General features: G+C 34.9%; 5 protein-coding genes and 1 pseudogene across 11 annotated transcripts; 2 read left to right on the forward strand and 4 right to left on the reverse strand.

The window, feature by feature from the left end:
• Window positions 1-2919: 2919 nt before the first annotated feature.
• On the forward strand, window positions 2920-19952 carry LOC133688740 (CHD3-type chromatin-remodeling factor PICKLE-like). Of its 4 annotated transcripts, none has more exons than XM_062108340.1 (31): window positions 2920-3074; window positions 3412-3558; window positions 4957-5094; window positions 5185-5339; window positions 5608-5769; window positions 6787-7028; window positions 7141-7236; window positions 7339-7475; window positions 7549-7761; window positions 7839-7946; window positions 8674-8724; window positions 8835-8934; window positions 9837-9979; window positions 10065-10168; window positions 10541-10679; window positions 10803-10972; window positions 11386-11452; window positions 11560-11682; window positions 12141-12250; window positions 12337-12418; window positions 14255-14461; window positions 15000-15150; window positions 15231-15336; window positions 15436-15510; window positions 16006-16067; window positions 16164-16240; window positions 16478-16608; window positions 17639-18020; window positions 18613-18748; window positions 19003-19076; window positions 19257-19952. In XM_062108340.1, the coding sequence occupies exons 2-31, from the start codon at window positions 3415-3417 to the stop codon at window positions 19782-19784; spliced, it is 4413 nt and encodes a 1470-aa protein (XP_061964324.1). In that variant the 5' UTR covers window positions 2920-3074; window positions 3412-3414; the 3' UTR covers window positions 19785-19952. The 4 variants fall into 4 exon arrangements, with proteins under 4 accessions (XP_061964324.1, XP_061964323.1, XP_061964320.1 ...); XM_062108339.1 differs by lacking the exon at window positions 2920-3074 and adding an exon at window positions 3081-3231; XM_062108336.1 differs by lacking the exon at window positions 2920-3074 and adding an exon at window positions 3286-3305.
• Window positions 19953-25718: 5766 nt separating this feature from the next.
• On the reverse strand, window positions 25719-31420 carry LOC133689550 (two-component response regulator ARR12). 4 transcript variants are annotated; one of them, XR_009841317.1, is made up of 7 exons: window positions 31066-31420; window positions 30136-30288; window positions 29401-29775; window positions 28966-29042; window positions 27625-28881; window positions 26736-26896; window positions 25719-26278 (listed from the first exon to the last, which is right to left on the reverse strand). XR_009841317.1 is itself a non-coding variant. In XM_062109445.1 (6 exons), exons 1-6 carry the CDS (start codon window positions 31196-31198, stop codon window positions 26825-26827), a joined length of 2067 nt encoding a protein of 688 aa, XP_061965429.1. In that variant the 5' UTR covers window positions 31199-31420; the 3' UTR covers window positions 26514-26824. The 4 variants fall into 4 exon arrangements, 1 of the variants encoding a protein (XP_061965429.1); XR_009841315.1 differs by lacking the exon at window positions 25719-26278 and adding an exon at window positions 26514-26561; XR_009841316.1 differs by lacking the exon at window positions 25719-26278 and adding an exon at window positions 26514-26582.
• Window positions 31421-39668: 8248 nt separating this feature from the next.
• On the reverse strand, window positions 39669-41283 carry LOC133688218 (class V chitinase CHIT5a-like; annotated as a pseudogene).
• A 2230-nt stretch (window positions 41284-43513) lies between these two features.
• Window positions 43514-47179, reverse strand: LOC133689186 (MDIS1-interacting receptor like kinase 2-like). Its single transcript, XM_062108966.1, has 2 exons — window positions 44664-47179; window positions 43514-44109 (listed from the first exon to the last, which is right to left on the reverse strand). The coding sequence occupies exons 1-2, from the start codon at window positions 47161-47163 to the stop codon at window positions 43721-43723; spliced, it is 2889 nt and encodes a 962-aa protein (XP_061964950.1). The 5' UTR covers window positions 47164-47179; the 3' UTR covers window positions 43514-43720.
• A 2426-nt stretch (window positions 47180-49605) lies between these two features.
• LOC133688222 (class V chitinase CHIT5a-like) lies at window positions 49606-51684 on the reverse strand. Its single transcript, XM_062107639.1, has 2 exons — window positions 50208-51684; window positions 49606-49778 (listed from the first exon to the last, which is right to left on the reverse strand). The coding sequence occupies exons 1-2, from the start codon at window positions 51682-51684 to the stop codon at window positions 49756-49758; spliced, it is 1500 nt and encodes a 499-aa protein (XP_061963623.1). The 3' UTR covers window positions 49606-49755.
• Window positions 51685-68970: 17286 nt separating this feature from the next.
• On the forward strand, window positions 68971-70262 carry LOC133689145 (zinc finger protein 3-like). The gene has a single exon (XM_062108917.1). The coding sequence runs from the start codon at window positions 69335-69337 to the stop codon at window positions 70160-70162; it is 828 nt and encodes a 275-aa protein (XP_061964901.1). The 5' UTR covers window positions 68971-69334; the 3' UTR covers window positions 70163-70262.
• The last annotated feature ends 1369 nt before the right edge of the window (window positions 70263-71631 follow it).

Here is a 71631-nt window from a genome sequence, read left to right on the forward strand (position 1 = left end):
TGTGCCTCAAATACCTATCAGACTACATGAAGCTTGCATGTTGTAACTTTCCAGAAGACCATGTATGCTCTACCACAGGGACATTTATGGGCATCAGCAGCATGTTTGAAGCATTTGTGGGTTGTGGGACGAGATGAAGCATAAGGAGCCTTTTGTGGAATGTTCATGTTTAGAAGAGGTATGCACTATATCTGGCTCACCTTGTTAAAATCAGTAACTTGATTGAGGTAAGTTGAAAGCAAGTCAGGGACAGGAAGAAATGAATGTAGCTGTCGGAACTTGCTTTTCTAATGAAGTGAGACTATTTCTTTCATAAAACTATCATGTAGCAGTAGTGGCTTATGTTTTTAGTAGATGAGGGGAATTAACTTTTCCTCTCCTCCTGTTTGACGATCTTTTTGGCAACTTGTTTCCTGAGCTGCAGGTACACTTATACTTTACCATCCAAAATCCTAATATTAAGTCCGTCGAACAATTGGGAGCGAGGATTTTTCCTGGTATTTGGCAGTTGTAGAAGGGTCTTTCACGTTGGATGTTGAAGAGTGAAAATACATATTTGAAACTGTTTTTGCTTGAAATGCAATAAGCAGCAGTTTAAGATTCTCCAGCTAAATCTTTGCATTTCCATTCACAATTTCCATTCCAGGCCTAAGTTCAAGACTAACTTCTTTACATTTTTTTGTTGTGTGAAAAAACATCAGAATTGATTCTCTGCATGATGAGGGAACCTGAAAAGGTCCTCATCATCAATGTGGCTAAATTTCCAGGGTCCGATTTTTCCCGAGTATGCAGTTGTGGAAGCCTTGTAAAGCAAAATGTTCGTGTAAAGTAAGAGTATCAGTGAAGCAATTAAAGAGGGCACCTTTTTCTCCAAGCCATAAGGATTTGCAGAAATCCCTCTGCTATTCCACATGCATAAAGGTCAGTGCATAATCACAAGAAAGACGCACATGATTCACCACTCAGGTGCCATTAACAACTGCAAAGGAAAAAAAGAAAAAAACTAAAGAGAGATGTCTAGAGAGCTTATAGAAATACTAGAAAAATCAAAAGGGGCTAAAACTGGTTTTCTATTGAAGTCCACAGTAGCATGTGACAAGATCCCACAAGGTTTAGTTTTTTCTGTAATGATTCTTTATGTTCTCTACCTCTCTGTTGTGGTTAGTTTTTTCTACAGTTATCAGTCTCGTTTAAGATCTGATCTGTTTAGAGCCTAGGTTGTTGAGTCATCTTCGAGTTAATCAAATCTTTCTAAAAAAAAAAAAAACTTTGAGTTGATTGAGCCCAGTGGCCCCAGTCTTACTTGGATTTGGTCGAGTCATCAAGGTATAGAAGCGTAGATATTCAAAACGATTCAAGGTAAAACTTAATTTAGATCAAGCCGAGTTCATCACTTGACCATACTAGTTTTTCAATTAAAAAAATAATAATGTTTATAAAATTGTGCAAACAGGCTTGCCTTCCCCTTAATTGGGTTATGGCTTAGGGCTTGACATTGGTTTTGAGCTTTCCATCATAAGCTGCCCATCCTCATTCCATATCCAATAACCTAGTATATGATTTCAATATATTTTTTTAAAATTATTTTTTTAAAAAAATTTGATTTCAATATATTTTTTATTTAAAAATATTTTTAAAAAATATCATCCATTACTTTGTCATAGATCCACCTGATTTACATTGGATATTAGTACAAAATTCAAATTGCATTATAGCTAGATATATAATGACTTACATGTTCTTACCACGAAGAGTAGTGGATTATTTTATTATTAAATAAATATTTAATTTAGCTTTAATAAACTTTATTTTTTATCCACTCGTATTGTGATATGGTTCTTATTACCATCCATGTCGAAAATACATACCAGTGTCGTTTGAAAAAGACTATCTAACCCTTATAGATTACAAGATCAGATTATGACTATCAAGAAGACAGTGTCTTGTAAAGGCTATCACTATCTCAAGTTTTTGGAGAAGCAAGATTTAATCCTCATGTCTTAAGTTCTTTTCAATTAAGCCCCTCTACACTTACGACCTTTCTTTTTTCATTTTATTTTCATTTTTACCCTTATATTACCCTAATCACCTTGTTAACTCACTTAATCAGTTCCAAAAACTAACAAAACTCGTATTAACTTGTTACCAAACATGAAAACACAACCAGACTCTTACCATTAAAAGAAAGAAATAGCTGTCCAATTCATTAGTAAATCTACAAAATCGGAGTTAATAAACTTGGCATGCTCCTCTAATCTCTTCAGTATCCTAATTCTGAACACTATTGAAGTAAATATTTGACACTATTATAGTTTTTATAGTTGTTGTTATTAAAAAATAAGTTTTAAAAAAATATTTTCAATTGTAATTTTAAAAAAATAAGTTATAAAAATTATATGTCCAATTAAAACTATTATGAGATAAATTTTTACACGTAAAATAAATAAAAAACATGTTCTCATAAAAAAATAGATTACTTTAACTTTTATAAAACTAATGTTCAAAACATAATTATGCATAGATCTAAAACAAAAAATAAAAATTATTTAATTAACCAAATCAATTTTTTGTTGTTGTTGATAAAAAAACAAAAACTATCACACTATCTTAGAAAAATTAAACTAAAAAAACTACCTTACCCCTTTGATTTCATCTCACCCTCCCTCTATACTTTGGTAATCCTATAATAATAATTTTTATAATTTTTGATATTACGGTAGAGTATGTTTTTAAAAATATCTTTATTAAAATATATATTAATTTTTTTATTTTTATATCATCACATTAACATTATAATTTTTTTTAAATATTAACTTAATATTTTTAAAATAAATATATTTTTAAAAATACCAAAAAGCAAAGCCATACCGCACTCCAAACCGGATGCAAATTCTTCGCTATCATATAAACAGTACTTCCAGTTTAAAAAAAAACCAAAGAAAAAACGTTGTCTTTGGTGACATGACATCATTAGCACCGTATTTTTAGTTTTCTCTGTGTAGCCCAACTCCGATTTTGGTGTTCTTTTGGGTCTAGCCAGGATTTTTCACAACGTTGGATCCCCAGATCCACCGGTAATTTTCTCTCTTGCTCTAAAACCTCTATTAACAAAACCTCTCTTAAAAGAGTGAAAACCCATTTGCCATTTTTGCTTTTAAAGACCCACACACATAAAGATACACACTTTGCTTCAATAACCACTGACCTAGAAGGCTTTTAATTCTTGAAATGGTGATTAATTTTGATAATTTCTGTTGTTTTAGCAAGTGGGTTTTTGTTCTTGCATGAATTGGTGCACGTGCCATGTTGGTTTCTTGTACTCTTGTTTTATTTTGTTTTGTTTATGATTCTTGAGTTTGTGGTGTTTGATAATGGGATGTCTTAGTTTTTTTTTTTTTGTTCTGGTTGCAGAAAATGAGTAGCTTAGTGGAGAGGCTACGTGTTAGATCAGAAAGGAGGCCAGTTTATAACTTGGATGAATCAGACGATGATGATTATGTTTCCGGGAAAGCTAAAAATCCCCAGGAGAAAATTGAAAGATTTGTCAGGGATGACGCGGTTTGTTTCTTTTCTTCCCATTTCTTTCTTGTAGGTTAATGTGTACTTTCTTAATGCTGGATGATAATGATTTTTTTTTCTTTTTACCTTGCTGTTGATGTAAATTACCGACTTTGATGCTTTACTAGTTTCACTTGGAGGTTAAGATAGTTGAGGCGTTAACATTTTAATATTTTTTAAGGATTTTTGTTTTGTTTTTGTTTTTAAGGTGAATTTTGTGTTTTTATTTTTTATAGTTTTGACTTCTGAAAACGAGTTAAATTCCCGAGCAAAATGAATTTTATTTGATATTTTTCATGCAAAAAGATCAGGAATGTGGCTGACTTGTTGCTCTTAAGGATGTTTTAATGATGTTTTTAAGGCTTCCTTTCATGCACTGGCACGGGCTAGTTTACAGAAGAAATAAAGTTGACATGTTCAGTAATTTCCAAGTTGAGTGAACTATATTCTGTAGAAATAATGAAGAAAAAATAATGCAATTTTGTTGTCCTATGACTGTTGTTAGTCACACAGATTTTTCCTTTATTTTTTATTTTTTAAATCTGTGGCTGGTCTAGTGCTTGGTTTGATGAGATCCTGGTCAATGACTGGATTGCTTTGAGTTGGTTGGTTCTATTTTGAGGTACTTTGCTATTAGAGATTTTTTTTCATTGCATTACTTTTACCATTGCCCTTGTAGAAGTTATTCATTGTTATGAGTTAGATTGCTTTAATCAGGATAAAAGACACAGCCTGTCAAAAATGAGTTGAAAACTTCTTGGGTTGGAGGATTGCTGTCGACTGTGGAGTAGTTTCATACTTTCATTAGCATTTTGCTCCTTTCTTTTTTTCTGGTTTGGGGTGGTGTAGGAAATGATAAGCTTGTTTGGATCTTTTTGTGGGCAATCTTTATTGATTCCAGGATATCGTTATATCATCATGTTTTTGGTGTTCTTTTTTCTCGATTTCATTGGAGTTTGTTGATTAACTGAATAAGCCTTCATTAATTGTCATGTTAAACCTTGAGCTTAAAGATGAAGGTGATGGAACAGGAAAATATTTGACTGCAACCGAGAAAATTAATGCGTATTTCTTAAAATTGATTTAAAAACTAATGATTTTTTGTGTGGAAATGCAATGCAATGAAATACAAAAGAGAGAGACAAAATTATGATTTGGGGGTTTAGTTGCTTAGGGCTTCGGGCTTCAAAACAACTGAGGAGAATCATGCTTTGAACATGAGGCAGATTATCTATTTGATTTGAAAGATCTCTCATATCCATGCTCCCACACTTGTTTCCAGTGAATGTAGATGCTGTGCTTTGGTTGTCCTCCCATGATTGTCTTTCTTAGTCTTAAAAATTTTACAAACTTCATGTTTCTTTAATAGTTCCTCTTTCTTTCTTCCCTCTCATTCAGAAGGAGGATTCCTGTCAAGCTTGTGGAGAAAGTGAGAATCTTCTGAATTGTGAAACCTGCACATATGCTTACCATTCCAAGTGCCTGCTTCCACCACTAAAAGCTCCTTTTCCTAGCAATTGGAGGTGCCCTGAATGTGTATGATTCCATGACACTCTTGGGTACTCTTGTTTATTACATCAACATTATTCTTTTCATAACTGACAATTACTATTCTTTCATCTGCAGGTTAGCCCTCTGAATGATATCGATAAGTTATTGGACTGTGAAATGCGCCCTACTGTTGCTGATGATAGCGATGCCTCTAAACTGGGCTCAAAGCAAATTTTTGTAAAACAGTATCTTGTGAAGTGGAAAGGCTTATCTTATCTACATTGCACTTGGTAATATTGTTTATATGATTTCCAACTTTCTCATGAAGAACAATTGCATGTAAAATAACATGTTAACTCTGCAATCCTTTTATAATGCTTTCAAGTTCTCCTTTGTGCTGTTGCTACAGCATGACCAGGCTTGACCTGGCATGATATTCTCTTGGATTTTTTTCTTGTCAATGCTGTCCTTTTCCTGTCTATTCAGCATTTTTTGCTCACTTCTTTGCTGTTTTTCTTTTTTCCTTTTGGTTATCTTCTCCTGCACAACTCCTCACAGGGTACCTGAGAAAGAGTTTTTAAAAGCTTTCAAGTCAAATCCCCGTCTGAAGACTAAAGTAAACAACTTCAATCGTCAGATGGCATCAAACAACAACTCCGAGGATGAATTTGTTGCTATCCGACCTGAATGGACAACTGTTGATCGGATTCTTGCTTGCAGGTTGACTCATCTGAAACTTTAATGAAACAAACACACAACACACAACACACACACACACACAAAGAAAATGTAGTTTTGGTTTTACGCTGCCTTTTCTCATTCTTATGTTTGATTGTTTGTAAAGATTTAAAAACAAACGTTGAAGTGAGGAATTTTTTTATTTGTTGAAAATCAAAATCGATGTTGTGGAGTTCACTTCTGTTAAGTTAAAAGTATGCGAGCTTCTATGTTTTAATTATATTTGAGAACATGGAAGCATGCAATTAATCTGCTAATACAATAATTTACATGCATGTTTCTTAGCAGAACTTTTGTTGTTGGAGATAATAATCCCTATTCTTCAAGCATTGACAATTTCATATCTAAAGATTAGACATAATTAGGGACTATACAGGATTGAGGGCTTTGAGGGGCAAAGACAATCTCTTTTCAGGGATCAAATGTGTTCATTTTTTAAGGTAGTGGAGGGAAACTGTTCATACATGAAAGGTTGAGTATGTTGAGAAAAATGTTTTGAGGAAAAAAGAAACAAATTTTAATTTAGGAATAAAAATAAAAAATGCTCTTTTCAAAGAAAATAAACAGATTGTTATAATATCAATGAGGGGGGCTTGGATCCATCCTTGGATGTAAGGCAGTTCAGCAGAATAATTTGATGCTTGAATGGATGCTAATCTTTGCATAGCCATGTGATTTTCCCTGTTGCCCTCATCATTCTGTTTTGGAACCTCTTTACTATATCTTAATACATTTTTTAGGATGCCCCCTTGGCTTGAGGAGGTGCTTTTCTTATGTACATCTTGTGTCTTGAACTTTAAAATCACTAATTAAAGATAAAAGCATAAAAGTATCAGTGGAAATTTACCATTTATAATATAGTCACCTGTTATTACTTGCTGCATTTCTTGATAACACTGGTGTGATTTGGCTGTTTAGATATGCTATTTCAGCTTTTCTTTTCTTTTGAAATTGTTTGAGTCACACGATTCTTGAATGTGACACTGTTGCATGCTTCAGGGGAGATGAGGATGAGAAGGAATATCTTGTGAAGTACAAGGAACTCCCTTACGATGAATGTTACTGGGAATTTGAATCAGATGTATCTGCATTTCAGCCTGAAATAGAAAAATTTAATAAAATTCAATCTAGGTCTCACAAACCGAGCAAGCAAAAGAGCAGCCTTCAAGATGCTAATGATTCAAAGAAGAAATCAAAAGAATTTCAACAGTGTGATCACAGTCCTGAATTTCTTTCTGGAGGTACATTGTTCATGTCTTTCTTCCTTCTTGAAACCTAGCATACTTGTTTATTAAGATTTACTTGGTTGAATTTTTGTTGATTCCTGAGTGCTCTTTTTTTCTGTAATTGAAGGCTCATTGCATCCTTATCAGTTAGAAGGGCTGAACTTCTTACGTTTTTCTTGGTCCAAACAAACACATGTAATACTTGCTGATGAGATGGGCCTTGGTGAGTCTGCTTTATTTTTTTGTGTTGTTGTCTTTGCACTGATAGCTTGTCATTGTTTTTGCCAATGTATTCACATCCCACCCCTCTTTTGTTTGATTACAGGGAAAACTATACAGAGTATTGCATTTTTAGCATCTCTTCGCGAAGAGGGCATCTCTCCGTATCTGGTAGTAGCTCCACTTTCAACATTGCGAAACTGGGAACGTGAATTTGCAACATGGGCACCTCAAATGAATGTTGTATGTACACGGAACTCTTCAGTTATCTTACTCATTGGTAAGAAAACACTGAGTGGAAGTTTCTCTTGTACAGGTTATGTATGTTGGCTCCGCACAAGCTCGTGCTGTCATAAGGGAATATGAGTTTTACTATCCCAAAAATCACAAGAAGATCAAGAAAAAGAAATCTGGTCAAGTTGTTACTGAAAGCAAGCAAGATAGAATAAAATTTGATGTGCTTCTAACGTCTTATGAGATGATTAACTTGGACTCAACATCGCTGAAACCAATAAAGTGGGAATGCATGGTAACATTCTATGGCTCAATGAGTGCTGTGCTAGTCCCCTCATGTTATTGCTACTTAACACTGACATCTACATATAGATTGTTGATGAAGGTCATCGTCTAAAAAACAAGGACTCTAAATTGTTTCTCTCGCTGAAGCAGTACTGTAGTAACCATCGTGTGCTTTTGACTGGAACCCCTCTTCAGGTTTGTCGTCTAATGATGCTATTGAATCTCATGGACTTAAGATTATTGCTTTTTGCTGGGGAATAATGTTTGCATATAATAAGTACCAATATCAGAATAAAATTGAAAAGTAAAAATGCTTTATTGTATGCCCATGTTCTTAAACCAATTATATAATGTAAAAGCCTTTTTGCTTCTCTTGATTCCAGTCTGGATTTGTATTTCTTAAGCGAAACCACTGGGTATGAAATCACTAAGTGTGCCAATAACTGAAAGGCTTGTCAAGTGTTCTTTTGTTTAACTTGCATCCCATCATTTGTTTTGATGTTCTGCCTCTGGAGCATTTAAGGGAGTATCTGTTGGTGATTTTAATCATGTTGCAAAGTTAGCTTACTGAATTTGAAAACTGGCAGATGGGCAGATTTGGTCTGTCTAATCAACAAAACCAGCACTTTTGCAACACAGTATGGATGCATGTTTCACTTTCTTTCTTATGGATTATAGAGCTCCATCTTATTGCTTTAGTTTTGCGAGTTCTTTATGCATGCCATAGGCTTAGAAGCAAATATTTGTCTTGCAAATCTGGATAGAAACTAATGTGCAGTGCCCTCCCATCATCATATGAATGGCCCATTAGCCTTCTTTTCATGCCTTTTCCTTTTGGTATATTCTACAACTTAATTATACTGTTTACATATGTTTTTGTTGAATTGTCTAACTTACTAGCACTCATTTGACACCTGCTCAGAACAATCTGGATGAACTTTTCATGCTCATGCATTTCCTTGATGCTGGGAAGGTTAGTATGTGTGCTACTCTGCATAAGATTTTTCTTAGATCATGATAGGTTATAAGAGCCCATTGGTAAATTGAAAGGCCTTTTCCTCTTATTGGTCAAAATCTTTGCAGTTTGCAAGTTTAGAGGAATTCCAAGAGGAGTTTAAGGATATAAATCAAGAGGAGCAGATTTTGAGACTTCATAAAATGTTGGCTCCCCATCTCCTCAGAAGTAAAATCTCAAAACTTTTCTATGTGATATACTTGCACCTCATTTGATTAGTTGGATTTCCAGGGCTATTGGTATCCACGATTTTATGCTAGGTGTGTCAATCAAAAGTGTTTCTTTTTTGTAACTCTGAACCTTTTCTGTCTTCTTTTTGAACATGAAGGTGCCAAATCCTGCCAAATGAGGTGTTATCTGACTATTTGGTGGATGCCTCTTCTGTTTTAGCATTTGATTTCTCTTAGGGTCGTACTTTCTCAACCAGTTTTTTTTTTTTTGTAGTTTCCTATCTTGAACTAATATATGAATTGTTATGTCTAACACAGAAAACCATCTGAAAAATATGCCCCTCTGTAGTCTTTTCTCATTTTTTTTCACTTGTCAGCACATTAGCATTACCTGGTTTTTGTTTTCCTCCATTGAGAAACTACAGGTAATTGAAATGGTATATTTTTCCACTTTCTTTCGAGGAGCTGGGTTGCTGATTTGCTATTTTGTTTGTACACTTACATTTATTTCTTTGATTTGTATTGTCCTATATTTTGAAACACCTGTGGTTTCACTTTGTTTCCATCCGCAAGAAAAGAAATACAAATATGAAAAGAACAAATGCATGTTCTTACAAAAAAACTTTTCTTATTGTATATTATGACTTGAAGAAGGCTTTAGCTTTGTTTTGGGAGACAGAAGTTGTTTTCCATGAAGTGGGTGTGCCCTATCTATTGCATTTGCTCTGGTAGTTTTTTTTTTTTTAATTGTTAAATATGCAATTTCAAGGGCTCTCTCTCTCTTGCTGTTGCTGTCTGTTTTGTGGCCTGCTGAAGCAAAAGGATGGTTTTCATCTCCTTTTCTGTAAATCTTTTTTGCATTGATGAGAATGTGGGTGCAAATTTGTGTTGCTCCTATAGGGGTTAAAAAGGATGTCATGAAAGAGCTACCTCCTAAGAAGGAACTCATTCTACGTGTTGAACTAAGTAGCAAGCAGAAAGAATATTACAAGGCCATTCTGACTCGCAACTATCAAATACTAACTCGACGTGGTGGTGCACAGGTGCAGTTTATTAATGTAGTGAAATGAAGCTATTTTAATGTATTTCAACCTAACATATTACTGTCCTTGGATCTTTCTTGACCAGATTTCTCTTATCAATGTGGTTATGGAATTGCGCAAACTCTGTTGTCATCCTTATATGTTAGAAGGAGTGGAGCCGGATATTGAAGATACCAATGAATCTTTCAGGTATGTAGTTTAATTCTATGTATTCATACTTGTGTGTTTGTGCAAGTGCATTCACATGTGCATTTACACAGATACATTTCCAGTTATGCATGTGGTGCCTTTACATTATGATTGGGCATATTCTTTATCTTCTTTATAAAGATAAAGAATCTTTATCTTCCTTGCCTGTTCTGCCAGTGTAATTTGCTTGAGAGGCAGCAGATGGCTTCATCTGAAGTTTCATTTCATTTTTGGCTGCCTATTTGAAATTTAATTCTGTACCCTGTTGTTTCAGTGTGTATAAAGATATTTTTCAGTGGTTATAAGCACTCTATTTTATTTGCTGATCTTTTTTGTGCTCCCTTTGTTCTCGTTTTATTAACTATGTGGCAGGCAGCTCCTTGAAACTTCTGGGAAATTGCAACTGTTGGACAAACTGATGGTGAGACTTAAAGAACAAGGGCATAGAGTTCTCATTTACTCACAATTTCAGCACATGCTGGACTTGCTGGAAGATTACTGCACTCATAAGGTATCAGCATGTTCTTATTTTGTCACACTCTTAATATGTATTTGTCTGCTGCAGTGATAGGTTGTTGAGATATATGCATTATTTGTTTCAGTCTTTTATCATTCATTTTGTTTCTGTGGTCAGAAATGGATGTATGAACGGATAGATGGAAAGGTTGGTGGAGCTGAGAGACAAGTGCGCATAGATCGATTTAATGCCAAAAATTCATCAAGATTTTGCTTTCTTCTCTCAACTAGAGCCGGAGGACTGGGAATAAACCTTGCAACTGCTGATACTGTTATTATATATGATAGGTTGATTGTTTTCATTTGAATATTTTTATTTTCATTTTTGTTATTCCTTTTTTAAGTGATAATGAGAAAGCAGGTGATGTGGAAATGTTGGTAGAGTAGTAGTTACATGTTTAAGGGTGGTATGATGGTAATAAAATTTATGGTGATTGGAATCTGGTGTTTTCTGAATTTTTGTAACCTGACCGAGACAAGATTTGGCACTATCACTATGCTTATTTCAATTTGCTGACATCTCTAATGGCTATGTTTTCGAAAGATCAAAATACTTTTCGGGTGCTCTGGATTTTGAAACTCAAAAAGTTGTAAATTTGCAATTTGTCCTGTGGGTTTGTAATGATTTTCTGGTTCCTTTTCTTTTTCGTTCCTTTTCTTTGATTTTCAATTCACTGAACATATTATTCTTGGCTTTTTAGTGACTGGAATCCCCATGCTGATCTTCAAGCAATGGCTAGAGCACATCGACTTGGGCAAACCAACAAGGTTAAAATTTATGCTCAAGATGTCATAGATAACTATTGTTGCTGCTGCTGTTGTTTGGTTGCTTGTTTGTTATTTGTTTACACTGAAGTGTTGTTTTGGTGTTGCAGGTATTGATTTATAGGCTCATAACCCGAGGAACTATTGAGGAACGGATGATGCAACTGACTAAGAAGAAAATGGTTTTAGAGCACCTTGTTGTTGGGAGGCTGAAGGCACAGAATATTAATCAGGTAAGAATCTTTTTTCATTGGTTAAGGCTTTTGGTTTTGTATGTAATAATAGAAACTTATGTTGCTTGTGTGGGCTAAATTAAATGAAAATTATGATTTGAGTTGCAGATCAGAGATGGCACAATTTAATTATAGCTAATATTGTAGTATGGTTTAGGGGCAAAAACTAAAAAGATATGAACCATGCAGAACTTATACTGAGAGCACCATATACTCATCAGTAGACTATATTCCTTTTTCTTGGCAATATTGGGCAGTTTTTTAGAAAATGCTGGCTGTTGTGTTTATGGTGCACTGATGCACGCAACATTCTTTATGTAGGTATATTTCTTGGGCAGTTACAACACAAAAGTTACTGCAATATGTGTTCTTATTATGGGAAAAAAAAAATACCTAATGACAAATGTGTGGGTTTAAAATTTGAGGAAATCACTGAAAAGATTATGATATTGTTTTAGGAAGAGTTAGATGACATCATAAGATATGGTTCAAAGGAGCTTTTTGCTGATGAGAATGATGAAGCAGGGAAATCACGTCAAATTCATTATGATGATGCTGCTATTGATCGGTAAACACATTTGACAGCTTGTATCTTAGTGTTTTACAAATTTAAACGTTTCCTAAAAGTAGTAGTTTGCATTGTTTCTTGAATAGATTACTTGACCGTGAACAAGTTGGAGATGAAGAAACATCATTGGATGATGAAGAGGAAGATGGATTTTTGAAGGCGTTTAAGGTGTTTTTTTTTAACTACAATGCTTTTGTCTGTTATTTGTTGAGGTGTGTTTGTGGTGATTTTCTGTGAAGACATGATCTTGCTCTGTAGCAACCATAGAATAGGCTTGCTCTATTTTGCAATTGTTTTTCCTTTCCTGTGTAGACAGTTTTATTCCACACGTATATTACCTCACTCTTCCGATTGATGCATTAAAAGAAGAAAACTATGTTTTCCTGTTAGAAGACAAGCTGTGGACTAGCTTAGTGCATGTGCTGGAAGCATAATGGAAGGGGAAGTAATTATGCAACGCATGTTTTATCTTCCTCACCACATTTCACATTGTTTTTCATTAATCTTAGCTATCTTAGGCTGATGCTTTTAAAGATTGGTTTAGCATCCACTTCCACTAACCATGTTACATTGCCTTTATAGCAGTCTGAATATACATCTGGTTCACATAGCTTCCCTGGATGCCTTTTTGGCATTTTCCTAGTCATCCTTTCTAGTTATCCTACCATGATTATTGGACTCTTTTTGTCCTTGCCTCACATTTATTTATGATGGTCACTTTAGGTTTTTGTACTGTTACTTGTCACACCAACTTATTTTTATATCATCTACTTGTTCTGAGAAAATATTATGTTTGCTATAGAGTTGAATTCACCACAACCCCTGTGGTGGTCAGCCCTGAGGAATTTTTCTGGTTGTCCCACCTTTCAGTTACATGTTTCTGGGTCTCATTGAATGCTCAAAGAGCCTGGGATGCCTCTTTACCAAGATTAAAAAAGAACAAAGAAAGCTTATATGCTTTTAGTGACCACATGGCAATTAAGATTAAAATCATGGTCATCATTTATGTTTTCCCTCTCTGCAGATACTCTCTTCTGGCTATATCTGTGATACTTATCATAGGCGTATTATTACTCTATATGCATTCTTTCTGATAAAAACTTGCCAAATTCTAAGAATAATTGGAATTGTAGTCATTAAAAATCAAATCTAAACCTTATTGAAACTTTTATAACCTGTTACTTTCATTATACATGAAGACAAGGCAGACATAAATTCACTGTCTCTTCTCTCTCCTTCCCTCCGTCTCCATCTCGTTCCCTCCATCTCCATCTCCCTCTGTGTGTGTCTGGAATTTTATCTTACTGTGGCTGAAATGTTAATTAGTTGTTGGGGTTTGTGGAGTTCATATTAATTGAGTTTTGATTTTAAATCTGCATTTGCATCACTCAAGAATTTTGTCCAAAGACTTTTTAGGAAGTTTGGTGTTCCTTTGGGAGTGAGGTTCAAACCATATTGAGAAATCTCTTGTAAGGCTGCAGTTTTTGATAACGTTGTTCCTTATATACATGGATATTAGGCAAGGGGAGCAGTGTGAATGATCTAGTTTCATTTAACAAATTTTGGTAGATCATCAAGGGCAAGGGTCTTTTCATGCAGTCGGACTGCAAGAGAATTAGATCCTTTTGGCAGATCTTTTCTTTCCTAGATTCTCTCTCTAACTGATTATGACAAGGCGAAGTGACCCATCATTTTAAATGCACCCCTGGTATATGATAGGTAAAATTGTATCAAGTCAATGAATGGCTGAACTCTTGATGAGGAGTACAGTGAATCCCAGATACAGGGCTTGTGTCATGCATTGCTTATAGTTTGAGTATTCAGCCATGTTTGGAATGGTTTCTAATGCAAAATACTGTATTGAAGATCGTATCTTTAATTGTTACTGCAACTTTTTCATAGAACTGAATTGGTTCTATATTCTTGTGTTCTGTGCTGTCTGATTTCTGAATTACATTTTTCTGAATTGCTTCTGATTGGAAAATACCATTTTGTGTGCTTTAGGTTGCAAATTTTGAGTATATTGACGAAGCAGAGGCTGCCGCAGAGGAGGAAGCTCAAAAGGCAGCCATGGAAATGAGATCCACCATAAACAATTCTGAAAAAATTGAAAAAACAAACTATTGGGAAGAGTTGCTGAAAGACAGTTATGAAGTGCACAAAGTTGAGGAGTTTAATGCCTTGGGCAAAGGAAAGAGAAGCCGTAAGCAGGTATTGTTTTGTTCTCTTTCTATCATATTTGGTAAAACACATCTGCTTGTTATCATCAAGAATTTAAATTTACTTGGTATGAGATTGTATGCTATTTTTCACTTGCAGCCAGTATGGAACCAGTTTGGTCAAAAATTAAATTCAAATCTACTAAAAGTGGGAGTTCAAAATTTCCTTTTGTTTTCTTTGTCATTTTTTCCCATTAGTAGTAAAGGGAATAATTGTAAACTTGCAAAACAAAACTCTGTTTGAAGCAATATGTAACTGTGGCGTGGTGTGGGACCCATCATGCGAAAGTATCTGATTCTTTTGGGTCAGATTTCGAATGATATTAGGGTGTAGATTTAAATGTTTTGACAAATTCAGCCCTCCAAGCACAATAACTAAGTTTCACAATAGTTAATTTTGAAAAAGAAGTGTTTTTAGGCTTAAACATGTTAACTAGCTCATACATTTTGGCTTCTTTGAATTGTACAGAGCACTTTTATTTTGGAGACTTTGGAAATGAGATTAACTGGTTTATTTTCATCTGATTCAGATGGTGTCTGTTGAAGATGATGACCTTGCTGGTCTAGAAGATGTAAGCTCTGATGGTGAGGATGACAATTATGAAGCTGAGTTGACTGATGGTGAAACAACATCATCAGGAATTCAGACAGTAAGAAGGCCTTATAAGAAGAAAGCTCGAGGTGGTATTTTTTTTTCCTTCCTAGTTTGTTTCTGATGAATTAGTGACAGAAATTGATGATATACTGATTTTGGTTTGCAGTGGATAATACAGAACCAATTCCTCTGATGGAAGGTGAAGGAAGATCATTCAGAGTATTGGGTTTTAAACAAAATCAGAGGGCTGCCTTTGTACAAATCTTGATGAGGTTAGATCTTACATTGAGAAAATAAGAACAATGTTCCTGTGGTTAATGAAATTTTTAAAATGTTTCTGCACCAGCATTCACATAAATTTTATATTGCAGGTTTGGGGTTGGGGACTATGACTGGAAGGAGTTTGCCTCTCGTTTGAAACAGAAGACATATGAAGAAGTAGAAAAGTATTGAACATTACCTTTACCTTTTATTGGTTAAATATGTGCTAGGGATTTATAGCAACTTAATGTTCAAAACCTGTAATAACAGCATCATCTTTGTCATATGACTCACATCTTGCATTCTTATTGAATTTTATTTTTTTTGGTTTGGATTGGATGACATTTGTATGCATGCACTCATAGTTGCTAGAAGATACACTGTTTAGTTTCAAGGCAACAAGATTTGATTTTGTTTGGAAGCTATTGAAGTATATATTTTCCTTAATTTCTTGCATATCTAGGAACCTCATTTCACAGAGTATGCAGTTACTATATACATTTTAGATCTCCTATCTTGTCAATCCACTATTTTTGTTCCCTACATATCATTTACAAGCTACCCTGGTCATTGCTTAAAGAGAGCTAACTATTGTATTTTTTTTCGGGACCCAACTTTAATACTTTATACACTAGTTTATTGTTGTTTTCATAAATGGTATTTCCATCTCCTATTTTCAGTTATGGGCGATTATTCTTGACTCACATAGCGGAAGATCTAACTGACTCACCAAATTTTTCAGGTGATTAATCTTCACATGGTAGCTTTTAATTTGATTTTTTTTGCGCTGTTAATGTGCTATGTTTGCTTTGTTCACTATCTATGATCTTGATTGTAGACGGTGTTCCTAAAGAGGGTCTTAGAATACAAGACGTACTTGTTAGGATTGCTGTCCTGCTTTTGATAAGGGATAAGGTGAGTCTGCAAGTTGAAAGTCATGTTTCTTTAATTTTACTTTAAATTCTTCGCACCTGGTCTCTCTTTCTCCCCTCTTTTGGGCCTGCCTTTTTGAAGGTGCTTAAAGCTGAAAAAGGCATGACAGGAGTGCTTTCCTTGTGCATTTGCTAAGATAAGAAGAATGGGCATTATACCCCACCATTTTTTCTCCTATTAGTCAAATGATATATTTTGATGTGTTTTTGGAAATGATAGGCGAGGTTTGCATCAGAGAACCCAGGTAGCGCCCTTTTCACAGATGACATTATACTGCGCTACCCAGGCCTGAAGAGTGGAAAATTTTGGAAACAAGAGCACGATTCATTGTTACTTCATGCAGTATTGAAGTATGCCTTCTCATTACTGTCTGTTACATCACTTTTATCTGTTGAAATATTTATACATGATCACTTTTTCTGCATTTCTGCCTTTGTTTGCCTCTAAATAGATAGACCCAACTAGTTTTGTCCTGAGGCTTTGTTAATTTGGGTTGAGTTTGCTTGTCTCTTAAGTTCTCTATCTCCCGTCTTATGTGAATGTGCACGCACCAGGACTTAAAGTTTTTGTACAAATTAAAGATTTGACGAATATGCTGAACATTGTCTGACCCATTCTAGGACTTTCACTCTCATCCTAGTTTCCCTGTACCTATTTAGATCAGAATTAAAATATTTGATATATTGCTTCTTATGGAGATATAGTTGGATAGTATAGGAAAGAATAATAAAATCAAAGCACTGCATAGGATAGGCAAACCTAAACTCCAATAGACTTTACCTTGGGGAGAGTGATGCATGGGATCTAGGGTGCCTGAGGTGCAGCCTAATTTGTAGCCATGCCTCTCTTACATAAAGAGGAGGTTGAAAGTTAAATGTTCAAATACCTCCATCAAAGCTACTAAATTATAAAAAATATGAATAGTTGGTGCATATCTGGAATGGGAAGGAGATTAATCTGTTGTGGATGTGAGGGATATGATTTTTGCAGAAAGTTATTGATAAAAAGAGGCACAAAAGAGCTTAGGTTATACACCTGGTGTAATTTGGTCCTTTTGTAGGTATTCATGGAAATATGTTTCACTATTGCAATATGCTTCACATCAAACATCTCATGATAGGTGTATAAAAATAAAGATACCTAATTTATAAACAATGTGCCAAAAGCCCCCATTCCACCCGAAGCAGGGACTCGTACCTGAGTTCTAGCCCCTCATGTGGCAGGGTACTACTTGGCCTTGGAAATGGATGCAAAGATGCTTCACTAGGCTGAAAAACAAGTGCTTTCTCTGTATTATGTGAACTAGATTTGCATGCTGAATACATTATTAATTTAGTCAGTTATGAAGATCTTTGTTTTTGGTCGTCATCTACTTTCTAGGCATGGGTATGGAAGATGGCAAGCTATTGTTGATGACAAGGACTTGAAGGTTCAAGAGATAATCTGTAAAGAGTTGAATCTTCCTTGTATAAGACTACCTGTCCTTGGGCAAGGAGTTGCTCAAGCACAAAATGGTTCTACTTCTAACATTGCGAATGCAGAAGCTCCTAGCACCCAGGCACAGGCAAATGTTACTGGAAATGATGTAGCAGCTGATGTTGCTCAGGGGACAACTGATGCTGCAAACCCAGCACTGTTATATCAAGATTCATCTATATTATTTCATTTTAGAGATATGCAGAGACGACAGGTAGAGTTCATTAAGAAAAGAGTGCTGCTTTTGGAGAGAGGACTCAATGCGGAGTACCAGAAAATTTACTTTGTAAGTGATTTTGATTTTCTTTGTTTCCTATACGATGACTATTTTTGCATTTTCAGATAGATTTAAATTCAAAGGACTAAAATTTTGGATGCAATCAATTTTTTAGGAAATCTAATTTAAATTGCAATATTTCATATACTAGGAAAAAGAATAGCTAAGTTATAAGCTAGAACATCTTAACTCCAGCGAGAGTTTGGTTTCAAGGAGGACCATTGCTGGGTATTCCTTATCCACTGTTACCAATTAGATTTAGGCAGTTATTTTGTCAATTGATTGTGCAACACGTTGCAACAGTATTAATGACACATGAGTCTTCCTCTTTCTTTTCCGTTGACAGCTTGCTCTTTCTGTTAAATGATTTTGACTGAGATATGGAAATTCTGTGGCTTAATCCACACAGCCTTATATTTCTAGAGCCAGTCAATATCCTTGCACTCTTGGTACAGAACACAAGATATTCTCTATTTTATAGCAGTTCATGAGGAAGAGCTTATAGAACAGTAGAATTGTGTATTCGGTGCTTGTATTGATATGATACTTGAATTGATTCTAGACACACAAGTTCCTTTACCCCCCTTGTTTATGCTCACAGGGTGGTGATATAAAACCAAATGAGATTACAAGTGAAGAGGCTGATGGTGAAACAAAGGCTGCTGACAGCTCAAGTTTAGGCTCCATAGAGATCAATGCTCAAATGATTGACCAGTTGCCTCAGATGGAACCAATTGGTAAGTTCATGTTTGTTTATAAATTATTGCTCTTCAGATTACCAAATTTGAGATTGCTGAAAAAGAAATTGAGAGATTTCTGAAGGGAAGTTCATTATTAATGTACTATTATTACAGGATAGAGTGGCAGACATTTGAATGATATTATATAAACATATCCTGATTAATTATCAACATTTGAATCAGATTATAGGTGACATCGGTTTGATTAATTATCAACAATTTCATGGATGACCAATAATCTTTCTATGCAGGATCAGAAGAAATTTCAGCAGCTGCTTGTGATGACAATCCTGATAGATTGGCATTGGCTGAGCATTATAACAAGGTAAATCTTCTGCTAATTCATTTGGATTCTCCATGTTATGTTCAATGGATGGGATTTGTATCATGTACCAGATAGGAAACACTTGAGATGGAAATTGGACACAATTCACACACTAGTGGTAGTGGTTGAGCCAAAGCCATGTGAGGATTAACACATTGTCTTTTCTGATTCTCCTGGCAGATGTGCACGGTGTTGGAGCAAAATGTTCATGAAACAATTCAGATATCCTTAACCAACCACCCTGCAAGTCTCAAGTTGAGACAGGGCCTTCAGCCATTAGAGATGATTTTTGAACAGATGAATCAAATTCTCTCTCCTTTACAACAAAAATCTACTTCGGAACAAGGTACTCTGGGATCGAACAAACATGTGCAAGGTGAATCACAGAGCAATCAGGCTAAACTTCATTCACCATCTGGCCAACAGAAGGAGAATAACGACAATGCTGCTGCTGTGGAAGATGTTGAAATGAAAGAGGCAACGACAGAGCCAAAATTGGAAGAAACCATTGCATCTTCGGATGAAGAAGCTCCACATTCTGCAGACCCAGTTACGCCTCCAAAAGAACCTATGTGTTCAACAGGGACATCTGAAAAGGATGTGCAAATGGTCGATACAAGTAATGGTACTGACACCAACACTGATGCTGTATCAAATGAAAATGAAACCACAGAGAAATCAAATTCGGGGGTGATCGTTTTAGATTGATACATACAAATGGAATACCTGTAACCTTTTCATGTTCTTTTTAGCTAACAAACTAGTTTTACAGGCTTTAGCCAAAAATAAGTAAGAGTTAAACTGTACTCTTCAAGTACTCTTTTCAAATCGTGCAGTTCTTTTACAAAAATCAAGTATTTCTTAATATTTAGCAAATCTTGGTATTGCTTGAGATTTTATGCACTTCATTGGCTAACAATGCAGCTTATATTTCCACTAGATTTCAGCTGCCTGCTCGATAAATTTAATATCATTGTCATTGCTTATGCCTACTACTTTCCCACAGCTTCAACTGACTCCAAGGTGATGTAAGGTAATGTTTTTTCATCCATGGGGCTTAGGAACGCCTTTATTAATTAATAGCTGGGTTTCATTCTGCTTCAAGGAGCTAGGCAAGGAGTGTAACTCGAATCAGATTTCTCCCAGCTAGTCAAGTTCCAATCATTGAAGGAGAGCACCTTTACTATTAAAGCAGTACCTTCTTTCACAGAGGCTAGGAAGAAGGATCGCAAATGTCTTCTTTGACAGGAGCAGTATAGCAAAAGAAAGAGTAAATAATCAACTTAACATGTATGAAATGAAAGGGTTTTGTGGGATGATCGTCTGATATCATTGAGAAATAGGAAGAAGTGTTTATCATATCATTTCGTGCAATTATTCCCAGAACATAACCGGAAAGGAAGCCATTGGCCAGGAGCGAAACACGAACAAGTTCGGAGTTTCTTGGGATGATCATCTGATATCAACTTAAACTTTGATGAATGAAAGAGTTTCGTGGGATGGTCATAGGAAGAAGTGCTAGTGTTACCGAACGATTCTCTGCAATTATTCCCAATACACAACCGGAAAGGTTTATGAAATGCCATTCCTAGGAGCGAGACTCAGAATAAGGTGAGAGTGGTGCATCATTACATTATAGAAAGGTTTATCAAATGCCAATGTCTTTTCTACTTTTGCAATTTCAGCATTAAGTACTAACACCTACTTCAAGTGAAAAGCTATTTCAATCATAGTTGTCGGCCTCAGGTATGACCTAGAAAAGAATTGGGTTACTAGGTTGCTGGGTCAATTTCATAGGTTATGGAACAACTCGTGTTAATTTTTTTTTATCAAAACAGCGTTGTTTCATTTTTTTTAAAAAAATTCTTAATATTAACTAAGACAAGTTTAGTAATGTCATGAGTCAACCATTAAGTTAATTAAATTTGGTCAAGTTAATGTTTTTTTCTATTCAAATTGAAATTTGAACTGGAAAGGTTCTGGATCGTGAATTTTCTAAGTTACCCTGCTAAACCAGATCGGGTTTAATAACTATGCTTAGAATGCTAATTTCACACTCCTTGTGATTTAAGGACTAACAATTTTTTATACAAGGTGTCATTTCACTAAAAAAATGATACACCATCAACTAAAAAGATTCATGGAGAGCTACAAGACATATTATATAAGCATGGCTTAACCTATGAGTACTAGTACAAGTGGTAAATAAGAACCAAAGACATGATAAGTGTAAGACCATATTTTTGGTCAATCAAACCCAAGCCCAAAGTTCATCCCAAATCCAACCCAACTATCCTAGGTATTTAAAGAAAAGAGTTGTCGGAGAATTGTTTCTCTCTCTTTGTTTCTCCCTTACCATAACTTTCTCCCAAAATACCAAGGATTTCAGTTTTAACTTAAGTTTTTGGTTTAAGAAGGGTTGAAGAAACAAATAAGTGATTCCTTTAACTGTTATTTTCGATTAAGACATTGTTTGTGAAAGGATGAAGAAGAGTTTAGGGTTTTTATTTTGATTTGATGATGAAATGATGTAAGAGATTTAATTGATGTTTTAGAGTGTTAGTTTTGTTCAAAATTGGTTTGATATGTTGTCTGGATTATGGGTTTTTGAATAACAGAATGCTTATTTTTGGGGATTTGGGGATTTGAGGACTAACATATCAAGATTCTATAAATCCCAATCAACTAGACGACTAATTGGCTGAACCGGCTGACTGGTTGACAAGTTGTTGTCGATTGGTTGGACATTTCGGTCAACCATTTGACTCAACAATAGATTTTTATCGGGTTTATTAGGTTCGATCAGTTTGAATTATTTTCGGGATCAATTGGGTGAATTGATTTGGCTTTATATTTATATTTTGGCCTCTAAGCTTAGAGTTTTAAATCGTTTATGTTATTTTACTTTGAGTTGTTTTTTAGTGTTTTCCGTATCTGTTATAGATTATGCTGATGTTTCTTCTAACTATCTTCAATAGTCTCTAGTTTTGCATTTTTTATCTTTTTTTTTTGTTTTTCGAGTGAGTGAGATAATCTTTAATATGTGAGTATCTATTAAAATTCATTAAAATATGATTACATCTTGATATCGATATACTTTCCAGTAACACAATTCTAACAGAGTAGTTAATCAATGTGCACATAATATTTTGTATACCTAACCGGTGAGAGAGACATCAGCCTGTGACGACTAATCCTCCCACAATGGTCACCTTCGAGTGTCATCTGGTCACCTTTGGGTTTCATTTTTAATATTATTTTAGGATATTAGTTTTTGTTAGCAAGTGAACTTTGTTAAGTGTTCCTACTTCTTTAATTTTAGTCGGTATGTCTTACTTGTTCCGCGAGACTTTCCTTTTAGTTTTTGATTTGATGTCTTAGACGCTCCACTACTATACTATTTTAATTAAGTTCGGATTTTGATGATGTCTTATGGGTTTTTTTTTTTGCTTTATCTGATGATGAGAATTTTTGAAGTGTTATTTGATTTTATTGGTTTTGAAGAATATAATATTTTGAAAGATATTGAAATGCTACAAAATCTTTATATGATTTTTTTTATGATATGTATGTTCTAAGACTTAGTGTAAGTAGGGTGTCCTTACAACACCACTCTTGCATTGCCGGTCATGGACCTGGGATTCGAGTCGTGATAAAAGTGATATCAGAGCCAAATTTTGTTAAAACCCCTGTAATCTGGTTTTGCTAAAACCCCTGTAATATATGGAGCTTAGGAACCATCTTGTCTTATTATCATTCCTCTTTAAATTCTTCAATCTTGTGTATAATATGTCTTATTTGAACTCTTTTTATCATTGTGTTGTTATACATGCATTCTTTTAAGAAAATATTGAGGGTAAGACATGTAGTTAATATTGATCGTGTCAATAATGATCAAGAGGACATTCTTATTGTTCAACTCAGGAATGGAAGGTTAAGAAGGGGAGGTAAAACCCCTTCACCTTAGCCTATGGAGTCGGAAGTTCAGGAGGATGATGAGTCTAAGGGAGCTAATAGTTTGGAAGTTGGTCAAGACTAGGAGGAGGAATCCAACAAAAAGGTGTCTCATGCTGACAGTGCTTTACATATGATTGGACACGCCATGCAGACCCTAGTTAATCTTGTAGCTGAGAGAAAGAAAAAGAAGGATAAGAATGCCTTTTCGACTTCCTATACTATGCATAGAGTGAAAGTGCATTTGTTAGAGTCTTTTAAGCTGGCACCTCCTGCCTTTAAAGGAGTTGATAACTTTGAGGATCCACAATAATTTATGGATGCAGTGTGGCATATATGTGATGCCACGAGATGCATGAATTATCATACAGTGACTTTAGCATCCTTCAGGTTAAAAGGTGGGGTGACTGTGAATTGGTATAAGTTCAAGAGAAGTGAAAAGACAACTAATTCTCCATCGATGGAGTGGAAGGAGTTTTTTGAGAGGTTTTTGGAGCGTTTTCTGTCTGGAAATATGAGAGATACTAGAGCATATGAGTTTGAGATATTGATTCAAGGTGACTTGATTGTCAATAAAAAGGCTGAAATCAAGCATACAACTATTTGTACTCATTAAAATCTAAGTTGTAAATACTATATATAAATAGGAAATTTACCTTATAAATAGGAAATCTAGGCTATAAATGTTACATAAATAGCTCCCTAGATTTAGCTTATCATATATGCTCCTTAGAATTACTCTTTGTAATTACTGTGTATAAGACAACTTTTCTTATATAATGAAAGACTAGTCTCAGATGGGAGGCAAGTTAAACCATTATGTTATGGTATCAGAGCTTTTTTCATAGAATTCTTAAGTCTTAGTTTTCTCAGTCATAGCTTTTTAAAGAAGTCATATAATGTTTGTGTCAGATTTACTGGTAAAAATTATGATGCTTGGACATTTCAATTGGAGATCTTTCTCAAAGGAAATGAGTTATGGGGCCATATAGATGGCAGCGATAAAAGAGACTCGGCTGTTGAGGGATTTACTGGTTGCTAAGGCAGCATAAGCCACCAAAGATGCACATAGCATGTCCTAGATTCTTAGTTCTATGGAGCCACATTTGATTCTTTTTTTTTTTTTGCATCCTTATAGATCTGCAAAGGCTATGGGATCACCTCACACAAGTCTATAACCAAGACAACAATGCTAGGCGTTTTCAGCTTGAGTTGGTTATTGCCAATAATACCTACAAAGATCTCTCTATTCAAGATTACTATTCTAGATTTTTGACTCTATGGAATGACTATTCTAACCTTGTTATGGCCAAGATTTCTATAGAAGATGTGTTGGTAGTGCAGCAAGTCCATAAAACCAGCCAACAAGACCAATTTCTAATGAAATTGTGACCTGAATATTAACCAGTTCGTGCCTCTCTAGTCAATCATGATCATGTTCCATCCTTGGACGCTTGCTTTGGAGAACTCTTGCGTGAAGAGCAGCGTCTCCATACTCAGATCATTATGGAGCAGGCAAGAGTTGCCTCTCCCACTGCCTCAGTTGCTTATGCTGCTCACAGCAAGGGGAAGAGTCGTGATATGAGTAAGACACAATGTTATAGTTGTAAAAAGTACAACTATATTGCTCCTCATTGTCTTCATAAATTTTGTAACTATCGCAAACAGTCAAGACACATCATTAATGAGTGTCCTATTTATCCTTCTCCACGCTCCAACAAAGCTTATCACATTGTTGTTACTACTGTTGGCTCCCCTGTTTCACATACTCTTGTTGGCTCACCTATCTCATAACCTCCATCAAATCTACTAACCCGAGAGATGGTGCAAGAAATGATTATGAGTGCTTTCTCCACACTTGGTCTTCAAGGTATTGATTCTTTAGCTCTTTCTTGGATCTTTGATTCAAGTGTTTCCAGTCATATAACAAACTCTCTGTGTGGCTTAAGCAATATCCGAGAATATTGTGGATCCTAACATATTCAAATAGCTAATGGTAGTGCTCTTTCCATTGTAGCTGTTGGTGATGTATCTTTTTTTTTAAATGATGTTTTTGTCTCACCTAAGCTCGCTATAAATTTAGCCTTTGTATGTCAGTTTTAATAATAGTTGTATTGTACAAGACTAGATATCAAGATAACTAATAGCGAAAGGGTCTAATCATGGACATTGTTTACATGGATCAAGTCATGCAATAATTACAATTCTTTTTTTAATTTGTTTGTGTCAGTTATTATATATATATATATATATATATATATATATATATATATATATATATATATATATATAAAGTCCTCTGAATGTTTCTTTCATTAAGCATTAGGTTAGCTGTTGTTTAATGTAATTACAAGCTATATATTTCTTCATATTTTTTCTCCCCAAATCATCAGCAACACTTTCAGCTAGATGACCAGCTAGGAAAACTAGAAAAATTTATCATAAATAGTTGGCCTTAGGATAGCTGATATAGTTTCCTTTGGGGAGATGGACTCATGCAAAGAGAGGGGGGTCCTTGGGTTACTTTGAAATTTAAAAATTACATGTTTCTGATCATAAGCTATACCGCAAATGCTGGGCCTGTATTTGGCGTTTTCCATGTTGTTTTGTGAACCTTGTGCTGGGTTGCACTGACTATTGTCAACATCTAATAATTTAGGTAAGGACCAAGGCTTTAGAAGTGAGGAAGGAAAGAATGGAGTGTTTGCAATTTGCCATGGACATAAGGAACAAGATGATGCCTCCACTGTCTAAAGGTTTCAGTGGCAATGCTTATGTACTAATTTCTGTTGCTTTAACAGCCGGAGAATTAGAGGAAGGAAGCCGTGAAGCTATAATAGAAAGGATAAAAGAAGCTAAGAACTGTCAACAGTGACTATGTGACTGCATATATGGAAGCACTTGATGGGCCACAAGGCACTCTACCTCCTAAGGAGTAAACTATAGTTTCTGATTGGACAAGTATGCCATTCCACAAGGTTGATTATGCCATTCCACAAGGTTGATTTTCTACATGGCGATGGAGCCTATGCTTCTCCATTGGTTACTCCAATCCCTCAGGTTGCATACTTGATGCAGAATCCAAATGGCTCTGCAGGCATTGATGTGAGGGTTGGCCTGCTTCCACTAGCCCTGGATGTCTTTTCTCATTACCTTCTTATGAATCTGCAATAGACCTGAGGCATTGACCTTTCTATCTTTAGTAGCTTTCTTTTTTCTTTGGAGTGGGGGTGAGATCTAGGTGGTATCTGAAAAGATTATGAGGAAATGATTACTGATTATCATGGTAATGACAGGTCACAATGATGTGTTCTAGACATAGTTTTCTCAAATACATACAAGTAACATATGTGGAACTGTTGTTTGGTAAGAGACAATCAAGAACCATTTCTAGTCAATAATAACAGCGGGGGCACTTTTCTTGGTTGGAATAGTGGTTCTTTTCTTCAGTGTGGGGTCATGTGATAATCTCAATGCCATCAATAGCGCAGAAAACACTTGTTCTTCAGGGCCCAGGAACGAGGCATTTTCCTAGTTCAATTCAAAGAAGTTCTAGGAATTGTTATTAGATTACAATGCTTTGCTTAATCAACTAGATAAAAAGAAATTTTTTTTACTCTACTGAATATGAGAACAAAACAACTACTGCAATTAACATACAGTTCTCTAAAGAAAACAAGTGGAATACATGGATAAATGGAGTACCAATTACACTAGGAATAACTCAATCTGCATGAAGTGTAATGCTTCCGCAGATCCTTTTCTCTTGTGGGCTTTGGCAGCATAAATCTGCTTTATATGCATGTCCTAAGAGAATAACCACCACATCCAAAGTCTCCTTCTGGTAACTTCACCTTGTCTTGTTCCTGCATCGTTGAATCCTTGTTATTAAATGCCAGGGCTAGAGTTGATGAAGAGATAGTGAACACAGCAAAATGCTGATAAGGGGTGTAAATCGAAAATGATTCATTGAGTAAGAAAACAATGACATGGAGATCCCAGACAGCAAAATATTTATCCTAATGACTTAAATGTGGTGAAGGATGAAAACTGCTAGAATTTTCGGCTCAAAATTCTCGGGGTAAGAAATGGGGATTTGTTTGCAGCATTACAGGCAAACATCCAAACTATTCTCCTAATCAACAAGATATATCCGGTACACAGAGAAACAGGCAAGCATCCAGCCTATTCTCCTAACCAAGAATGTTTGGCCTCATAGGGCATGAAAAACATAATAAACAAACAGATTCAAAGATGATGTGATAAGAAACTCATTCAGAACAAAAACAAGAACTGGCATCAACTTGCAGGTTCTTCTTGGGAACGCCATTTTTAAACCATGTTACAGTTGAAACATATATTTGATAATCAGAAGAAACAGTTGGAAAGTTCATACAAAAAAACATGGATATAAGGGTAGTGCTCCTTGAGTGAGAGCCAAATGATAATAGAGGAAAATAAAAACTTTGTTTGCCTAGAAGATTCTCTTATTTGATGGTTAAGGCTCAGAATATCATGCAAATTTTATATGCAATATACGACAGGAAAAACAAAGGCATCTCCATAGGAATAGACAGGGATATGGGGGACTTGCCTGTTTCACCATTACACTCACCAAATCCTCCAAGGAGCCAAAATTATTCGAAACATAGCTGTCCTGCTGCTTCTGTTGACCTAGCAAATACCCATCCTTTGACCTCACTAATGTTTCCATTGCTGAACTTTCAACCTCATTATGCTTCATCAGTGAGGTGTCAACAAAATTTGACTGTCCTGCTGAACTGAAGCTTCTTGTTCTCTGAAAAATCATGTTATTTGGATCCAAACTCCGGCCAATGAGATTCCCATTACCATTAATAGAAATTGCAGAGTTTATTGAGTTAGATATGCCATTTGCGTGGTAAGGATCATCCTGTCTATGGTCATCCCACCCTAGCTGCCCATTATTGATTATTTGTCCAGCATCACTGCTCATTGTAGCCACTTGGCATTGTAGTTCTGCTTTGGAGTCCTGTAAATGAATGGGTAGAGTAGAGATAGAAGAAACATCACAGTGATTATTCCTACTTTGCAAGGCCATTGTTGACATGCTGTCTCTGATGGAACTGGGATGCAGAGTAGATTGCTTAAAACAGTCATTTAAGGTAAAAGAACTTGATTGGACCCCATTTGACTGGACAGCATTGGACCAGTTGTCATTACATCTACCATGATCCGGGAAATGGGAAGAATATCCTGGATCTAAGGAACCTGCTGCGAGAGAAGATTGATTTCCAAATTTTTGGCTATCTTGGAGCCCTTGACCATGTCCTTCCAGCATCAAAGGTTTGCCTGAAACACCAACAAAAGGGCTGTTTGAGCTCCCAGCAATTATTTTCATATCTGTGGAACCACTGGATACAGGAAAACTGGCTGTGTCATCAAGATGAGTAGGAAGTTCCCTAACATAGTTGACACCCTTGTTTGATTGTATTTGATCAAGTTCCAATGACATTGGCATCCCCTGAAGTATGTTCCCATTATTTCCAGGGTGTCCAACTGGTTGGAAGTGACTTAAACCATTAGCTGAGTGCGGTGCACTCTGTACATGACCTAATCGAATCACTCCAGGAGAAGGAAGACCACGAATGCCCAGAACAGCAGGAGAATTCAACCTACTAAGCATTCCACTAGAAGGGAGAGATCTGAAAGGGGTGTTGTGAAACTGCCCAGATCCAGCCAAGTTGTGCAATCCCATTCCATTCATAGAATTCATTTGCAGATATGATGCATCTGAACTACCTAAAGCTGCCACCATATTAGCTTGCTGGTTTGCCACAGTGCTGATCCTTTTAAGGTAAAGCCTATATTTCTGCATCCAGGACAGTGTAGTTAGTTTCCCGGATGAAAATAATTATTCAATTTCAATTAAACCAGGAGAGGATAGAATATATGCCTGGAGATGGCTTGCCACATTTTCTCTTGTAAGCTTTTCAACATTCATCAAATCGAGAATCTTCTTTGGAACAGCCTCTGCATAAAAACAAAATGAATGAAAAGTAGAACAGAAATACCAAAACAAAAGGGTGGTTTCATTCATGAATGAGTTTGTTATGAATATAAAAGATCTATGAATTAATTAACCAATGAGATTGCTTTTGCTTAAAATAAAAGGTAGAGAAAAAACAAGTTCAAGTACTAGAGAAAGGTCAAAAACCACATATTGTCTCCAATATTAGCAAGGAAAAATAGTAAGCATATGCATGTGCACAATGGCGCATGCATGCACACACGCTCACTAAATGAATAAATAAATATATAAAACCAGGGTCGTATACCCGAGAAAAACATCTTAAACACCTCTAGTATGATGATGAGTTAAATAACATACTGTCAATGCCCAATTGATTAACAGCTGCCACAAATTTGCGATGCAGCTCCACTGACCATACAACCCGGGGCTTCTTTTGGGTTGCTGGATCCTCATTCTCATGTTCATTCTCATCACGATCCTCATCCTCATCCTCATTCTGGTCTTTCCTTTTTTTATTAAGCTTCTGGTCAGGTATTGCTTCACTACTTCCTTGATTAGGCTTGTCTCGGTTATCCGAACTGTTTCTGTCTTTGTTATCACATTTCCTTCTCCTAATTACATGTTGCCAGATGTTCTTTAGCTCCTCAATTCGAACAGGCTTGAGCAAATAATCACAAGCTCCATGAGTGATCCCCTTCATCACAAGCTTTGGATCACCGTTCGCTGACAACACTGCAGTTCAACGTTAATTCAATTAGAATCGAATCCCAATTGGACAACCACATACTGCAAAGATGTTACAATAACATGCTATGCAAGAAACAGTAAATTAAATGAACTTGTTAAACTGAACAGAACAATATCCTAATTTTTGGCTTTGGAATCCACGAACAAAATGAGTTTTAATCAGACTGATAGAGTGAACTCTAAACTTTTCAAAGATGTTGGAAATCTGGAAATGGCATGAAAATGATCATTTTCAAAATGTTTTTTGGAACTCCACGGGCCCATAAAGAATCTGCAACACGTTTTCCTTTAGATCAAAACTGAAACACGGAGAGCAAAAGACCATGTGTAGTGTTTTTGTCTTACTGATGACAGGTAGGTCCATCTCAAGCCCCACGAGCTCAAGCAATTTAAAACCGTCCATGTCTGGCATATGGACATCACTGATAACCAGGTCAAACTTATTCTTGTTTTCTCTCAACATACTCAATGCCGTGATTGCTTGACTCGTCGTAGTAACTGCACAATCCACAACCCATATATTGTATAAGTCCAGATTGTGAAATTCCACAAAAATAGATCAGTTAAACCATAGAAAATCAATCATTAATCTAGATTTATCAGGTTAAAATATTCAGAATCAACAGAAACTCATAAAATCAATAATAAATTTAGATTTATTTTGAAAAGATCCAGAAGTGTGCCATGCCAATAAATCATAAGATTTCGGAAGCTTAAACTCAGAACAAATCTACAGAAATCTAACTCCAAAGAACTAATGACCCAAGAGTACAAATGCAATCAATTTAGAAGATCCAACAGTTCCAATCAGTATAACACACCAGTAGCCAAAACCTCAGAATGTCATTAGAGACAGTAAAGATTCAAAAGTGTAAACTTTAACCTACAAAATCTTGTTAAAGTGGATACATATCTAAGTGCCTATCTCCCAAAAGTAACAAACCGGATCAAAGCAAGCAGAGAATATAGATTTCTTCTTTTCTCAAGAAACCAAGAAACAAGACAAGATACTTTAATTTAACTCAACAGTTTACACAAACATCATGTTTACAAAAACCAATTACATAAAACTTTTCAATCAACTAGGAGAATCAAAACCAAGAACAAAGATTATTCATGTCAATGGCTTATAACCACTCATATTTTACACAACTAACAACGTAAATCTGACAAACAACGAAAACATCTAAGCCTTAACAACAAAACATGAAAACAAAAACCCATGTCCAAAAAACATGAACAACTCAATGAAGCAATAAAAAAAGAGAGACAAACCAGTATACTGGCATCTACGAAGCAGAGTTTCCAGCAGTAAAAGACAAGTTGGGTCATCATCAACAGCCAAAACTCTCATACCAATAGGAAACTGGTCTATATTGCTATCTCCAATTCCCTGCTCTACAGTCATTTTCTTTTTCTCTTCAAAACAACTTGTCAAAGCAAAGAATGAAAGAAAGGGACTAATTTACCAAGTGGGGTGCTAGTATTTGCTTCAAAGATTGAAGCTTTAACTGGTTTTTGTTTCAAAGTTTAAAGCTCTTAACAAAAACCCATAAACCATAATAATGGCAGAGCTTGGCAATGAGTCAATTGAGAGAGAAAGTGGCAATAAAAATAGAGAGTTGATTGGCTAAGGTGGAATATAGTATTTTAGGGATAGAGAAAGCTTTTAAAACATAAAAAAACATGACAACGAACCAGAAATTCTATTTTTATTTGGTCCCTCTACTTTGAATGTTCTTCTACTTTGATAGTTATACTATTTTTTATTCTAATATCATCCTTTGACTGTTGACTTTCTTTTTTCTATAATCATTTGATTATTTTTTTCATGCACTCATATGCTCCTTCTATAAAGTACCTATCAAGTACCGTTGATAATCAATCACGAGAATATCATATTATATAGAGTGAAAAGTAAGGGATTCACATTAATGCATAAAAAATATTAATTTTTTACAATAATAATAATAATAATTTAAAGTCTTCACAAAATGACATTCTAACCATTTTTAACTATTGACTTGTGAGAATTATTATTAGGATTCACTCATTAAATATACGAGATATTTCCAAAATTGAATTTGAGAATAATATTCCGTAAAATGGGCTTTTTTTAAGAAAAATGTAAAGTATATATACAAAAACATAAAAATAAAAATAAAGCGAGATTTTACCACGAGATCTTTCGTAGAATCACTTCTGTGATGATAAATAGAATAAGGGGATAATAGCGAGAGGATCAAAGTAAATAAAAATTAAAATCCGAGGAACCAAATAAAATAATCAAGCCTACAGTTTACTGTGATGATAAAGAATATGAAATGTAAGGATATATTTGGACGGTGATGGAATTTGTGGACGGTGATGAGTGAGAGATTAAAAAGATAAAAGCTTTTATTATCAAGATTTGTTTTACCGTTTTTGGTTGCGCGTTCTCGCCACGCGCAACTATTCTGGATTGTAATTGATATTATCCGTTTTGGTACAATTTTAGAATTATCTACTTTTCTTTTTCATTGTAAAGGAATTAATTGAAAGTAGTATTTTGCAATTTTCTACCCTATCTATATATTAGGGGGAACAATGCAATTTTTACAAAATTTAGTTACAGGATTAGTTTTTTTTTTAGAAGATCAAAATAATATATATGAGTGGATTTTTAAGTAGTGTTTAATTATTATCTTGAAATATAAAAGATGGAAATAACAGTTCTTTTTATTTTAAAATTAAAAAAAAAATTTAAAAACATATTTATTTTGTATTATTTTTTTTATCTTTTCAACCATACATGCTTCCGTCCCTGCCTTGTAAATATAAATTATGTGAATTTTTGTAAAATTATCATTATTATATTATTATTATTCCTATTAGTTTAAAAAAATATTGGTATAATTGATTTTTTTTACTAAATTTGTAAGGGGTGGGATGAATAGTTAGTTTATTTGAATTTTTATTTGGGGAATTTTTAAAGCTTATTAAACATTCCTTTTTTTCTTTCTTTCTTTTAATAGCAATTGACAATCTTAATTAGAGTATCTCTTTTTTTTTATTTGATCCATCTATTTTGGGAATATGATTAAAATTTTCTTTTCTCTCATCGCCCATTTAATGGGTATAAACTTGCTAGGAAGATTTAGTAATTTGAATTTAAGCACGTGGAAATTGAGAATTTTAAACTTTATTTCATTTTAGTTACGTTGTTTAAGTATTGGATCCTTGTGTATTTGTATGGTCTTCTTAATTCCTATAGGTTCATCATCTTCTTCACCTCTCCTTTCTACTTCTATTAAAATGAATTTTTATCAACATCCCAATAAAATTGATTTTTAAATTTTAATATTATATATCTCAATACTAATATAAATACATCATATCTAGTTTTATTTATATAAAAACTTATTAAATATAATCTGTTTTATGACCCGTTCTATGATTTAAAATAATATGATTTTGATTTTTTTAAAATTAAAATGAAGTAACTTTGAAATTAATAAAAAGATCAAACTAAATTTTTAACGAGTAAATTAATTTTTAATATCAATCTAGTTTGATCAAATTAGTGGATAACATGATTAACATGTCAAGCTTAAGAAACAACTATGTTTATATATAATATAAGTTATGTCTAGTGATTATTTTTATTATTAAGTAAAAATATTTTAAAACGACTAACTCACATAAACAATTTAAAGCGGAATGGTATTAAAATACCGAAAATGCAAGAAAAAAATCACAAAATTCGAAAAAAATAAAATAAAAAAGTGGGCGATACGGTGAAATGTTTAACCACAATGCTTGAAAGTGGGGACCACAATGGAAAAGGCCTTTGCATTAAACGACAGACAGAAACTGCAAGAACTTTAGCCCGCGTGAGCATGCTTCGCGGGTCATGTAGGCGCAGACCGTGCTCGACATCAAATCCCTGCATTTAGTGTATTTGGTCAACTTTTATCTCCATCCACTTTCTACTTATCCAATTCTTAATTTCATCCTAAAAGCAAAATGTTATATCAATTTGATCTCTGATGTTTCAAAACTTTATCAATCAAGTCCTTTTGTCCATTTTTGTTCGCATTCCAAAGAAAGATATTGACGGAAACGCACACAAGGATTCAATCAAGACCGTATAAAATGTTGAGGATGCCATAAATAAATATTTTTATTTTGGAAAAAAAATGAAGACACGAGCAATGCATGGTATTTTATATTTTTTTAATAGTAATGATAAGAAACACGAGTCCACAACACCATAGCTTATTGCTCGGGATATGTTTAACTATAATTTATAATTTTTTTTTAACCGTAACCACAAAAACAATTGTAAAATCAAACATTTCCCAAGTCCCAAGGTGAGTAAATAGGTTTTTTGCTAGCAGTAGTTAATCTTTGCAAGGAGAAACAAATAGTGCAAATAATTGGTGCATGTTTCAAGCTGGGAGTGGCAGCTTAACCGATCCTTACAAGCTAGGAAAGAGGACAAGGTCACAAGAGGATGTGGCCTGCGGTGGTCCAGCATTCCATGCAGCATTAGCTCAGGACGCATGGAAAGGAAAAACAAAAGCCGCTCTCCCTGTGAGAGCGACAAGGGTGAAGTAGAGTGCTAGCTAGCTAGCTAGGGACTAGACCCGGGAGAGTTGGGAGAAGAGAATTCTTTCCACGAGAACTGTGAATTCCCTTTACTTAGTTTTTGTACTTAGTTTATATCCCAGCTGTAATAATTGGCCGGTCTGGTTAGTTAACACAGTTCCCTGTCGATCTAGGCCTTTCTCTTTAGGTCTAGCCAACGAGGATTCTTCAATTTCTTTTCAAATAATATGTATTTCAGACTTTTCTTAAAAATAAAAACTTAAATCTCATGTTATAGTTATGTGCTGAGCATTTAGTGTCACTGACCTAGCTAATATTACTGGCACTAGTCGGACATAACCCAACAAACTACATCTGTTTTCATGGTATGATTAATGAAGAGTTGAGTTGATGCATGAGTTCTGCAACAAGTCATTGTCTATGTCATATTGTCATTATTTATCATTCGATCTCAAATCCAATGACTAGACTTAAATAGTTTGTTAACTCGAACAATCCAATGAGTTTTTTCTTTAAAAATCATCAGATGTCTCAGGACTCCTTTATCTTGTTCCTTGATGTATGTACACAAGGAGCATTTTCATTGTTAATTCCGTGTTATTTTAATCGATCTTGGTCATCATTTTGATATTTTATTACTGGGTCCATGGAAGATTTTTGAAAAGATGTTAAAGTAAGAGGAAGAGATTATTCTCAACTTCATTAATTTGTCTTTAAGATTCAGAAGAAAAAAGTGATTTCTTTACAATTCTTTTAACTCAAAATCTAATTACGAATATTACATCTCCCACCAAAAATAAAATTCATCTTAATTAATACATGAAAAACTTAATCCAAAAATGAAATTATTATTTTTTTGAACATATTGAAAAGGAGCTACTCTTACCATGCAAGTCCACACAAAATATAGAGGGCAGGGTTTCGCTTTATCCACCAACTTTTTTTAAGTTGGTGGGAGAAAGGGTAATAATGAGTAATAGAGGCAATTAATTAAAGAAAAGCTAGCAAATCAGCATACACTAGAATGCCCACTATATATTTCGTGTGAGTGGATGAGACTATGGTGTGTGGGTTCCAGATAAGGAGAGGAATGCCATCTATGATTAGATGATGTGATGTATCTCTTCTAGATTAAGGGATTTTTATCGTTACTGGGGCCTTCATAGCTTGATTGAAAGTGCCTTTTAATCAAGTTTTGTATGCACAAAGCTAATTAATTAGACTATATCGATCTAATCTCAACTTTCTCCATCGTCCCTTCTTTTTACTGCTATCAATAATGACTAAAGATGAAGAAAGTGAGTATATGCAGTGGCTGCCAGTATCCTGTCTTTGTGTTCTTGTACCCAAATAATCAACCTTAATTAAACATATATATATATAATCCTTGCTCCATGATAAGTGCCTGGCCTTTGTGAACAAGGAAAGTGGCCAAACAGCAGCTTGGCACGGGGAAATACCATTATATATAGATAGTTTAGTACCATGCACCCATACTCAAGTATGTTGTGGATTAATGCATTGTTATTGTAGACGGTGAATATATAGGGTTTTTTCGTTTAAGTTATCGATTTCTTTTCGATGCAATTTTAAATTATATTAGTATAGTTTTACATGTTAAGATTTCTTTTGACTTACATATTTTAGTTAAGATAAAAGGTAAGATGCATTAAGATGGAGAAGTAATTAAGCTATTAATTAGTTATACTTAATACTTAACGTGTAATGTGACATCTTAATTAAGAAGTAAATTTAGCATGCTTTGGTGAGAATATTCCATTAAACTAAAGGATTTAGGTATAAAAATTAAATCTATTTCCCCAATCTGTTCAAGGATTAAATTACTCATGTCAATGTTAAGATTTATAAGAAATTTATTATCTAGAATATGCAGGTCCTCGTTTAAATCTTGATAGATACCAAGCTTGGAAATTAAATACATTTTCCCAACTAGAAAGCCATTTAATCCCTTCATATTTTATCATATCATAGAAGTACCCTTTTATTAATGGTTGATAATCATATCATTTAGATAGGGTTTGGTTATTGTCTCTCGGGTTATGAAAAGAAGGTGACATGTTTTCATATCTTTTTTATTTTTAAAAAATAAAAATTTATACTAAAATTATCTCACGTATATATATTTATATCTTTATCTTTACAACCAAATATATTTTTATTATTTTTATATCTTCACTTCAATCCTAAAACACTAATCATATACAACCAATGATAATATACATAAACTATTTGTTGTACGATGTTGTAAAGTTGAAGCATACATTGCAAAAATATAGCACAAAATCTTTAACATGAAGGATCAATGACATGTTTCATATCTTTTTTGTTTTTAAAAAATTAAAATTTATTCTAAAATTATCTCAAGTATATATCTTTATCTTTACAGCCAAATATATTTTTATTATTTTTATATCTTCACTTCAATCCTAAAACACTAATATTCATATACAACCAATGATAATGTACATAAACTATTTATTGTATGATGTTGTAAAGTTGAAGCATGCATTACAAAAAAAAATTAAAAAAAAATAGCACAAAATCTTTAAGCTGAAGGATCATTGAGATAAGTTATTAGTTTTCTAAATCTCGGTGTTGCTTCCTACCACATATTGAAGATCCTAGCTAGACCCACAAGGTGGATGGACGTCAGATCCCAATGAACTTGGTGATTATCCAAAGCACCAATAATCCTTTGACTCTAGCCCCATTAATATTCAAAAGGGTTGATGATCAGTTTAATTTGCATGATAACATGATTAACCCTAGCTTTCTCTACACAGCCAAAATATAATATTGTTCGTGCAATATAATATATTTTTCTAGAAGATTCATTTTGGGTGGCAAATCTTGAGATTCCTTAACTTTTTGGCAAGTCACATGACCTCACTTTTGGTATGAATTCAGGCTGTAAGGGTATGGGGGGGAAGAACAGCGTACCTTAGCTGCATAAGATGCTGCTCAAAGTAATAGTATATATGCGTATGCTGAATTCTAGCTAATGTTGTCTCCCATGAGGGGAATATTTTTAAAAACTTTCTGAAATTTGTGCCACTTTTATGAAAAATACATAGCTGGCTGCCTAATTTTTTTTATGTAAATTGCTTGGCATACAGAGAGGAAGAATATGATTTGGTTGGTTAGTTGTTATTACTAATATATGCATCAATTATTGGAAATCATGGATGATGATGTATTAATTAGTTACTAGTAAGTGTACCTTATCGAAGTTATTAAATATGATTTAACTCATAACTTGCTCAAGATCTGGATTATGGTTTGATGGGTTAATCTTGATTGATCCGACTACAAACTTGATCTCTAATTGTTTATGCGGTCATTTGGAGAACAATTCTAAACCAATTTAATATAGTTTGAAGAAATCTCGAAGTATGGTCGGTTAAGTTTGAAACTCATCTATGGATCATGGTCAATCCAAAACAATATATTTTGAATTTTTTTTATAAAAAAAAGTTTAATAAAATTGTGACCGAGTCTACCAAGTCAAATCTCATCTAATTTAATTTGAAATTCAACTTAAATACAGAATTAGGATGGTAAATCACGAAGTTGGCACACGATGACAATTTTACCAACAATGGATCTTAATCCTACCACTTTCCATTAAAATTGAATATAGTTTGAAGAGATCTCGAAGTAGAGTCAGCTAAGTTTGAAACTCATCTATAGATCATGGTCAGTCCAAAACAATATATTTTGATATTTTTTATAAAAAAAAAAGTTTAATAAAATTGTGATCGAGTATACAGAGTCAAATATTATCTAATTTAATTTAAAATTCAATTTAAATAAAAAATTGAAATGGTGAATTACGAAGTTGATACACGAGGATAATTTTACCAACAATAGATCTTAATCCTACCACTTTCCATTAAAATTGCAAAAAGAAAAAATGAAAATAGAGGGGGTGATTATAAATCTTGTAGCTAGACTTGATGGGCTCCCCATGAACCCTAAAAAATATACAATGAATAATCCACACAAAAATCTCATGTTCAAGGCCTAGTTCTAATTAAGTTGTACTGCCTATATATAATTTTTAGAAATTAGAGTTTTGATCCAAGCATTCTCATTCCATCTAGACGAAAAACATGTCATTATGATTGTCCTTGGTTAATGTTTCAATAAAAATATAAAATGAATTTATCTCTCCAATCATTTTAAAATGAATTTTTATCTTCTTAATATATATATATATATATATATATATAACATGTCTCGTTACCTCAAAATTTTCAATCTCAAAATAATAACAAAACATCATCATCAAAAGGATGCACGGGGAAATGGTGTGTGACTACAAGGTTCTATGTCAAGTCGTCGGGGATTGTCATTGTACTACATATTGATTTGGTTTAGAATGAAGATGATTTGCATCTTGCCTGCAGCTGTTAGTTCGAAATAAACTGAGGCAGGAAAAAAAACCCTAAAACGTGGATTGGGACTGTGATTGTTTGGAGAAGCTGCACCTCTCAAAAGAAGTGGGCAGGTGAAAATGATTGTAATCTACGACTAGCTAGGACACTAGACGAGGAAGGTTTTTATTTTATAGTTTTAATTAGCTTCACTAAAACTTTCAATTAACAAATCAAAAGAACAATCGAGGGCATCGATCTAATAGTTAAGGTTAAGGAAACATACTTAATTCTTAGTTATTAAGATTTAAACCTTAAATTATGTTCAAAAACATTAAGATTTTCATGAATTTTATAGTTTTAATGTGGATAACTTCCGATCGAATTGAGAGACCGGGTTCGTGCTTGAGTGGGTTATTGCCACATCACCCATGGAGGGGTGTGTTTAATACGTTGTGAAATTAAAGATTTTTGTGTCAAGCTTGCTTTATATTTGATTTATAAATATATCTAATTCAATTTCTGATATTTTATAAAATATAAACGTGATTTATTTAATTATTTTTTACTGCCGAGCTAGTTTGATAAATCTCTACATAATTTAAAATTTTTAATTTATTAGAAAAATATTATTACTATTAAGATAGATTTTTTTATTCTAACATACAGTGTTACGCGTATCAATAATCTATTTGTCTCTATAATTTGTCTATCATCAATCAGTGTCAATATTATTCTTAAAGCCGAGAAGTAGCCAAAGAAAAAGAACAAATAGATCAGCATCAACTAGTCAAATATGGTTGGTGAGTTGATGACCGATGATGCTCCGTTTTTCTTTTCTTTTCTATATATATATATATATATATATATATATATATATATATATATATATATATATATATTGACGTCTTTGAATTTGAACAGAATGAAATAAAAAACGGTTGATTAATTAAAACTTCAAAGTTATTTCCACTCCCACGTCTTTGAAGCTGCTACTTTTCTCAGCGATCCCAAGAGTTCGAAGCTGCCAAACAAAAATAAAGAATTAATATAATCAGTTTTTTATTTTTTAATAACTAAATAAAATTCAATTAAAAAGAAAAATAATAGAGTTCAATAAAGCTTAATCCATATAATTTGTCAAAATAAATTAATTACTTCACGTGGTACAGAAAAGAATTAGATAGTGCTTTGATCAATGTTAGCCAAAAAACCAAAACCATGCTTAATTTAGTAGTATTTTGTTCCAGGAAATGAATTATTTTCTTGTCAAACTTTTAATCTTATTTTTTTTTAGTTTTCTATTTCTTAAAATAAAAATATTGTTAAAAAAAACATAGATTAGATGAAAACTATTAAATTAAAAACGGTTTAAAAACACATGAATTGAATTAATAGTTTCCTTCACCATAATTTGTATTGAATTGACTAAAAAATTAGGCATCTTTACCTTGTTTTGAGATAATCCAATCCTTATCCTGGCCCAAAGCCCAGAAAAAGTATCCACCCAAGCCTCGAGACCTTGCAAACTGGACCTTCCAATCAATGGTTATGGAGTCATCATACCCAACCCAGAAGCCGCCAGCATAAGAGTAGTAGGACACAGTTTGTCCATCAAAATTGACTATTGCATTGTTCTCCTTGTTAAATTCAAGAACCAGATAATAATCCAAGATCCCATCTCCAGGTCCTTCCCCTACAGCTCGTGCTCCAATTCCATTAACATTCGGATCCAAGAGCTTCCACGTCCGGCCGTATAACGGTAGGCCCATCACTAGCTTTTTCTGCGAAACACCGGCTTGGATCCATGATCCAATGCCAAAACTTGTGCTAACATTGCTCTTTGGGTCATATAATGCTGCATTTGGTCCAGTGAAATTCTCCCATGTACCATGGTAATCATAGCACATTGGATTGATCCAATCAACATATTTATTGATAGAATCAGCAGGGTAGGATCTGGGCAGACCAAATGTAGTGAATTGCGAAGAGTAATAGACCGCAGCAGTTAGTAGCAAACGTGGTTTGCCACTGGCGCTAGCTTCATGGACCAATGCTTCGTGCCATTCTTTAACTAACAAAGCAAGGTCGATCATTTCCTGATCATTAGCAGGATATTCCCAGTCCAGGTCTAGACCATCAAATCTATATGTTCGAGCCACTTCGATGGTTGAATCGATGAAAACTTTTCGTGTTTCTTGGGCACCGGATAGGTTTGCGAATATGAAGTGTCAATGGAGGAGGCTTCAAATCCATCAAACGAAGGCCAATATGCTCCTTTAATTCCTTTATGATGCGGTGGTGAAGGGTATGGTTCTGGTGATGCAGGAACTGGGGGGTAGGAAACAGGACTCGCGGCGGGTGTAGGTATTGAAGGAGAAGAAGCAGGTACTCCCGGATAAGCAGGCACTGCCGAGGGAATTGGGGCGGGCTTCATAGGATGAGCAGTTTGGGGAGGATAAGAAGGCGTGGCGGATACTGTCAATGGAGGAGGCTTCAAATCCATCAAACGAAGGCCAATATGCTCCTTTATATTAAAAGATAATCTAAAATAGTTGTATCGCATCAGAACTCTTTCATAACTTAGAATTCCTTAAACCAGAGGTTCTACTGCTATCAAGTGGACCGAGCTGCAACTTTGGAAGTCATTGGTTCACATCCAATCATTTCCCTTTGTCATAATCCAATTCTTACCCCTTCCAAAAACAAAAGAATTTGCATCAAAATATTTTATACACAAAAGTTGATTAGATTCTTAAAAGAAAGACAGTTGTTCCCAAATGAAAAAATAAAATAAAAAGAAGAACACAAATATTAAGGATTAAATCAAACAAACAATGAATTCTCAAAAAGCCAGGAACGGGCAGAGCAGTTACAAAAGATTAGGGATAATTTTCGATCGAAAAGAAGAGCGCTTCCCAATCACAGCATCAAACACCCCTCTGCTTGCTCAAGGAGGATGTATAAAATGATTTTCCCTGCATACATTTATACATGGGAGCCATAAGGTGGAAACTTCCTTGTGCAGGAATTTATTTGTCTTGGTCATGATCGAAGATTTCTTACGTTGGACACGTACAAAGAAGATAGACAGTTGCGTCTGAAGAGGTGTAGAATACCATGGTCTTAATTTGGGTTTCAGCTATGGCGATGCTTCCCGTGATATTTGAACAACATTCATGTTTTTTTCTTAATTTTGTTACATCCTTCTTCCATCTCTTATGAATCAACAAAATTGGAATGATATTTAGACAGTCGTTTGCTGTTGGTTAGAAAGGAGATAAGGAGCATTCTTGGCACTTCTTTGAGCTGATTTTATTTTGTTTGTGGAAATTTATTTCTCTCTATTAAGCTCTGTTCAACATGATCCGTGGAAAATAGTAGTAATTCTAAATCAATTTATAAAAATCATGCCAAAAAGAATTAAAATCTTTCTGTTGGGATTTGCCGTGAGTAATTTTGTATATATTTTAAAGTATTTTTAAACAAAAAATATTTTAAAAAACAATCTAAATCTAGTGGTTTTTTTTTTGCATATTGACTAGAAAATTTGTATATATTTACTTATGTAGTACAAAGAAGATGATGGAATATTGCATAAAATTGTGTAACTTTTTATTCTATTTATTTAAGTGTTTAAAATTTGATTTTAATGTTTTATTTTTTGAAGGATTGAGATTGAAAAATTAATTTTGATAAAAAATATTGACGTGGTAAAATATTTATAAAAAATAGTTGCCAGGAATTATAAAAAAAAGAAAAAGAAAAACAAAGTAAACCAATCACACCAAAGTTTTGCTGATCCCATGAATTTAATTTTGCAAATCTTGTACTATTAAAAATCCTATGAAAATTTTTATGGTGCTTGATAAAATCTTATATGCATGTAATTTTTTATGTGTTGATATTTCTTGTTCTTTGTATATTCTTGAGACTTCAAGGTGCTTGATAAAAACAATTAAATCAGAGACTAATTTGATTAAAATTTAAATTTGTACCGTAAAAAACAATTAAAAGAAGCACCAAAATAGGAGCCAACCTTTTTAACAGGCTCCATCTACGGTGGATTAAATGTTATGTTCAACTTTCAATGGATTGGTTTGTTTGATATGCTCATGTTGAATCTGGACAGTCATAATTAAACAGTCATCTTCTTTCTTTCTTTGTACTTTAATTTGTGCAAACCAAGTTAGCCTGAAAAATAATAAGATAAAAGTGTGGAAAATATTTGTTTTTATTAATTAAATTGTGTGTGGGTACACCGTAAATTCTTTACCAAATAATACTTGAAGACTTGAATCTTCATGAGTAAGAGATTTGGTGCTTCGCAAGAACATGTAGGTGAAGACCTGACATGTTTTTGCAACGTGTAATTTAAAGATTTGTGCAATATTTGATGGCTTCTTTGATTTATCTTTGAAGTATTGAAGGTAAACCCTGCAGGATATCAGGCTTAATTCAATAGATCTTCAATATGATCAAAAGCAAGCTTGGAAGCTTTTCCGCATAGCTTCTGCACTTAAGGAGCTTGTCTTGCTTATTTGTTTCTTTTTTAAGAGGGAAACCCTCTATAGACCCGGAGGAATAAATATGGAATTTCAACATGACAAATGACGTTATTTGATCTTTCAGGACGAGTTTGGTTTGAATATTGTGGAAATTTAATTTGTTCATCAATATTGTACGGCCTTTGTGTTGGCATTTGGATTGTTTATTACTCTCCAAAAAAAACTATGTAGCAGGAAGGTCATTGATACAAATGAAGGTAATAAATTACAAGATTCATGACATTCACCAAGTTCATCTAAAATGAAGCTTTGGACGAAATATCTAACACAGACAATAACTCCTCTTGAGGGGACGGGGACGCTATTGCCAGCTGAGCCATTGGCGATGACTTGACAAGTTGTTTTTCACAAGACGGCCAGGTATACTGTAAAAATTCAGCCAATAACATTTCTGTGAAACAGTATATCTTCCAATTCCATCGTGCTGAATAGCTTTGGCAATGGAGGCCAACGAGTTGTAAGCTCTGTAGAAACTTGTCGCATTGTTGGCCGATGATGGGGATCGGTCTGCAAGCAAGCAAATGCTAGTTTTGCAACATGTGCCATACCTTTCGCAGGTTTGATTTCAGGAGGCGGGAGGCGCTGGTCTAAGACATCCTTCAAGAGTGTATTGCAACCGATTGGTGATGATGAGGAGGTGGAAGCAGATAACATCAGAGATGAGATGAAATCGCCAGGATGCTTTCCCATCATTACTTCCAATGTTACAACTCCAAAGCTATACACATCACATTTTTCATCCACTTTCATTGTGTATGCCAGCTCTGCAAACGAGACTGGTCATGCTATATTTGCAAAAATAATTTACTGCACCTATATGCAGTATTGCATTTCCTAATTGCGTTTAAGCTAAAATAAAAACCAGCTACCAGTATATGTTATGGCATTTTAACTGGAAATCTACTTAATATGAATCAAAAAGTACTTCAAAATTGCTATATAAATTGCGAAACTGAGGGTGCACTCAATTTTATTTACAACCTACGAATAGAGCCATACTTCGGGTTTCATTTCTAATCTAGAAAAGAACTTTAGAAAGATTACCGAAGCATTTCCAATATGCAAGCAATGTCAGCAGGCAAGAACAGAATCTGCTGACAAGGAAAACATATTTTACCTGCGGAGCATGTTGCAACTGATCATATGTTTTCAAGTAATTTCGTTTTCAGCATAATGTCACAGAATTAGCATAACGACCTTAGGATCAGTTTCGGATTAATCAATCATAAATGCATATTCTTAGTGATTGGTTAAAGATTTTCAGAAAGTAAACTAACCTATTGTAGAAGGTGATATATATTGAATCTTAACTACGTACCTGGAGCTGTGTACCCAAAGGTGCCAGCAAATGATGTCCAATTGGATGAGTCAGGCATTAAGAGCCTAGCTGTGCCGAAGTCAGAGACATGAGCCTCATATTCTGAATCCAAAAGAACATTGTTGCTGGAAATGTCTCTATGAATAATCGGAGGAGAGCAGTCATGGTGCATGTAGGATAAAGCATTGGCAACGCCTTTGATAAGGTTTATCCTTTTATCCCAATCCATCTTTGCTGCTTGTTCCTCGTCGTTCAATACCTTTCTTAAACTTCCCCTTTCCACAAATTCATATACCAAAAATGAGTGTTTGGCATGCGAGCAGAAACCATACAGCTTCACAATATTTCGATGCCGTATACACATTAAGACATCAATCTCGCTTCTAAAAGCTTTCAAGGTGGTCATCTCAACTTCTGCTGTTTGGTGAAACTTCTTCACGGCAAGGACTTGTTCTGATGGAAGTACAGCTTTGTAAACTACTCCATACCCTCCTGTACCAATGCAATATTTGGAGTTGAATTCCTCAGTAGCCTCAATGATGTCCTCGTAGCGCAGTTCCCCACCAGGGCACCATCTCGCGGGAACATCTCTTTGTGGTGTTTCCATTAACCTTTGCTTTCTTCTTCTTTGGAAAAAGATAAGAAAAGCTACCATCAGGCCCAACAAACCACCCAGCAGAGAAAATACAGTAAAAAAGACAACTTTGGGGCCCTTCTTGTGCACAGTTTTGTTTTTCATGAGAGCTGCACAAGCCTCCAAACCAGTAGCATTGCCACACAGGTTGGTGTTGTTACGAATTGCTTCAAATGGTGCCTCACGAAAGGCTTTGATGTCTGGGATGGGACCCTCTAACTTGTTATAGGATACATCCACTTTAGTGAGGCTTTGCAGTTTACTAAAACTGGTTGGAATGAGACCAGACAGCATATTATGGGAGAGGTTTAAAACCTCTAGCCGCTGCAGCTGTCCAAGCTCTGGCGCTATATCTCCCATCAGGGAATTCCAACTGAGATCAAGACTTTGAAGAGAGTACTGTAAAGACCCCGTCTCAGCAGGAATAATCCCTGTGAATCTATTCTTGCTCATATTCAAGAATATCAGTTTTGAGCACTTGCTAAGCTGTTTAAGAATCGTTGCACTAAAATTGTTCGCGGCCAGGCCAAGCCTTTCGAGATCAGATAGCGATGCGACATCGAATGGAATATCACCTGAAAGTTTGTTATCGTTGAGTTCAAGTTTAATCAACTTTAAATTTCCCAATTCTTTTGGAATTCTCCCAACTAGTTGATTTGATGAAAGGTCAAGAGCTTGTAGACGAGTTGCCTTTCCAAGAGCAGCTGGTATTTCTCCAGATATTTTGTTTCCAGAAATTCTGAAAGTTGTCAGATTGTTAAACTGCTCCCATTTCCATGAAAGTTCACCATGCAATTCATTATCACTCAAATCGATGTAGTACAAATGGGGATGTGTGCCAAAAGCTTCAGATATGTTTCCATTAAGTTGGTTTCTCTCAAGTCTGAGTCTCACCAAACGGCTGCAATTTTTCAAGCTTTTCGGGATAGGTCCCGTGAAATAATTGTCCATCGCACCAAAATATGAAAGCAATCCACCAAGGCACACATCTTGTGGTAGATTTCCAGACAATCTATTAGAACCTATTTGTAAAAAAGACAAATGTGTAAGATTGTTCATTTCTGGAGGAACGGGACCAGAAAGATTGTTCTTCCCAAGGGAAAGTGCAGATAAGCTTCTTAAATTGCCTAGAGATGTTGGTATTGCACCAGTTAGATAATTAGATGTCAAATCTAAACTGGTGAGAGATTTCATATTTCCTATGGAAGCAGGGATTGGACCTTCAAAATTATTATCGGCCAAATGAAGGGTAGATAGATGTTCAAGCATTCCTACTTCCCAAGGTATGAAACCAGAGAGTTTGTTTTCGTAAAGGTAAAGAAAAGACAAGTTGCTTAAGTTTCCTATGGACGTAGGAAGAACACCACTAAGGTTGTTTTTTGAAAAACTAAGCAAATAAAGAGATACCAATTTTCCAACTTCTGGTGGTATGTTGCCAGAAATGCTATTTAAAGACAAGTCAAGGATGATGAGGTTGGAAAGGTTACCTATATGGGAAGGAACTGACCCGTAGAGCGAGTTGTTGCGAAGGATAAGCTCAATCAAGTTAGGAAAGGAAGAGAATCTGAGACTATTAAGCGTACCTCTCAACCTATAATGAGACAGACTTATGTTGGTGACAACACCAGACGTGTCGCAACGGATTCCTACCCAGTTGCAAGGCCTGTCTCCTTTCCATGAAGACAAGAGAGACTGGCTTTGGTTGTCAAGACTGACTTTCCATTTTAGAAGAGCTTCTGCTTGTTTCCTTCCATTTGCTACTTCAGCTCCAGTAGCTGAGCAAGCAAAATAAGTAAAGAAGGAAGCATAAGCAATTACAGAAATAAACAACAAAGGTATGGATAAAAGCAAGATTTGGGAAGCCATGGCCTTGGTGGTTTAATTTCTTATGGAGGATATATATATATATTATGATTTTCCCTGCATATGTATATATATGGGAGCTGCTGGAGGATGTATATAATTTCCTTTGGGAATTCATTTGTTTGAAGAGGTGTACTCTTTTGTCTGTCATTCATGTGATGTTTCCATGAAATTTCAAATGCAGATCTTCATTCACATGTAAGACTTATCTTTTGTCCCATTAGACCCAAGCCAAAAATTCAGTTCAAAACCAACTTAACTAATCTAGACATTTATAGAAAAGGTCGCGGAGCATTGTTGTCTCTCTTTTCTTTTCTTTTCCTTTCCTTCTCTTACCATGACTTTTCTATCAAAATACCAAAGAATTCAGATCTCTTTTAACTTAAGCTTTTGAATTTTAAAAAGGGTTGAAGACGCAACTATTACGACCGCCTTACAGCATCGTTTGAAATGGTGCAAACTATATTTTATAAAAATTCAATTTTTTTTTATTAAAATATTTTTTATATGTTTTGGATTATTTTGATTTGCTGATTTTAAAAATAATTTTTTAAAAAATAAAAAAATATGTTAATTATTTTTTATTAGGGATTTGATAATTGATAGATTAAAGGAATGTTTTAGTGCTTTGTGATGTTTAATTTATTGATTTAATATATGAATAATTTAAGAGTTTTTAATTTATGATTTAGGATGTTAGTTGGACTGAAATAAATTAGGTTGATGTCCAGATGAGTTTATTGAAGAACAAAATAATTATTATTTTTTGATTATACAGATTTTTTATTGAGAAGTCAGGATTTCAAAAATCTCAACCAACTAGTTGATTGGTTTAATTGTTGCTATTGGCTAACCAATTGGTCTACTGATTTGTTGTCCTTCTTTATACTCATAATTTGTTGTTTGATATAAACATGATTTATATATAACTTTTATGTTTGTTCTGATGTGATTATGCTTGCATTGTAAATTAATGTTATTGAACATTTCTTATTACCTTATCAGGTCACTATTAAAAACTTCAAATTAATAGCAGATAATTAATTATTTCATATTAACAAAGAGTAATTAGCCTATATGTATATAGTATTCTGTTTTCTAGTTGACGAGTAGGGTGTCAATATTGTGCAAATTGACTTCCCATATATATATATATATATATATATATATAAAAGTTGACGAGTAAGATGTCAGTAATATAATATGTAATTCTGACATGCATATATTTTTGTACACCATTTGATATGATACATTTGATATATATGTTTTGTTTTGTACTTGATTTATGTAACAACACTAACATATCTCAAAATGTATATTATCATGTATTATAGTTATTACATCTTCTAGAGTGTTTGGAATAACCCTACCATTCATATTTTTTAGTTTTAGTTCAGTTTTGGTAACAAGATCTTTTGGTTGTGTTCCTCCTTTTTCTTTGAATTGATATGCTTTATTTGTTTCTCAATGTCATTAGTTTATATTTTATTTGTTATTTATAGATACTCTACATAATGATTTTAATTATGTTTTGAATTCATTTTGGATTATTTATGAAAGAGTCGGATTTTAATTTATTTATTGAAATCCTCAATTTTAGGATATTTTAATTTATACTGCACTATTTTATAGTTTTTATGATATCAAATATATAACTTTTGAAGTTTAGTGTGGACGAGACACCTTGAGGTGCTATGTTTGTGTTATTGGTCATGGGTCGATCTAATAGTTAAGGTTAAGGAAATATACTTCATTCTTAGTTATTAAGATTTAGACCTTAAATTATGTTAAAAAACATTAAGATTTTCATGAATTGTATAGTTTTAATATGGATAACTTCCATTTTGATATCGAATTGAGAGAGGGGGTTCATGTTTGAGCGGGTGCAACATCACCCCTAGAGGTGTGTTTGGGCCTTGCGTAATATGTTGTGAAATTAAAAATTTTTGAGTTAAGTTCGCTAGATCCGTGGGGTGTGAGACCATGTAATATTTAAGAGTTTTAAGTTTTATTATTCCACAAGAAGATTTAACAAAAATCATGTTAAAATGATTTAAAATTAATAAAAAAAAGACAAGTATCCTTAAATAGGAGGGAGTGTTAGTGGATATAACTAGTGGGCTTTAATTCATAAGTGTATGATATTCTATAAAATATAAACTCAATTCATTTAATTTGTTTTTTTATGAAAATCTATAATTCTATATAGTTTTAAAAAAACATTTCTACTAAAAAATATAAGCACTATCTAAATATATATATATATATATATATATATATATATTTTATTCTAACATGCAGCTTTAATTACGCGTATCAATAATCTATTTATCTCAATAATTTGTTTTATCATCAATCGTTGTCAATGTTATTCTTAAAGCCGACAACTAGCTAAAGAAAAAGAACAAATAGATCAGCATCAACTAGTCAAATATGGTTGGTGAGTTGATGACTGATGATGCTCCGTTTTTCTTTTCTATATATATATATATATATTGACGTCTTTCAATTTGAACAGAATGAAATAAAAAATGGTTGCTTAATTAAAACTTCAAAGTTATTTCCACTCCCACGTCTTTGAAGCTGCTACTTTTCTCAGCGATCCCAAGAGTTCGAAGCTGCCAAACAAAAATAAAGAATTAATATAATCAGTTTTTTATTTTTTTAATAACTAAATAAAATTCAATTAAAAAGAAAAATAATTGAGTTAAATATAACTTAATCCATATAATTTGTCAAAATAAATTAATTACTTCACGTGGTACAGAAAAGAATTAGATAGTGCTTTGATCAATGTTAGCCAAAAAAAAAAACCATGCTTAATCTAGTAGTATTTTATTCCATAAAATGCATTATTTTCCCGTCAAATTTTTAATCTTTTTTTTTTTAGTTTTTTATTTCTTGAAATAAAAAATATTGGTAAAAAAAAAAACATAGATTAGATGAAAACTATTAAACTAAAAACGGTTTAAAAACACATGAATTGAATTAATAGTTTCCTTCACCATAATTTGTATTGAATTAACTAAAAAATTAGGCATCTTTACCTTGTTTTGAGATAATCCAATCCTTATCCTGGCCCAAAGCCCAGAAAAAGTATCCACCCAAGCCTCGAGACCTTGCAAACTGGACCTTCCAATCAATGGTTATGGAGTCATCATACCCAACCCAGAAGCCGCCAGCATAAGAGTAGTAGGACACAGTTTGTCCATCAAAATTGACTATTGCATTGTTCTCCTTGTTAAATTCAATAACCTGATAATAATCCAAGATCCCATCTACAGGTCCTTTCCCTACAGCTCGTGCTCCAATTCCATTAACATTCGGATCCAAGAGCTTCCATGTCCGGCCGTATAACGGGAGGCCCATCACTAGCTTTTTCGGCGAAACACCGGCTTGGATCCATGATCCAATGCCAAAACTTGTGCTAACATTGCTCTTTGGGTCATATAATGCTGCATTTGGTCCTGTGAAATTCTCCCATGTACCATGGTAATCATAGCACATTGGATTGATCCAATCAACATATTTATTGATAGAATCAGCAGGGTAGGATCTGGGCAGACCATATGTAGTGAATTGCGAAGAGTAATAGACCGCAGCAGTAAGTAGCAAACGTGGTTTGCCACTGGCGCTAGCTTCATGGACCAATGCTTCGTGCCATTCTTTAACTAACAAAGCAAGGTCGATCATTTCCTGATCATTAGCAGGATATTCCCAGTCCAGGTCCAGACCATCAAATCCGTATGTTCGAGCCACTTCGATGGTTGAATCGATGAAAACTTTTCGTGTTTCTTGGGCACCGGATAGTTTTGCGAATATGAGTGCAATAGCATCGCTCCCCCCACCCCCCATGGATAGTAGGGTTTTTACGGGCGGATTTCGGGTACGTAGGTTTTGAATGAAGCCGGGTATTTTTTGTTGGTCGAATGGCGTGACATTAAGCTTGAATGTCACGGGGTCAGGCAAGAGGAACGCATAGAAAATGTGGGTGAAATATGAAGTGTCAATGGAGGAGGCTTCAAATCCATCAAACGAAGGCCAATATGCTCCTTTAATTCCTTTATGATGCGGTGGTGAAGGGTATGGTTCTGGTGATGCAGGAACTGGGGGGTAGGAAACAGGACTAGCGGCGGGTGTAGGTAATGGAGGAGAAGCAGGTACTCCCGGATAAGCAGGCACTGCTGAGGGACTTGGAACCGGGTAGGAAGGTGCGGCAGGGATGGGCAGATAGTAAGCAGGACTAGGGGCGGGTTTCATAGGAGGAGCAGTCTGGGGAGGATAAGAAGGCGTGGCGGGCACTGCCGGATAGGAAGGGGTTACAGGTTCGGGTGGAAAATAAGCAGGGCTTGGGGACGGCGAAACAGGTTCATTCTCCGGGGGAGCATAAGCTGGATAAGAAGAAGGTGGAGTCGAAGGGGAGTGAGACGGAAACAGTACTGATGGAAAACTGGACTCACAACTGCTAACGATAGAGCAGATGATTGCAAGAATCAATGGGGCCAGAGTCTCTGGGCTAGCCATGGTGGGATCGATGATATTGAGGTGAAATCAAGAGAATGGCATCTCATGGAGCTACGAATCCATGTCGAATGAGATAGATATAAAGACCACACAGTCCATGATAAAATCGAAGCACGATTTCACATTGTTGCATTTCTTGTTGGGATATCCATTTGGAGGGTTGTGTTGATATTTTCCTGGTGGATATATGTCATCAAACCAAAGAAAGAGAGACAAAATCCAGGAGGATCAAACATGTGGAGACAAATGTAGGAACGGACAAGGCATAAGAAAGCATCGGAAGTCCCAATCTAACCTAAAATAAGAACCTTGCTAGGGGGAAACTACATGTGTCTTTAGATGTCTTCTATGTTAATGAAGAAGGGAGTCTCATAGCTTACAAGAATTGTTTCTTTATTCTTCCATCCTTGTCTTTACTTTCAAAAAATGGGAGACCAGCCACTAATATCAAGTCAGTGTTTGGGAATTGTTTTTAAATGCGTTTTATTTAAGAAAATATTAAATCGAGTTTTTTTTATAATTTTAATGTATTGATATAAAATAAAAAAATATTCTGTGCCGATATGGTGACTATATTTTAAAATGATTTAATTGAATAGCAAAAAAAAGAAAAGAAAAGAATGCAGGCCTTTGTTCTGGGGCCGACTGATTCGTGGAAAAAGGAAAAAGACAATTCGAACCGAGATTAAATAAAATAAAAAATGCATCAACTAGATCCAAATCTTAATAGGCCTGGACTGACCTGATGATGTTGGTCTTTGGGCCAACCTGGCCTTTTAAACTTCAGTCCAGAGTATTAGGCCTTTTTGGGCCCAATTACATTAATCAGCTGCAAGTGAACAACCTTTTGTTTGGTATAGAATGAGTGTGCAGATGGACTCACGGTTATTAAGCTCGGCCTGGTTGGGAGTTTACACTGAAAATTCATGATGTAGAACCTGATCTATACCGGGTTTTGATTTAAGTTGGAAAAAAAAAATCTGACTTAATTTGTGATTCAATTGATATAATTAAACTATTTGATTTAAATTTGGTTAGGTTAATCCTAATAGATTTTTTAATAAAAAATAGAATGGTATTGTTTTGATCATTGTTGTAGAACCCAAAAAAATAATTAGATGTTGTTTTTATATTTTTTTTAAAAAAAATAATAGGTTAATGGTTGAGTCTTGACCTGGTCAAGCTCGGATCGATCGGGTTAGTGGTTAATCTTGTTTTTTGATTGGGCCAATCAAGGTTTTGTTTTCATCTATATTTTTTAACAATCGACAGGTTTAGTCTAGATTTTAAAATTATATTTTTTTAAAAAAATATTATTAATTTAGATTGATCTAGTAATCGGATAACCAAGTGCTTAATTTCCCAGGTTAGACCTTGGGCTGACTATATTTTCTGTATTTGATAAAGAGCATTAAGCGGAAAAAAATTTACATATGATTCAAAAAAGAAAAGGAAAAAAGCCATCAGCAGCAGTTTAAATCGTTTGAACCCAATATGGTAAAGATTAATCGCTAATTTCATCCAATCCAACAAAAGAAATTACTATTTTTACGAAATGATTACAATCATTAATTAAAATTTAAGGGACCTGTCAATCGAACCCACTACTTATGTCAATTATGAGAATTTTTTTTCATAGATCAACAATTCAAGTTGAGTTAAACAATGCTTACCTTTCTTTTTCTTTTTAGAGATAGAAGGAACAGGAACAGCATTGTTTAATTGCTCCTTTAATTTGCTTTGTTTTTTTGTTTTTGTTTTTCTTAAAAGGACGTTGTTTGCATTAGTAGTGTGATTAGGAAAGATTCCTAACATTTACTATACTACATTGACAATTGTGTTTAAAATAATAATTTTAAAATTCAACTCGAGTCTAAGTTCAGAACAAAGTTTAAATCATGAGTAATGATGATTAAGATAAAAAAAAATTAAAACAATATTATTTTAATAAAAAAATTCAAATAAAAAAATCAATAGATTTTGACCAAGATAGACCTAATATAACAAGTTAACTCAAATTTTTGATTATATCATCTAAGTTTTTTTATTTTTTTTTATTTAAATCGGTTTTGGTTTCAAGTCAATTCGTCGAACCTATCCGGATTTGAGAACAATGCTCAAGACTCTTGCACATTTCTTTTGTGAACTAATACTGTTAATTTGCACAGAATTACTTCAGTAAACAATATTAATTGGGAAAGATAAAGATTTAAATAAAGGAAATAATGTTAAAGATGAAGTGCACGTTTAGATGTTATTATGATGTGATTAGGAACTTGGTTCGCTAGATCATATGCTAGTTAAGGGCAGGATTAGAGCTAAGAATATCTCTTTAAAGTTTAAAATGATCCCTGAGATTAATTTCATGACCATTCCATATATTTTTTACCTCTTTTTTTTTTGAAAAAAAAACAATCTCTTTTAGTTAAGAAAATTTATATTTCAGTCCAAGATTTTCAACTATCATATTTGTTTTTTTTTAATTATTTGTGTGTTTCAATATGATCTCAAAATAATAGGAGTCAGCATTAGTGAATGAAAAACATAAGAGATAATTAAACTTCATACATCGTCAAGACTCAAGAGGAAAACAACTTGAATTACTAGTCAAGGCCCTGAAATGACCGCTTGGTGATAAAAAAAAAACAAAAAAAAAAACAAGAACGCACGCACATTTAACAAGAAGGTTTATCTAAAAATAACCTATAGTATGTAATTATAGCTTACCAATCGAGGGATATTGTATACAAAAATAAAAGAAGTCAAGTGATTTGTTGAAGATGTGTGGTGTAAAATATGCATTGGTAAGGTAGCGTCCCGCTCCTATCAAGGAAACTGATGAATTCAAATCACTGCCAATTCAAGTGTAGCTGTCATCATATGAAATGCCAGATTCTGTGCTTTCCATAACTGTAGGATCCCTGCAAATATTGCTATTGATTCTGATTGTAAATATTCATCCGTTACACACATTTGAATTCCTGAAATTAAGCACTCAGGGCTGTATAAAGATTACAAGAAATGAATGGAAAATGTGTGAGTTGTATTACAATAATATTACAGTGTAAGTTGCTTTATGGTATCAGAGCCTAAAAATCTCTAACGAGTATTCATCCTTCCTGTTTTCTTCTTCCTGCTTCCTGCAAAATGACCACCATCTCTGCATCTACCATTGACTCACCAAACTCACCCATCATCACAATCAATGCTGCCACAACCATCAACGAAAAACTCATTCCCTCTACTTTTCCTCAGTGGAGGGCTCAATTTGAAGCCTTACTTATTGGCTATGACCTTATTGATTTTGTAACAGGTATACACACATGCCCTGCCATTGATGCACTAAATTCCACTGCCTCCAAAGCTGCGAATTCCCACTGGATTCGTCAAGACAAGCTCATTTTACATGCCATCCTCGCCTCCACCTCCACCACCATTACCCCTCTTCTTGCTGCCTACAAAACATCCCATGAGGCTTGGATGGCACTTACCCGTTTATATGGGGGCAAATCAAGAACGCGAGTGATGCAGCTCAAAGAAGATTTGACCTTGAGCACTCGTGGGTCTCGCACAGTTACTGAATTCCTTCAAGGAATCAAAGTGATTGCAGATGAACTAGCAATCATTGATCATCCTGTCTCAGACGATGATTTAACCCTATACATACTCAATGGATTGGGTATTGAATTTAGAGAAATTGCAGCTCCTATTCGTGCCCGTGAGACTTCTCTGAAATTTGAAGAAATTCATGACCTTCTTGTCAGTCATGAGAGTTATCTTCGGCGGCTTGAGCACCAATCTGCCACCCAGTTTGTTCCCACTGCTAATTATTCTAATCGATGGAGCCCTCAATTTTCTTCTAATTCCAGACAGTCTAAATGGCGCCCCCCGGTTGCTTCTCATAACTCTCGTGGACACAGTGGAGTTCCCAGAAATGGGTCATTCAATTCGGGTCACAAGCGGTTTAAACCAAAATGTCAATGGTGTGATCAGTTGGGTCATACAGCCAAACATTGTCCCAAAATGTCTACTTCCGATTTCACTGCAAATTGTGCAGTTTCCTCTCAACAGAAAAATTAGAAGTGGCTCGTTGACTCAGCCGCATCTCATAATATGACCACTGATCTTTCTAATCTGATGATTAATTCTGAATATGATGGTACTGATGAGGTGGTAATTGGTGATGGATCAGGTTTGCCTGTGTCTCATATTGGGTCATTGACTCTTAACTCGTCTAATCGTGTCTTTCATTTACATAACACTCTCTGTGTACCAACTATTCATAAAAATCTCATTTCTGTTCACCATTTTACCAAGCACAACAATGTTTACATTGAATTTCATCCTACTTATTTTTTGGTGAAGGATCGGATCACGGGGGCGATCCTGCTCAAAGGCGCATGTGAAGATGGAGTGTACCCATTTCCGGAGCATCTACCATCCACCAAGAAAAATATTGTTGCCTATGTTCATGAACGTACTACACCTGATGGCTGGCACAAACGCCTTGGTCATCCATCATCCAAATTGGTTCATCATCTCATTAATGCTTTTTCTTTACCTACCAATAAAAATGGTCATTCCTCTCTGTGCACTTCATGCTCTCAAAACAAAGCTCATCGTCAAACATTTAGTACTCATGGACTTTCCAGCACTGCCCCAATTGAATTAATTTACACGGATGTTTGGGGTCCATCTCATGATCTTGGAATTAATGGCTCAAAATATTATGTTATTTTTGTGGATCATTTTACTAAATATATTTGGCTTTATCCCATGACTCATAAATCAAATGTTCAAACCATTTTTCCACAATTTCGTAATCTTGTGGAAAATCGTTTCAACACAAAAATTAAAAGTCTTTATTCTGATAATGGTGGAGAATATATTGGCCTAAAAAATTATCTTTCTGTTCATGGCATCAGTCACTACACTACTTCTCCCCATACTCCCCAACAAAACGGTATGTCTGAAAGGCGACATCGCCACCTTGTTGAAACTGGGCTTACCTTACTCACCGATGCTCACATGCCTCTCTATTATTGGCCCTATGCTTTTCAAACCGCTGCTTATTGATTAGTACTTAAAAGTGCATTTTTATCAAGGTTTTATATCATCATTTTGCACTTAAAGTATCGATAACTCCTTAACTAAAGCATGTTTTATAATAACATATCTAATTATATAAGATACCTTTAATTTATGGTAAATGTTCATCTTACATGCAGGCCTATCACATAAATGAAAGAATTGATTGATGAGTTGAAGTACTGAAATTGAAAGAACAAAGAGATGGCCAAACTTAGAAAAGAGATGCTGGTGCAGTCCAAACTGGAACACTGTTCGGTAATTGGGTCATATCTGGAGCTGTAGATCTTGGATTTAGGTCCATTTTATATGGATGGAAAGATAAGACATAGGCCTACAACTTTCGTGTGGAGCCCAAGATTTAACAAGGCCGTTTTCAAGTCCAAATTGTAGCAACAACGAAGAAGCCCGAATCTGTCCTGCAGCCCAGACACTGTTCAGTGTTCAGCCCATATCTCGAGTTCTAGAAGCTCAAATGATCTCAAATTTTTACCCTGGAAAGATAAGACAATTTCCTAGAACTTTCATGATTCAAGTTTGTTCAAATTATGACGTCATCAATGACGTTTTTGGCAGACAAGAAGATAAGAATTGTCACCAAGTCAAGATGTGGCCACCCACTCATCAATTAGTCAACAAATCAATAGTTCCGAATTTTGGCCTATAAAAGGAGGTATTTGCCATGTATTTAGGCATCTTGGTGTTCAGATCAAGATCATGCTCTTGCTTTCTCTCTTTGTATTGCTTATGCTTTGCTTTCATTAATATCAAGTTTATGCCTTTCATTTCCTTTCCTTTACTTAGTTAACTTTTATCTTACTTATGTTCTTATCTTGTTTATTTATGTTTCTTTCTTTCATTATGTCTAGCTAAGTTAATTATGTCAAGGTGAAAAGGTTACACTAATGGTGTAAGGATAAGTATAATATAAACTCAACATGGACTTTAATGTTGGATACTAACATGCTTTATATTTATTATCTTATTCACTTTTAATACTTTGCTTGTTAAATGGTTAATCTAGATTTCTGTTGTATAACACTTGGTACAACAAATACTTGGCACTTTCATAGCCCATACTGTATGGTATAACCGACACCTGAGCTATGAAAGGAACTTGATTTGTTGTTAACATAAGTTATAATCATGAATGCCTGAAAACATTTACAAGTATTAGCATTATTCGAATAAGATAGCTAATGTAATCATGTTAACAATTTATAATCTGATTGGAACCTCCTTGTGTGTGGTTTCCAATTGAATAATAAGAGTTTATACTATACTTGTTTGAAATACCATTAGTGGATCCTCTAACCTTGACATTTGTTGTTATCATTGTTTAATCCTTACGTTAATCTTCCATCTCAAAGTCCTCATCAACTTCTTCCTCTTCTTCTTCACTATTATTATTATCACTGTTATTATTGTTGTTGTTGTTGTTGTTGTTGTTGTTGTTGTTATTGTTACTTTTGTTTTATTGTTATCTATAATTTATACAAGTAACCTCCCTGTGGTTCGACCCCGGTCTTGCCGGGTTATTTATTACTTCGACACTCCTGCACTTGGGAAAAGACATCAATCTTTTGGTCGTGTCAAGTTTTTGGCGCCGTTGCCGGGGAGGTAAATCCTTGTACAAATTATAGTATTTATTTTATTTTCTCTTTTCTCTTTTCTCTTTTCTTGTATCTAACTTTGTTTCTTTTGTTTTGTTTCTCTTTCTTTTGTTTTCTTCTTCCTTTTATTCTCTTCTTACACGTGCATGAGAGTGTGGTCACGTACATTAAGTGGTAGACTTTGTAGGGTATCCTCATCATTTTCAGAAAATATGGCTGAAGAAGATAACCAATCACTTCATAATGAAAATAATGAGAATATTCGGGTTAGAACTCTTAGAGATCACATGAATCCCACAAGAACAAGTGCACCCTCATGCATAGTTTTTCCTCCTGATGCATCTCATTTTAATTTTAAGACAGGCATTATTCAACTTTTACCATCTTTTCATGGCTTAGATTTAGAAAATCCATACTTGCATTTAAGGGAATTTGAGGAGGTTTGCAACACGTATAATGACTCAAATTGTAGCATGAACACCATTAGATTGAAGCTTTTTCCTTTTTCATTAAAAGATAAAGCTAAAACATGGCTACAAAATTTGAGACCTGGATCCATTCGTGCTTGGGATGAAATGCAACAACAATTTTTAAAGAAGTTTTTTCCATCCCACAGAATAAACTCTTTCAAAAGACAAATCATTACTTTCTCTCAAAAACTAGGAGAAACATTTTATCAATGTTGGGATAGGTATCGAGACTTACTTAATACTTGCCCCCATCATGGTTTTGAAACATGGAGATTAGTTTCACATTTTTATGAAGGGTTAACTCCTAGAGATAGGCAAATGGTTGAATTGATGTGCAATGGAACTTTTGAGGATAAAGACCCTAATGAAGCAATGGAGTACTTAGATTTGCTAGCTGAAAATACGCAAAATTGGGACACTACAGGAACTTATGAGGCACCAAGTAAAACCCAACCTCATACATCTAGTGGGGGTATATGCAACCTTAGGGAAGATCATGACCTCCAAGCCAAGTTTGCATCTTTAGCTAGAAAGGTTGAGGCACTAGAATTAAAAAAGAGTGGTCAACTAAAATCTGTTCAAGACATTGCATGTCAAATCTGTGAAACCAACGAACATTCAACCAATGACTGTCCAACCTTACCTTCTTTTAAAGAATGTCTCCATGAACAAGCCCATGCATTAAACAGTTTTCAAAGGCCCAACCATAACCCATATTTGCAAACATATAACCCTGGTTGGAGAAATCATCCAAATTTCAGTTGGAAGAGTGAGAACAATAATGCTCAAACTTCACAGCCACCGTTTCAAGCACATCATAATTTCCAAAATTCTCATGGATATGCACCTCCTTATGCTCCACCTCCTAGAAGAAATCTTGAGGAAACATTGCATGCATTTATGGAAAAGCAAGAGGCAATTAACACTCAACTTGCTCAAAGCATGACAGATTTTAAAGATACTCTTGCAAAATTGACATCTGCTCTCAGTTTCCAAGAGAAAGGTAAGTTTCCATCTCAACCACAACAAAATCCAAAGGGGCAATACAATGCGAATGCAAGTAGTTCGGGAAGCCAACACATGGATCATGTAAAATCAGTCATCACTCTTCGCAGTGGTAAGGTTATTGAAAAACCCATTCTTGAACCTTGTGAGAATGATGATGAGTCAATCTTTGAGGGTAAGGAAGGGGTTGAATCTGATCATTGCAAAGAAAAGACTGATTCTCCGCCAGCACTTCCATTTCCTCATGCCATGGCCAAACAAAGGAAAGTCAATCACAACTCTGAAATTTTTGAAACCTTCAAACAGGTAAGGATCAATATACCTTTGCTGGATGCTATTAAACAGGTTCCTTCTTATGCTAAATTTTTGAAAGATCTGTGCACTGTGAAGAGAAAACTGAATGTGAAAAAGAAAGCCTTTTTAGCCGAACAAGTAAGTGCCATTCTTCAGAACAATAATGCATTGAAATATAAAGACCCTGGTTGTCCTACAATTTCATGCTTTATTGGAGAACATAAAATTGAAAGAGCTTTACTTGATCTTGGAGCTAGTGTGAATTTACTTCCATATTCAGTTTTTTAAAGTCTCAATCTAGGTGAGTTAAAACCAACTTCTGTAACTCTTTTACTTGCTGATAGATCTGTAAAAGTGCCTAGAGGAATAATTGAAGATGTGTTAGTACAAGTCGATAAGTTCATTTATCCTGTGGATTTTATTGTCTTGGATACACAACCTGTTGAAGCATGTAATTCATTTCCTGTTATTTTAGGACGTCCATTTCTTGCAACTTCTAATGCATTGATTAATTGTAGGAATGGACTGATGAAGCTATCTTTTGGAAACATGACATTGGAGATGAATATTTTCAACATTTGCAAGCAACCTCGAGATGATAATGATTTACAAGAAGTAGATTTTATTGAAGAATTGGTTTATGATCAATTTGAATCTACTTTGAGTAATACTGAGTTTGGTGAATTTGAAGATTTGCAAATGACTTATTCTCAGGAAGAAATCACAGATGAAAAAGGCATTGAAAATGTTGATGCGAATCTTTTGTCAAGAGTGACAACAGATTCGATATCTGACATCACACCAACCGATGATTACTTTCCTGACAAATCCTTACTTTCTCTTAGTCCAACGCCTTGGTTTGCTAAAAATATCAATTTCCTTGCCTCAGGAGACTTGCCAACTCATTGGAGTACCGAAGACAAAGGTAAGTTTTTGAACGAAGTGAAGAAATTTTATTGGGATGACCCTAACTTATTTAAACATTGTCCTGATCAAATATTTCAAAGATGCATTGCGGACAATGAGGTAAGTAGTGTCATTAAATTTTGTCATTCTGAAGCATGTGGGAGTCATTTCTCGTCAAAAAAGACCATAGCGAAAATATTTCAAAATGGATTTTATTGGCCCACCATGTTCAAGGACACGCATGCATTCTGCAAAGCTTGTGAAAATTGTCAAAAGTCAGGATTTATTTCAAAACATAAGGAATCTTTAGATAATCTTCTATTGACTTTGGAGACATATCCTGGTGGAAATGTGCATTGTGCATTTCACGACTTATGACCCCATTTTCATAAAGAACATGATAGACTCAGTCTTGGGAATCTGACTAAAAAAGACCTTATTTCCCAGTTTTTAAGAAAACTGGATGGGAAGCCTATCCCCGACCCATAGAGGGCGTTTAAGCCGTTCTTGGACGTAAAACCAAGGGAAGATGTGAGCCACAATCACAACTACGATTTGAGTTTGAGTATGTAAAAATTTATGTCTTTCAGTTTTATTAATAGCATAATATTTTTTCTGTTTTGTTATCTCTTATATTTGTTTAAGTGTGTTTCAGGATTGTCAGTGTTCGTTGTTTCAGGTGATGTCTTCTATACTCTATCTTTCTATCTTATGACATTGAGGACAATGTCTCGTTTTGGTTGGGGGGAGAGGGTAGTAGTTGACATTAAAAAAAAAAAAAAAAAAACTAACCAACTAACTGTTTTTGTTTTAAAAACCATTCGGCAAAACTGTTATTACTAGGATGGCAGAGTAAGGGGGAATGACTCTTGAGACGCATCTTAGTAAACATTTTCTAATGGTTATTTGCAATATTCATAACAAGGCCTATCAGAATACTTCTTGAAATATTCAGGTTTACAAACTCTCGCATTGTTATCACTTGGTTCTGCTCCTATACTCATTTAACAAATATTCTTAAACCTTCATTTTCACACACACACTTTAACATATGATTGTGGGTTGCACATTGGATTATTACGTTATTTATGTTCTTTTGTTAAAGGTAACAACTAAGGGATAAGGATAGTCTATAATTTTCAAAAAAAAAAAAAAAAACAAAAAGAAAAAAAAGAAAAAAAAATGATGATAATAAGAACGTAGATAAGTTTGATTTCGTAGCCTCCCTAACCTAAGCAATTAAGCCCGGAGGGGTGTTTTAACACCTAATACCCTAAAGTCAACTGACTTGGGAGCTATTGGCCCAAAGCTTGTTACATGGGTTAAGGAGAAAAGCTTAAAGGAATCAAACATTGCACTATCTACGTATCAGTATCTGCAACCCGAGTTACTAAGCTCGTAGGGGTGTCTCAACACCTAATGCCCTAAGATCAACTGGTCTGGGAGTCATTAGCCGAAAGCTCGTTACATGGGTTAAAGATGCATTGTGTTTTAAGTTATATGTATAGATATTAAAAAAAAAAGTAAAATAAAATAAAATAAAATAATCCCAACCCAAGGAAGTTAACCTTAAACATTAGAACAAAATATTGTTTTCTTCCAATAAAAGCCCCATCATCTATGTTTCATACATTAAGCACATAATAAGGAAGGTTTATTAATACTTTGTTTAAGAGATATTGAGCAGATATACAAAATTTAATGAGAGTTTGTTTATCTGAATAGATTAATGGAAGTTGAATGATGAATGCCTTGCTTTGTGGAATTTGCAAATTGTTTTTCTACTTTAACGCTTTAATTACTAGGGACTAGTAATAAGCTGGTTGGGGGGGGTGATTAGTACTTAAAAGTGCATTTTTATCAAGGTTTTATATCATCATTTTGCACTTAAAGTATCGATAACTCCTTAACTAAAGCATGTTTTATAATAACATATCTAATTATATAAGATACCTTTAATTTATGGTAAATGTTCATCTTACATGCAGGCCTATCACATAAATGAAAGAATTGATTGATGAGTTGAAGTACTGAAATTGAAAGAACAAAGAGATGGCCAAACTTAGAAAAGAGATGCTGGTGCAGTCCAAACTGGAACACTGTTCGGTAATTGGGTCATATCTGGAGCTGTAGATCTTGGATTTAGGTCCATTTTATATGGATGGAAAGATAAGACATAGGCCTACAACTTTCGTGTGGAGCCCAAGATTTAACAAGGCCGTTTTCAAGTCCAAATTGTAGCAACAACGAAGAAGCCCGAATCTGTCCTGCAGCCCAGACACTGTTCAGTGTTCAGCCCATATCTCGAGTTCTAGAAGCTCAAATGATCTCAAATTTTTACCCTGGAAAGATAAGACAATTTCCTAGAACTTTCATGATTCAAGTTTGTTCAAATTATGACGTCATCAATGACGTTTTTGGCAGACAAGAAGATAAGAATTGTCACCAAGTCAAGATGTGGCCACCCACTCATCAATTAGTCAACAAATCAATAGTTCCGAATTTTGGCCTATAAAAGGAGGCATTTGCCATGTATTTAGGCATCTTGGTGTTCAGATCAAGATCATGCTCTTGCTTTCTCTCTTTGTATTGCTTATGCTTTGCTTTCATTAATATCAAGTTTATGCCTTTCATTTCCTTTCCTTTACTTAGTTAACTTTTATCTTACTTATGTTCTTATCTTGTTTATTTATGTTTCTTTCTTTCATTATGTCTAGCTAAGTTAATTATGTCAAGGTGAAAAGGTTACACTAATGGTGTAAGGATAAGTATAATATAAACTCAACATGGACTTTAATGTTGGATACTAACATGCTTTATATTTATTATCTTATTCACTTTTAATACTTTGCTTGTTAAATGGTTAATCTAGATTTCTGTTGTATAACACTTGGTACAACAAATACTTGGCACTTTCATAGCCCATACTGTATGGTATAACCGACACCTGAGCTATGAAAGGAACTTGATTTGTTGTTAACATAAGTTATAATCATGAATGCCTGAAAACATTTACAAGTATTAGCATTATTCGAATAAGATAGCTAATGTAATCATGTTAACAATTTATAATCTGATTGGAACCTCCTTGTGTGTGGTTTCCAATTGAATAATAAGAGTTTATACTATACTTGTTTGAAATACCATTAGTGGATCCTCTAACCTTGACATTTGTTGTTATCATTGTTTAATCCTTACGTTAATCTTCCATCTCAAAGTCCTCATCAACTTCTTCCTCTTCTTCTTCACTATTATTATTATCACTGTTATTATTGTTGTTGTTGTTGTTGTTGTTGTTGTTGTTGTTGTTATTGTTACTTTTGTTTTATTGTTATCTATAATTTATACAAGTAACCTCCCTGTGGTTCGACCCCGGTCTTGCCGGGTTATTTATTACTTCGACACTCCTGCACTTGGGAAAAGACATCAATCTTTTGGTCGTGTCACTTATCTTATTAATCGTATGCCCACCGCTACTTTGCATAATCAATCTCCATTTGAAAAATTATTCAACCAAAAGCCCAATTATCTCAAGCTTAAGCAGTTTGGCTGTCTCTGTTATCCATTAACTCGACCATATAATAAACATAAACTTGAGCCAAAATCCAAACCATGCACATTCATGGGTTACAGCCTATCCCAAAATGCATATTTATGTTTTGAGCCATTAACCAAAAAAATCATCACCTCTCGCCACGTCATTTTTCATGAAGGGTCCTTTCCTTTTCATCAACTAGATCATAACAGTTCTCTTCCTTCTCCATCTACTGGGCACCATTCATCTGTGATGATCTCATTACCAAAGCTTTCTTTTGCTAGTCCCAGCACTTCTCTGGATGTGGGTACTGAAGTCTTGCCATCGTCTGAGCTTGGGTCACTCTCTGCACCGTCCCCTCTCCAGGTAAGTACTCCTCATTCTCCCCTGCTTTTAAATCCAAACACTTCAATGGAATTGCCTGCCCCCACTGTCCCTGAAATCACTGAGGTGCGAGTCCACCGGATGACTACTAGGTCTATGAATGATATCTATAAACCAAAAAAATCATTCCTTGTTACCAAGCACCCTCTCCCATCTTCCTTGGAACCTTCGAGTGTTGCTGCAGCACTCACTGATTCCAGATGGCGTGAAGCCATGTCCTCTGAATTAACTGCCTTAATGCGTCACAATACCTGGCAATTAGTACCCCCTCCAACTAATTGTAATATTGTCGGCTGTAAATGGGTGTTTCGGGTTAAAAGGCATGCTAATGGAACTGTTGATAGGTTCAAAGCCAGGCTGGTGGCCAAAGGGTTCAATCAGCGACCAGGACTGGATTACAAAGAAACATTTAGTCCTGTTGTTAAATCTGTCACCATACGAACTGTCTTAGCTATTGCTGTGATGCAGGGTTGGTCCTTGAGGCAGTTGGATGTTAATAATGCATTCCTTCATGGGCATCTCACAGAAAAAGTGTATATGAAGCAACCTCCTGGCTTCAGGAATCCGGAACATCCTGATTATGTTTGCTGTCTTACCAAGGCCATCTATGGTCTCAAACAAGCACCTCGTGCTTGGTACTCTGCACTTAAACATGCACTGACAGAGTTTGGTTTCATTAATTCTAAATCTGACTCCTCTCTATTTGTGTTTCATACTGGTTCCACTCTTGCCTACTGCCTAGTGTATGTGGATGATTTAATTATCACAGGCAATAATTCAGTTTTTGTTGCAAGCATCATTGATCATCTTGGCCAAAAATTTTCCATCAAAGACTTGGGGTCACTGCATTTTTTTCTTGGTGTGGAGGTTATCCCTACTGCAGCCGGCTTGTTTCTCACCCAGCACAAGTATATCAGAGATTTACTTGCCAAGACTAGTATGGATGGTGCTAGGGATGTCACCACGCCTCTTTCAACATCTGTTTCATTACAACTGGATGATGGTTCCTCCTCTGTTGACTCCACCGAATACTGTCAAGTTATTGGTGCCTTGCAATACCTGTCTCTCACACGACCTGATATCAGCTTTGCTGTCAATAAACTCTCCCAGTTTATGCATCATCCCACGCAGACTCACTGGACAGCAACAAAAAGATTGCTGCGCTACTTGAAGAACACAATTTTTCATGGTGTTACTATCAGCAAAACATCAAGCACTACATTAACGTGTTTCTCGGATGCTGATTGGGCTGGTAATCTGGACGACAGGAAATCCACTTCAGCCTATCTACTATTCCTTGGTAATACACCCATTTCCTGGAGTTCTAAAAAGCAACGTGCAATTGCACGATCATCAACTGAAGCCGAGTATAGGGCCTTGGCAATGGCTGCAGCAGAGTCTGTGTGGCTGCTTTCCTTGCTCCAGGAACTGAAGTTCAGTCTCTCAAAGCCACCACTCCTCTTATGTGATAACCTGGGTGCAACACACCTAAGTTTTAACCCTGTCCAGCATTCCCGGATGAAACATATACAGATTGATATCCACTTTGTGCGAGATTTGGTTGCACAAAATATTCTTGTTGTTCAACATGTTCACACAACTGACCAGCTAGCTGATCTGCTAACCAAGCCTCTCTCCAGGCAACGAACAGATTTCCTTCGTGACAAGATCGGCCTATCCGATGGTAGCCCGTTCTTGCGGGGGCGTATCAAGGAAACTGATGAATTCAAATCACTGCCAATTCAAGTGTAGCTGTCATCATATGAAATGCCAGATTCTGTGCTTTCCATAACTGTAGGATCCCTGCAAATATTGCTATTGATTCTGATTGTAAATATTCATCCGTTACACACATTTGAATTCCTGAAATTAAGCAGGGCTGTATAAAGATTACAAGAAATGAATGGAAAATGTGTGAGTTGTATTACAATAATATTACAGTGTAAGTTGCTTTAGCTCCTCCAGTCTCAATTTCCTAGCTCATCTCCACCTTAATTTGATGTTAGTATTCGAGTTATTAAAAACGCATCTACTTATGTTAAAAAAAATGACAAATGGGTCCAAGAAACTTATAAACATCAAGTTGTCCAAGAACAATACTTTGAGTAAGAAAAAACCTAATTACATCCTAGATTAATCAAGTCCTAACCTAGCTAGCTAGTGCTAATATTTTTATTTTATAGAGGGCTATATCCTGTGGAACAAGTCATGAGAAGAGATATGCTTGAAAACCCATATATGTGCATGATTAATTAGTGGATTTGTGGGGAGTGAAAAGAAACCTTTTTGCTGTCAACTTTGAAGTATCCAACTCTCGTTTATGTGTCCCGTATACATCTCCTCCTCCTCTTTCTTTAGGGTTTCAAGTGTTTGGATTTAATATTTTTGGACAGACAAGAGATCTCAAAAGGAGATTTGGTTCCATTTGATTAGATGAGAGAATTGGTAATAATATAGGATCATATGGCGTGCTTGTAATGTGGAAGCCAAAGAGAGTAAAATGCCAAAACCCCACTACCTTTCTTCCTTTTTCCTTCTCTTGTTTGTGGGGTTCGAAAGAAGCTGGCTAAATGCCATATGCTTTTCATTATATATATATATATATATATATATATATATATATATATATATATATATATATATATATATATATCCAAGTTAATTTCTTTAGGATGGATGCGTCTCATTATCTTCGTTACTGTTTTAAGATAGATAAAATAATAGTGTATTTTATTGAGATAAAACTATATAATAAATTTATGTATTTTTAAAATTATATATATATAAAAACATATATTTTTTTTCTTGTCTTGTTATGGCTTTTCAAGACCGTAACCAAACGGTTAAACCAACCAATAATACGTAAACACCACAAGATACCAACCACTAGCAAGTCTATCATAGCTTATTTGAGCCTACATGGCTCCACCTCAGCTTCCCCATTTCTTTGTCGGCCATTCGTCCATGTCCCACCACCATTCATGGCACATAAGGCCAAACTAAATCCTACTCATTCTCCTTCTCCTCCTTCTTTAAATAAACATACTCTATGGTATTTTAAAATGATACATACTATATAATAAACTTACACCAAACTAATAAAAGTTTGCTTTATAAAAGCCTTTAGCTTGTGCTATAAATAGGTCCATTCTTTCAAAAATATATGAGAATAGCCCGTGATAGTAGACGGTCGGCTAAATCTCAAGTTTATATTATAAAAACTTATCTAGTGTATGTTTGATATTGTGATACATAGTATTTTTTAAAAAATATTTTTAAATTAAAAATTTATTAAAATAATTTTATTTTTTATATAAGCTAGTAAAAATCACTAGAAAAATATCAATTTAATTCTTTTCAAGCTAAATATATTCTTAAAACTCGATCATAAACAGTTTAAGATGCAAAAATAAACTATGTGCAATAAAAGTGATGGGAATAGGGTTACTCTTTACTTCAAATTTACTTCAAAGGGAGGTGAAACACAAACCCTGAGTGAATCAATTAATGCTTGACAAGTGCTTGACATGACTTGACCTTTACATGTGAGTATGAGACTGAACTTTCAATTTGATCGATCAATTTACATCTGCTACAAGTGAAATATTATGTCATCCAGCTAAGAATTTAAGAACTGGTGCCTCAAGTTCAAATCCCTCAACTCCGAACTACAAAAAATAATTGAACACGATGTCTCAAGTGATCATTGTCCCAACCTTGCAGGGTCCAATCAGTAGCTATCCTGGTGTTTGTTTACATATATGGTCACCACCAGAAACATCCATGAAAAGCAGTGCCCCCACAAAAAGCAAAGAGAAAAAAGAAAGCACTTGAAGAACTAACATGTAACAATGTAACATAGTACCCCCATGCTGATGGACCTAAAAGTACACGAGAGGGTTCTGTGATGCCTAGACAAGAAGGTCAGGTTGTCTCCCCATGATTGAGGCAAAGCACTCGAACATTATAGCTTAACTCCAAACGTTTGATTGTTTGTGCATAGTTAGTATCTCAGGAATTTGTGCCTTGTGCATTAGGGTATGTGGGCAATGAGCATGCAGTCACATTGATGTGTAGGGATACTGCACAGTTGCCTCCTATAATGGACAGACAAATGGATATAGGTGCATGGTGGATTTCCTAAGGAAAGGCAAATTCTACAAGTGTGTGACAACAAGCAAACCTAATAATCTCTATTAATATTTTATATTGTTCAAATCTATGTAGGAAGCACTACATCCTTCCATATATGTAGCCCATAGCAGTTTACTCCTGTCAAAAAAGATTTTATCCCTTTTTTGGTTTCCATACTCTACCAGCAAAGACTAGTTGAGGCTCAGAAAGGGTTCTTTCCTATGGAATCACTGGTTAGGAAAGAGTCGAGTTTCTGTGAAGCTTCAAGCATTTCAGCATCAGAGGGTCCTCCACTGAAGAGGTGGTCAAGTGAGAATGAGCAAGGAGCTGTAGAAGGAGTAAGAGATCACCAAGAAGAAGCTAGGCCAACTCTCCAAACAGATCCAGAGCTAACTGCAAGTGATTCAAATCAGTGGTTCAATCGAGAGCTCAACCTTATTGGCAGCTTCAGCAGCATGGATTCATCTAAAACTTCACCAGAAACTCCTCAAGGTACTGATGCGGAGCAAAGGGTTTTCTCATGCAACTATTGCCAAAGAAAATTTTATAGCTCACAAGCGCTTGGAGGACACCAAAATGCCCATAAAAGAGAAAGGACTCTAGCTAAAAGAGGGCATAGATTAATAGGGAGTCAATTAGCTGCTTCAATTGCAGCCTATGGACACCCTTATTTCCACCACCATCATCATTCAAGCATGGCTTCTCTTCCTCTCCATGGTAGATCTCTTGGAATTCAAGTACACTCAATGATCCATAAGCCTTCTCACCTATCATCTTCTATTGGATTCGGAAACATGTCTGGACATGGCAGCTGGTCTAGGCCCCCAATGGATCAACAACCAGGTATAGGAAAATTATCAATGGAGAATTATTACATGAATATTGCAACAGCATCATCGCGTGCCGGTGTGGGTAGGTTCAACTTAGAGAGTACTAGTACTGTAGGTTCTCCAGCAGACTCTGGAACTGGTTGGTGGATAGGCAGTGGTCATTTGAAGACTAATCAAGATAATCATATTCAGAAGCTTGACTTGTCCCTCAAGCTCTAAAATGTATTTTCTTTCTCTTTTGTTCACACTTGATTTTATCAACACATGTCTATGTAAATTTTGGTTATAGAAGTGCTATATGATTGTTGTTTTTTTTTTAGGATCTGTTTCCTTCATCCTTCTTTGATTGCAGTAGTTCATGTGTTCTGTGCCTCAATCTCGTGAGAGCATAGCGGCTAGTATTTTGTTTGTCAAGCTCAACTCGAGCCTTTTTAAGATTAGACTATGGATGCGATTCGATCCAGAAGACATACAAGTTTGTACTTATTCTTGAGCATCTCGTTCTCTCCCTCTGCCTCAGCCCTAGCAACGTACAGTATCAGTTGTGTGCATAAAGTCTCCAAGCAAACAGTCAATTAAGAGTATTTTATGCTTTCTCATGAATCATGTGGTGTTTTTAATCTAGGGTTATTCACTCCTAGCATTTTCTGATAAGTTAAGACACAGACACTTGAAACCCACTTCAGGGTCACATCTACAATATCCAGTGGAAGAGAATTCAACCAGACTAGATTGGACAAGACTATCCCATGAGCCGTGATGACTCAGAAAAATCTGACTAATGGGACTAAACAAAAGCAAAAGCTTTTGTTTTTCTTGCTCCATATGCTCACCAAATATCAATACAACGGAAATTACCATATCCAATCTAGTTCAGTCTAGTGTATCCGAAGTTGCCTCAGAGATGCAAAACATGGTTGAATACAGCAAAACATGGTTGAATACATTGGTTAATGTTTAGTTAATGCCTCGAGACAGAAAAGATAAAAATAGTGGAGATCTGTATTTTTAATAAACATATAAAAACTCATTCTAAAACTTTCACAAAAACAAATTTATTTTATATTTATATTTCGTCTTTTTAAATTAACACGTTTCTATCTCTCTCTTCTTCTTTTGTTATGGGACATTAAGCAAATGCAACCGGCACCGCTATCACATGACTATAGTAGTATAGTTATCATGGATTTCATCCTGCCTCAATAGAAAGTAAACACAAAATCTTGCATATAGTGACAACCAAGACTTGGAAGATCTGGCATTGTTTACAAGAAATGATATCAAATTAGGCATTATAGGAAAGCAAGCTTATGAGTAGGATAACTTGTATTTATATGCATTTTTTAGTAGAGGGTTAAGCTGTTTCTTTGTCATTTACAGTTCTTGATCGAGACTTTCTCCATTATCTAAGAACCCTAAACAGACTGTATGTTTGTCCTTTTCCAAGTACCGTGTAAGATGTCTCTTTCACAAACTGATCACTAAATCTAGAGAAGATTTGATTCTACGTTAATATAACCTATAGTCAGCTCACATTGCATCACATTGAACACAGTTTCCTTCGAAGAATAATGCATGCCCTGTTTTAAGGGCATAACAAGCTGAAACAGCAGCACCCTGCAATGAAGTCCCTTTTTTTTTGTTTCTTTTAAAATCAAGTCAACTGGTTAGCAGGCATTACCTTTCAA

This window comes from Populus nigra, chromosome 3 (assembly GCF_951802175.1).
Source record: "Populus nigra chromosome 3, ddPopNigr1.1, whole genome shotgun sequence".
Taxonomy (NCBI): domain Eukaryota; kingdom Viridiplantae; phylum Streptophyta; class Magnoliopsida; order Malpighiales; family Salicaceae; genus Populus; species Populus nigra.

What these genes read in the sequence shown, in the direction of transcription:
- LOC133688740 (XM_062108339.1), top strand. An exon ending in GATCGGATTCTTGCTTGCAG is followed by an intron (nt 5,770 to 6,786) that starts GTTGACTCATCT and finishes TGCATGCTTCAG; the next exon opens with GGGAGATGAGGATGAGAAGG. An exon ending in TCCTGAATTTCTTTCTGGAG is followed by an intron (nt 7,029 to 7,140) that starts GTACATTGTTCA and finishes CTGTAATTGAAG; the next exon opens with GCTCATTGCATCCTTATCAG.
- LOC133689550 (XM_062109445.1), bottom strand. Translation starts at nt 31,198, where the DNA reads ATGACTGTAGAGCAGGGAATTGGAGATAGCAATATAGACCAGTTTCCT. An exon ending in TCGTAGATGCCAGTATACTG is followed by an intron (nt 30,289 to 31,065) that starts GTTTGTCTCTCT and finishes TGGATTGTGCAG; the next exon opens with TTACTACGACGAGTCAAGCA. An exon ending in GATGGACCTACCTGTCATCA is followed by an intron (nt 29,776 to 30,135) that starts GTAAGACAAAAA and finishes GTTGAACTGCAG; the next exon opens with TGTTGTCAGCGAACGGTGAT.
- LOC133689186 (XM_062108966.1), bottom strand. Translation starts at nt 47,163, where the DNA reads ATGGCTTCCCAAATCTTGCTTTTATCCATACCTTTGTTGTTTATTTCT. An exon ending in CTTTGGGTACACAGCTCCAG is followed by an intron (nt 44,110 to 44,663) that starts GTACGTAGTTAA and finishes TCTCGTTTGCAG; the next exon opens with AGCTGGCATACACAATGAAA.
- LOC133688222 (XM_062107639.1), bottom strand. Translation starts at nt 51,684, where the DNA reads ATGGCTAGCCCAGAGACTCTGGCCCCATTGATTCTTGCAATCATCTGC. An exon ending in TTGGATTATCTCAAAACAAG is followed by an intron (nt 49,779 to 50,207) that starts GTAAAGATGCCT and finishes TTTGTTTGGCAG; the next exon opens with CTTCGAACTCTTGGGATCGC.
- LOC133689145 (XM_062108917.1), top strand. Translation starts at nt 69,335, where the DNA reads ATGGAATCACTGGTTAGGAAAGAGTCGAGTTTCTGTGAAGCTTCAAGC.